Source organism: Ochotona curzoniae, unplaced genomic scaffold (genome assembly GCF_017591425.1).
Source record: "Ochotona curzoniae isolate NIBS_2020 unplaced genomic scaffold, NIBS_Ocur_1.0 contig_2657, whole genome shotgun sequence".
Taxonomy (NCBI): Eukaryota; Metazoa; Chordata; class Mammalia; order Lagomorpha; family Ochotonidae; genus Ochotona; species Ochotona curzoniae.
This window is the reverse complement of record NW_024465540.1, coordinates 165,966-238,054: the sequence shown is the minus strand read 5'-3', so window position 1 is coordinate 238,054 and position 72,089 is coordinate 165,966. Positions and strand designations below refer to the sequence as shown.

Sequence of the window (72,089 nt, the reverse complement as noted above, 5' to 3'; positions counted from 1 at the left end):
GCTTACTGTACCTGGAAAGCCAAAAATACCCCAAATACTTGGGCTTCTCTCATTACTGAGAAGGTCCAGATGAGGTTCTACGTTCCAAGCTAAACTGTGGCACAGCAGTAGCTGTTTTGGTCATTTAGGAATAAACACACAGATTGAGACCTCTTTGTTCTTTCCTTGTCATTCTCTCTTTACAATAGACAAATATGTCTTTTTTAACACTTTTTAACACTGCCTGAACACACTGGCTTGTTGGATAGCAGGGATGATCAGTCAGCTTCCAGGATAACCCGAACTTGGAAAGGTTTTTTTTGTTTTTTTGCTTTTTTTTTTTTTTTTTTTTTTTTTTTTTCTGCACAGGTGTCTGTATTTTGGCTGCATGGCTGCCTTGTTTGCGGCAGGACACTCACTGCAGGAATTCAGGACTCCCTGTTTGGAGGTATTTGGACCAGCACAGGTATGTACTGCTGAGCACATTTGCTCCCTGGTAGAGCGAAAGGGAAGAAGGGATTGTCAGTGAACTTCCAGCATCACCTTATCCTGAAAGTTGTTATTATTATTATTATTATTATTATTACTTGCACAGGTGCCTGTAACCATGTTGCTTTGCTCCCCGACAAAGGGCCTGGGCAGGGCCAAATTGATAGCCAAAACCCCTTAGGCTGCCCGGTGGCCAACCCTCACAGTTTGAAGGGTCTTGATTTGTAGGGAAATGATGTGATATAAAGGGTGGTAGTGAGAGATGACCTGTTGCTTTTTTTTAAAATTTTAGGTTAATAATTATAGCTGAGTGACTTCCAGATAAAGTCCATGACATGTATTGTAAGCAGGGTACTGACAGCAAATTGGTTTGGAGGGGAGAACAAGAGTGAGAGAAATGGGTCTGCTAGCCGAATCTGTGGAGAAAATTTGGGCTCACTCCTGTGGAATTGTAATCCCTGGCCCAAGAACTGTGGATGGGTTCAGGTCTTGTTGGCAAGTTAAGGCGGTAACCCACATGGGTTAGTGTTCCCATTGCAGAGGACTAGAGTTGAATTGCAGACAATAAACTTGCCTGGATGGGGCTACAACTTGCTCTGTTGCAGGAGTGCACTGGAACTGTGAAGTGTCTCATTGGGCTAGACACCAGTCCCCACTGGTACTTATGAGAACCACATTGGGTATGGAACAGGCCAGGCCAGGTCTTATCACTCGGCTGCAAAAACCAACAAGAACCAAAATGGCTGTGGCTAGATGAACAAAGCCTATATTCTTGCCATGACAGGAGGTGGACAAAGTCTGCTTGGGCCAACAACCCAGTTGTGTATGCAAGAGATGCCACAGGGAGGAGATTCAGTGGGGGAGCTTGGGAAACTCCATCACTGGGTTGCAGCCCCTGCAGGTGAGCACAAGCAAGGCAAGGAGCAGCCCAGACATGTCAGTTTAGAGTACTTGTTGACATACATGTGGGTTAGATCTGGGGACAGGCCAATCTGGGACAGCACATAACAACCACTGGCAGGTCTGAGAACCAGGGAAGGGGACAGGAGCCAGATACAGCCACAACAGCGGCCAGTTCACATTAGGACCAGGACAACAGTCAGACTGGGCTGATATCAGTAGGACCTGGAACAAGGGGACGATTAGACTAGGCCCTGCTGTACAATAAGTTTGCAGATGCTGAGGGGAGGTGAATCACACCAACCTGGATCCAGCGGTTCCACCTTTGTGGAAGTCCCAGGGACAGGGTATCTGACAGGGCTTGGGAGGTTTGCTGAGGTCCTCAAGACCACCAACCTGGTGGGAACCAAATTCCTGAGCTTGAGTTATCTAGTCCAAATCCTGGGGCCTGTACTTTAGGTGGTGTCAGTTTCATCAGCCCCAGGGGTCGCAGACTGGCGGAATTCAGATCACCTAGCCCAGGTCTGTGGATTGCCTGTGAGTGGGTGTCAGGTTCATGAGCCCAAAATATGGGCAATTTGGTTGGGTTTGGATTGCCTGGCTTGGGTCCTGGGGTCTACCTGCAAGGTTGATGCTGAGCTGATGAGCCCCAGGGGAATCCAATGGGACTTCGATTTCATGGCGCTGGTCCTAAAGCCAACCTACTCAATTGGTGTGGAGTTTATGAAATCCAAGAGTGGGGGATCGGGAGAGGCTTGGTTCCCCTGGCCCGGGTCCCAGTGCCCACCTACAAAGTAGATGTCAGGTACGTGAGATCCAAGAGTGGGAAACCTGGTGGGTCTTGGTTTACCTAGGCTGGGTCCTGGAGCCCTCGGGCAGGTGGGGTGAATCCAGCAATGCTTGAAACACATGGTCTGGGTCTTAGCACTCACCTATAAGAACATGTCCTACTTAACGAAAAATTTGGAGCAGTGAATACATTCCCTATTGTAAAAGGTGAATATGAAAGCTCATTTGGGGCTGTAGCAGAACAGAACTGACCACACAACTACCCCAAACAAACGATGACAGGTAAAACTCTTGGGGAATGGAGCCAAAGGACATTGGGAGGGTGACATCATCCTCAAATTGGTGAAATTGGCAGGATTTCAGAACTATGCAAACCACTTGGATAGAACCCTTGTTACATGTACACATTGAGATTCTGGGATGATATGAGGTGACAGTTCCTCATTCCTGGATGGTGGAATGTGTGGAAAGTCGTGAGTGGTTTCCTTCTTTGTCTCTGCCATTACCACAGATAAAAGAAGAAACAGAAAATTTGGAAGAAATTAGTACACACAGTTTTCCCTAAAACATGATCATTCCCACCCTGATTCACCAAGTAACCATTATGAAAAATTCCATACGCACACACACATACACATACACATGACTTCCTATCTAGAGTTTGAAGTAAAGTTACTTAGTATTTACATACTTAATATAGTGTTCATTATATATGCAATATACTGTAAATAATATATTTACTTTAATATCATTATCATCTGGGTATTTGAATTTTTCCATGAGAATTCACTTATATCTTACATACTCCTAGGTATTGTTCACTGTAGTTGTTCTTGAACAAAAAACAATGCTCTCCTCTAATAAAATGCAACTCTAAATATGCAACTTCATTATTAGTGGAAATGAGATAAACTTTCTCATTACTTTTTAATGGTCATTTATTGTTGATGTATGTGTAGGAAATTTATTGATATTTTCAGGATATTATGTCCTATAACTCATTTAGGTTAACTTCAGTTTTGATAAGTACTTTATAAATATTTGTTTTATGTATTTGATAGTCAAAGTAATAGAGACTCAGGGACAAACATATTTTCTATTTGCCCATTCATTTGCCAAATGTTCAAGGCAGCTGGGCTTGAGCCACGTCAAAACTGGGAGTCAGGAAGTCCAAATGGGAATCCCAGTTGGGTGAAAGAGGCACAAACACTTGAACCATCACCATTGCTTTGCCAGGTAAATTAGCATGGATCTGCAGTGTAAACAGAGCAGTGGGAATTCAAACCTGTGCCTAAACATGGGATGCCAATGTCAAAGGTAGCAGCTAACAGAGCTGTGAGACAACATGGGTCCCCATTAACTTATTTATACAGCTTATAAGCTAAAGCTTCTGGGTCCAGCTCCATTTCTGATTCCAATCCAGCTATTGCAAGTATGTGTGAATTGAACCAACAGATGATTATAATTTAACAGGATGTTGACTTCAACAGTGATCGTGCATGGATGGACCTCCTGGCAGCATGGCTACTGATTGGGGGAACCTGACCCAGGGCAGATTCAATATTTGGGGCCCCATCCCCAGTCACTGTTCCAAGCTGGGTTTGCCTAAGATTTCAGCAGTTCAGATCATAGAGTCTGTTCACTGCCTGCATCCTGGTGGAACAGGATCACATGAATTCTACCTCCAAGCTTGGGTGGGTAAAATTTCAAGCAGGATGGAGGATGCAGGGGTGCCTGAGTCAGGGCACACTAAATCCTGGGCTTGCAGGCAGCCCAGGAGCAAATGGCAGCAGGTTTCTTGCACTGCCTGACTGGCAAAAGCTCTGAGGAGTTAGGGGTATGGCATTACTACATAGAGACATCCATGGATAAAGCCACTGTACTTGTAGGTGAGGAATGAATTGGAGGAAAATCCAACAACAGGGACATTGTAGCTGCAGGTAAACAAAGGGACTAAACTATGTTAGTATGGACTGGAAATACCAGAAGATTTGAATGGCTCAGACTGATGCACCAACCCACATGGGAGTGATGAGTAAGGCTTGTTAGCATTCAGTATGGCAGAGAATCACACACCACTCCACACAAAAGCTAGGGCTTGGGACCTGTCTACCAGGATTAAATCTCAGTACCTAACTGTGTATGTCAGAAAGGAAGACAGGTCACATTAGACGGGGTCATGATACTAACTGGAATGCAAGGTAACCAGATCCAAGGATAGATTCTCAGGGGGATGTGTCTAAGAAATCTTGTGGAAATAGAAGTCTTGCCATACTCATAGATACAGGGATTGAGCATACTCTAGGCATGTCAAGGCTGCAGTACCCACATTTGCATCCTAACACAGGGTGTAGGGCAAGCTAGGCTGCAACATGCACCAGCTCATGCTAGGCCAAGATGGAGGGGCAGGTTATGCCAGGCAAAGGCTTAACGTCCATTGCCACTCCTGAGATCTGGGTCTAGGACCAGGCCGGGGAACTTGGGAAACTCCCCTATTCAGTCACACCTTACACTGGAGAGCATGTTGTCTAGGCCTGGGGACGGGCAAGCTGAGCAAGGTATCACTACCCATTGGCAAGTGTGTGGAACAGGTCTGGAATAGGGCAGACAATGTAGGGACAAGCAAACCTTTGCTTGTTGGCAAGTACAGAAACCAGGCTGGAGCACAGGTAATTCCAAAGTGGGCTATCATAGCTACTTGTTTGCATGGACCAGGGATGGGAACAAACTGAGCAGGGCCAGGTTAAAGCACCGGCCAGCAAGAGTTGAAACAGGGAGCAGACCAGATCAGACCAGACTGCAGCCTTTAAAGGCAAAGGCCAAGACATGTGAGGAACTATGCCAAGCTGGATTAGAGAAAACATTGGTACACACAATATCCATGGTTGGATCAGACCTGCTTGGGAAGCTCAGAGGATGGCCAGACTCCATTGTGGTTCCTACTGGTGAATGTCAGAGATGAGTTGGGGCTACTGTCTGGTGTAGGCATGGCTGAAGTGCTCCTCAGCATCGGTGTGGACTGGGTCTATGGTATGACAGATTGGGCTGGACTCAAGCACCCAAATGTGCTTGTGCAAGCCAAGGTATTTGTAGGAAAAGCTGGGTGAATCTCTGCCCCTGAGGAGCTATGTGTGAGCTGTTTAGGTGTGGATCATGCTTGGCTGGTCTGTGACCCCCAACAGACAAACCTGGAATGTGTGAAGGCCAGTCAGGAAAGGCCACTATTCATGCTAGGACAGGAGGTGAGCTAAGCAGGTTGGCTCATGGATCCAACAATGAGTGTGAGATCTAGAATTAGGCAAGATTCTGATGGAAGAGATTGAGCAACTCCTCTGTTGGAATACAGTCCCTGAACATGAGCACAGAAACCACAGTAGTAGCAGCCCAATCAAGATAAGGAAATCATACCACTGTCATACATTTGGTGAAGGTCAGGTACAAAAGAGCTGGGCCAGTTCACATCAATACTGTGGTGAATCTGAGCACCAGAATGGAGTGAAGATCAGGTAAGTTAGGGTTGTAATACAAACCAATTTATATGAGGGGCCAGAGAGGCTGCTTGGTGCTGTAGTTCCCAGCTGCAAGAGCTGGAATTAGGCTTGGCCCAGGCTCAGCCAAGCTGTAGCACCCACTGGAAAATGCTGAGGTGAGGTTGGCCATGTCAGGCGTGGCTACAGCAATCAATCAGCACACATGAGACCCGGGAGAGGGGGTAAAGCCAGTAGGGAGAGTGTGGTATATGCAACTGCTGAACCACCACTCCTACTGAAGCGTGCGAGTTAAGATGGGGGCATGCCAGTCTGGGCATGGCTACAACACCTGTGGCCCTCGTGTGAGCTGGATCAGGGAAAAGCCAGGCTAGGTTGACTGTTCCTACTGATTTAAGCACAAGACAGTGTGGGTTTGGGTTGATTGGGCTTTAGGGTAGCATCACCCAACAAAATCTGTCAAGTTAAACTGCAAAACCACTGGAAGAATACAAGATTCTGGGGCAGAAGTGGATCCAGTAAGGAAACAGCTGGCACATCCCTCTTGGGTTCCTGTTCTGGCCAGCAGAGCCAGTAACATGGACACGGCGAGGGTCAGGGAATCAAACACTGACAGGAGACCAGTAGTGATGGAAGGGATCTCTCAGGCCTCCCTTTATTCAGCCATATATACTTTCCCCCCCAAGCCCCTAGCAGAACAATAGGATGCTAATGAGTCTGACAGACAAGGTGCCACAGCTTCCAAGCCCATTTCCTGCAGGAGCCAAGCTTAGCAAATGCAAATCAACTCCATAGCTCTCAACAGATCCCCCTTTTGTGTTTTAAAGCAGACTTGTCTGGGCCTGTCTTAGGTTGTGGACACTAGGTTATCTGCCTTACCCATCATTGGGAATCTCTGTAGCATGATGGAGCCCCTGTCTTAGGTTGCTCAGTGCCCGGTCCATCTTACCCATCACTGGCTGCCATCCAATGCGTTGTCTGCTGCAGCTGCACAAACCATACCTGGGGAGGTTGGTTACCGTGTTCCATAGCTAGGAGTGTTTTTACCTCAGTAGCAACAAGTAGACAGCAATTCTCGGGCTTGAGAAAACATACACTACACAGGTGAAACATACATAGAGGCATAATGGTGGACAAGAGGCCCTGACCATAGAAACATCTTAGTTTGGTAGCAATGCACAGACAGCAATTCCCCTGCCAGGAGAAATATTTTGCACTCACAGGAGTTACACACAAAGAGGCATATGATGGAGTACAGGAGGCCTAGACCAAATATCACAGCATCTGCTGTTCTATGCCAACAACGCAAACCGCAATTACAGCGTAAGCATGCCCACCCACTCATGTTCATAGTAAAGTCCTGTTGTTCCATAACTCTGGAAGTCTTGTCTGGGACCTTGATCACTGTAACCACGATAATTGGTGGTGGTGGCTGCGGATGTACTGACTATGATGGTCGCCGTTATGTGAAAGTCACTTTTGAGCTTATCAGGCCAACAGAGGCCTCTCTGTTAGTCCCAACAGGCACAGGCACAATTCAGGGCAGCTGCAAGACAACAGCAGAATCACAATAGCCATTCCAGCATGCTGTCAGGGTGCACTGGAACTCGGTGTCATTCACTTTTGAGGCGTTTTTTGTATGTAAGAGAGAAACATAGAGATAATACAGGCAGATACAAGATAAAAATTCAAGGAGTTGAGATTCACCCAAGTGAACAAGTCCTCAAATCCAGAGGAGAGATGAAACTGATAAATTCCATAGGAATAATTGCATTCCTAAAGAAGGAATAATGGGGTGCATGCCAGTGCATGTCCATACCCCACAAAGCTGCCACATAGAAATTGTGGGTATTTTCCCCGTGGTAATAACAGGGGAATAATAAGAAAAAGCAAGGGCAGAAATTGAGCTATTCATAAAGGTTGTGCCAGACCCCCAACAGCTGGGGTCACACACAGTCTGATAGTCTGGTTAAAGGAGAAACCGGCAGGAAATATCAGAACCTAGGTGCTCATAAGAGAAAGAAAAGATAAAGAGAGGTGCTTACCAAATACTAATATACTTATTTTTTTTATTATGTGATACAGATTTATAGGCACTGGGATTCCCCCCACCCCTCCCATAACCCTACCCCCATGATGGATTCCTCCACCTTGCTGCATAACCACAGTTCATGTTCGGTTGAGATTCCTTCATTGCAAGCATACACCTAGCATAAAGCCAAGCATCTTATTGTCCAGATAAGTTCAGTGACTTCTTGGGGAGACCTTCTCAGGTCTGAAGTTAGAACTAATAGGGGTTTTTAAGATGGCCGACGTAGGAGGAAGGCTGTGAGGGAGCGTCCAGTGAGAGAGGGATAGAACGCTACAGAAGCAGCAAAGAGGAACAGCAGGGAACCGCAGGGAGAGGTGTGTGAAGTTCCCTGGACAGTGTGGAGCCAAAAAGATCCACACAACTCGGAAGAACAACGAGAACAAAACAACACAAAGGCAGAGAAGCCGACATCCCACTCCAGACCTGCTGAGTCACTTTTGAAAACGGCCTGACAGGAGACGCAGCGGACCCAGAGACAAGGAAATCGGGAGGGATCATCGCCGGCAAAGGTCTTCAAAAGCAGCAGAGGCAGACTGCGGCAGCCGGAGGTGCAGTGAGCCAGGGAAGGGTTAACAGCCTCTGCATTCCTACCCCCCTGCAGAGGCTCCAGCCTCTGAGATCACAGGGCAAGCGCATTGAAACTGCCAGGTCTGTGTCTTGGGAGCAGCGCACAGTGGTCCTGAGGGCTGAGAAGACACGGGGAAAGTGCCCCAGATATTCCTGCACTGAGTGGGCCAGTGTATCTCGGTGCACAGAGGCTGCCGGTGAGGGTCTGGAATCCCCCACACCCTGATACCCTGTGGGTGGGCGACAGCACCAGGAGGACTCTGAATGCTGCGCCGGGCGGGCTGGGCGGCCCCACCTGCAGCAACCGCCTCCGCAGCGCAGGAGTCAGGAGGGCTCTGAGCACTGGGAAGTGTAGCACTGTGTGTCCCTGACACGCAGGTGCCACTCCAATAGTGTGACTTGCCCACTCCTCGCCTCCCACCCCGCAGTTCTGAGTGTGGGCGAGCCACCAGGAGAGCTCTGAAAACTCCTGCGCCACACTGACACTGTGCCAACCCGCCAAGAAGTCATTTTAACAGGGCACCTGGGTCACTCCTCCGCTACGGTCCTGTGTGGGGGAGCCACACCGGGGGAACTCTGAACACCCAAACACCACGAGTGGTGGAATCACTGCACAAGAGCCACGCCCAGAAAGTGCCTCACCCACAGTCCCATGTGTGGGAGACACACCAGGTGTGCTCTGAAAAACCCTGCAGTGCCTGACACGGAGAACACAGGGAGAAAGCACATAAAACCTTCTACGACCTGTGGATTCCTGTGCAGGGGGCACACCCAGAGAGCGCCTCCATCCCTCCACGCCCTGGGGTGTCACACCTGTAGAAGAGGTGCCCAGAGTGTGCCTGGAATACACTTGCCCCCCAAGGTGGTGCTCTACAGTCCCCTGTAACACCACGCCTACAGGCTCCAATATCTACAGGAAAGCACCTGACGACCCCTCAACACACGGGTCCATTGGCCCCACGAAAATACACCAACGCAATGGGAAAAACCACCGGAAAAAGTTGTGCTCCAGATGAAAGAGCCACCACCCCACCAAATAAGGACCAAAAGCCATTATCAATATCGGAGATGCGAGATGAAGACATGGAAGAGTTACCAGACAAGAAATTTAAAAAAATAGTGCTAAAATTTATCAGAGATGAGGACATGAAGAGGGAAGACTTCAAGAACTGCATAATTGCCAAAATACAACAAATCAAAACCAAACTGGATGCCCAGGAACGTAAAATTGAAAGCCTGATCAACAGAATAAATACGGCAGAGGAAAGGATCTCTGAAACAGAAGACACGCAAAATGAAGGTGCCCAGCTAGTTAAACTTCTGCAGACAAGCCTCAGGAAAACTAATAAAATGATGCAAGAAATGAAAGATCACCTTAGAAAATTAAATATTCGGATCATCGGTCTCCAAGAAGGAGTAGAAAGAGAATCAGGAATGCAAGCAGTGCTTGACGAAATTATACAGGAAAACTTCCAAAACTCTTGGAACATGAAACCACCCCACATACAGGACAGACACAGAACTCCCAACAGACATGATCCAAAGAGATCTTCACACAGACACACGGTGCTCAAGTTCTACTCAAATGAAGACAAGAAGGAATCCTGAGACAAGTACGAAGTAGAGAAAAGATCACATACAGGGGAAAATCCATCAGAATCACTGCTGACTTCTCCGAAGAGATCCTACAAGCAAGGAGAGAATGGACAAAGATCTTCCAAGCCCTGAAACAAAATAACTGTCAACCAAGAATAATCTACCCAGCAAAGATCTCATTTGAATATGAGAACGAAATCAGATACTTCAATAGCAAAGAAAAACTAGAAGAATATGTCTACACAAAACCAGCTCTGCAAAGTCTCCTTAGAAATGCGCTAGTCCCGGAAAAAAAGGAGCAAGCCACAAACAAAGATGGCAAATAAGAAGGTCTCCAAACTAAAGCCCACACAAACAAGGCAATTACACAGATAACAACACACACAAAACACAATCGCATGGCAGGGCAAAATTGCAACCTCTCAATATTAACTCTCAACACAAATGGTCTAAATTCACCAATCAAAAGACAGAGGTTAATGGAATGGATCATCAAACAAGACCCAACCATCTGTTGCCTACAAGAAACACATCTAACCAGAAAGGATGCAAAGAAACTGAAAGTGAAGGGATGGAAAAAGATATTTCATGCCAATAGACGAGAAAAAAAAAAAAGCTGGGGTAGCTATCCTAATTTCAGACGAGATAGATTTCATTCTAACTAACATCAAAAGAGACAGGGAAGGCCATTTTATACTGGTGAAAGGAACTATCCATCAAGAAGCAATCACCATCATTCATGTTTATGCACCGAATATTAATGCACCTAGTTACGTAAAGCAGTTATTTACAGACTTAAGGGAAGACATAGATACCCGCACAATTCTTGTAGGCGATCTCAACACTCCTCTAACATCAATGAACCAGTCTACAAAACCAAAACTCAACAAAGAAACAACAGAGCTCACACAAAACAATAGAACAACTGGACTTAGTAGACATATATAGAACTTTTTATCCTAAGGCCACAGACTATACATTCTTCTCAGCGGTGCATGGCACCTTCTCCAGAATCGACCACATGGCAGGATATAAAGCGAATCTAAACAACTTCCAAAACATTAGTATCATACCATGTACCCTCTCAGACCACCATGGGATGAAACTGGAAATCAACAACTTAAAACTCCCCAGGAAGTATAGGCACTCTTGGAAATTGAACAATATGCTATTAAACAAACAGTGGGTCAGAGAAGAAATTAAAGATGAGATAAAAAAATTTATGGAAACCAATGAAAGCTCTGATACAACATTCCAAAACTTGTGGGACACCGCCAAAGCAGTGCTACGAGGTAGATTCATCGCAATCAGAGCACATGTCAAGGCCCAAGAAAGACGCCAAATACAGGAACTAACCACACACCTCCAGGATCTGGAAAAACAGCAGCAGAAGAGTCCCACGCACAATAGGAAACACGAAATCATCAAAACAAGGGAGGAGATAAACCAAATAGAAATCAAAAAAACTATACATAAAATCAACAAGTCAAAAAGTTGGTTTTTTGAGAAAATAAACAAAATAGACACTCCACTGGCCCGATTGACCAAAAAAAAACAAGAGAAAGTGAGAATCAATAGCATTAAAGATGAAAAAGGCAACATACAAACAGACACTGCAATCATTAAGAAAATAATTAGAAATTACTACAAAGAACTGTACTCCCACAAATTTGAGGATCACCAAGAAATAGAAAAGTTCTTGGGTTCTCACCACTTACCAAAACTCAGTCCGGAGGCAACTGAATAATTAAATAAACCCATAACCGAGGCAGAGATTGAAACAGTCATCAAGAATCTCCCAACGAAAAAAAGCCCAGGCCCAGACGGCTTCACTACAGAATACCGAACAAAACTAACCCCAATCCCCTACAAGCTCTTCAAAACAATAGAGGAGGAAGCAACCCTTTCAAACTCATTCTATGAAGCCAACATCACCTTAATCCCAAAACCGGACAGAGAACCGTCAGAGAAGGAAAACTACAGACCTATTTCTCTGATGAACATTGATGCTAAAATTCTCAACAAAATCCTAGCCAATAGAATTCAAAAAATCATCAGACAGATCATTCATCCTGATCAAGTAGGATTCATCCCTGGAATGCAGGGATGGTTCAACATTCGGAAATCCATAAATGTTATAAACCACATCCAAAAACTGCAAAACAAGAAACACATAATAGTTTCAATAGATGCAGAAATAGTTTTCGACAAAATCCAACACCTCTTCATGCTAAAAACTCTAGCCAAAGTAGGCATAGATGGGAAAATCCACAACATAATCACAGCAATTTGTGAAAAACCCAACACCAGTATCATACTGAATGGAGAAAAGCTAGAACCCTTCCCACTAAGATCTAGAACAAGACAAGGATGCCCGCTATCACCACTGCTATTCAACATAGTCCTAGAGGTACTTGCAGAGGCCATAAGACAGGAAAAAGAAATCAAAGGCATATGTATACGAAACAAAGAAGTCAAGCTTTCACTATATGTAGATGACATAATCCTATACATAGAAAAACCAGGAGACTCAATACAGAAACTACTAGAACTTATACGAGAGTTTGGCAGAGTGGCAGGGTACAAAATCAATGAACAATAATCAACAGCCATAGTGTACGCCAATAACACCAAGATGGAAGAAGATCTAACCAACAAAATACCGTTCAAAACAGCGGAGAGAAGTATGAAGTTTTTGGGAATAAATCTAACCAAAAGCGTAGGAGACCTATTCGAAGAAAACTACAAACTATTTAAAAAGGAAATTGAACAAGACCTCAAAAGATGGAATAACATCCCATGCTCCTGGATAGGCAAAATCAATATCATTAAAATGTGTATACTACCACAAGCAATATACATTTTCAACGCAATTCCAATCAAATTGTCCAAAACATTCTTCACGGAACTGGATACAATGATTCAAAAGTTCATCTGGAAACACAAAAAACCACGAATAGCTAGAACCATCCTGAAGAATAAGAAGTTAGCAGGGGGAATCACAATCCCGGACCTCTGGACATACTGTAGAGCAGTGGTTATCAAAACAGCCTGGTACTGGCACAAAGATAGAGAGGAAGATCAATGGAACAGAATAGAAGCACCAAAAGGGAACCCACACAGATACAGCCAATTAATCTTTGACAAAAAGACCAATGACAGTCCAAGCAAGTGGAAAGGCCTCTTTAGTAAATGTTGTTGGGACAACTGGCTGATAGCCTGTAGAAACAAAAAGAACCACATCTATCACCATACACTAAGATCCAATCTAAATGGATAAAAGACCTAAACCTACATCCAGAAACCTTCAAACTCTTAGGAAAACATGTAGGAAATATCCTGCAAGACCTAGGAGTAGGTCCCGACTTTCTAAGAAGGACACCAAAAGCAATAGCAGTTGAGAACAGAATAAACAAATGGGACCTCATCAAACTAAGAAGTTTCTGCACAGCAAGGGAAACAATCAACAAAGTAAAAAAGCAACCCACAGAGTGGGAGAAGATCTTTGCACACTATATAGGCGATAGGGGGCTAATCTCCAGGATATACAAAGAACGTCAAAACAACCAAAAAACCAAAACAAACAAGCCACTCAAGAAATGGGCAAACACTTCACAAAGGAACAAGCCCAAATGGCAAACAAACGTATGAAAAAATGTTCCAGCTCCCTGGCAATAAAGGAAATCCAAATTAAAACATCGATGAGGTACCACCTAACACCAATAAGATTGGCCCACATAAACAAGAACACCAACGACGCTTGCTGGCGAGGATGTGGGGAAAAGGGAACCCTACTCCACTGCTGGTGGAGCTGCAAATTGGTACAGCCTTTATAGAAATCAGTCTGGAGAACATTCAAACAACTCAAAATCTGCATACCATATTATCCAGCAATAGCACTCCTAGGAATATATCCAAAACACCTGTTTTATGACAAACCAACATGCATCCCTATTTTCATAGCAGCACAATCAGTAATTGCAAAAACATGGAAGCAACCGAAATGCCCATCAGCAGAAGATTGGATAAGAAAGCTTTGGTTCATCTACTCCATGGAATACTACTCAGCTATTAAAAAAAACAAAATGCAGTTCTTTGTGGCTAAATGGGCCCAACTGGAAACTATAATGCTAAGGGAAATGATTGATTCCCAAAAGGTTAGATACCACATGTTTGCCTTGATTTAACTTGTAATTTTTGTTTGGTTGTTTGTTATTTTTGAACCTGTAATTGATACTGTCTCAACCCAGATGTTTCGAAGAATGGAACTTGCATTATTTTTAACATATTGCTTACCCAATACTATGTCAATTAATTCCATAACATTGTATATTGATACTGAGGTTTTGTTGGGGCTTTTAACTGACTGGATCTTTACTCTGTTAGCCCTATCTTCAGACCAGAGAAGGTCTCTCCAAGAGGCCACTGAACTTATCTGGACAATAAGACGCTGGACTTTATACTAGGAATGTGTTTGCAATGAAGGAATCTCAACTGAACTTGAACTGTGGTTATGCAACAAGGTGGAGGAATCCACCTTGGGGGGGAGGGGTATGGGAGGGGTGGGGGAAATCCCCAGTGCCTATAAAACTGTATCACATAATACAATGTAAACAACAATAAAAAAAAAAAGAACTAATAGGGTAAAGTTCCAGTCAGTTAAAAGCCCCAACAAAACATCAGCAACAATATACAATGTTATGGAATTATTTGACATAGTATTGAGTAAACAATATGTTAAAAATAATGCAAGTTCAATTCTTCAAAATACATGGGTTGAGACAGTATCAATTACAGGTTCAAAAACTAACAAACAAACAAACAAAAATTACAGGTTAAATCAAGGCAAACGTGGTATCTAACCTTTTGGGATTCGCTCATTTCCCTTAGCATTATAGTTTCCAGTTGGGCCCATTTAGCCACAGAGAACTGCGTTTCATTTTTTTTTAACTTATATAAAGGTCTAATATACTTGCTTGTCCCGTCGAGCTTTTGATTCAAATGCCATCATCTTGGCTAGTACACGAGCTTACACAAGACTCAGCAGCAGGAGCTTGCCGGACAAGCCTCTCGGGAATCCACCTTGGACCATTTTCATTTTCTGGGAAAACACAAACTGAACCTCGTCCCCATATAAGGATGGGATCTGGGCCTTGCCACTGACCAGTCAAGGGATCCTTCCACATATATAACCCTTCTCCTTATGAGACAGATTCCAGTGACTATCTACAGCAGACTGCCCTCCAGCATCTAGGAAATTTAAGATAAATTATATAAAGTTCAAATGATCTCGGGGAGTACTATACTCCCCCTTTTTAGTTTTAGTAAGATAATTCTTGATAGTATGGTTGGCATGTTCCACTATACCTTCTCCTTGAGGTTTTTAAGCAAGAAGGGCTTAGATTTGAGCTACCAGGTTGCTTACTGTAATGCGGACAGTATAGAGTGAAAACTGTCAAATAATTTATTCAAAGTAAATGAGTTTGTAGTAAAGTTTTAAAATCATTTAGACAGTTTCACAGTCCTATCAGAAAGCTCTGGGAGTATCTGTGGAATTCAGAGCTCAAGGCAACCTGGTTTTGTATTGATATGCAAATTATGTGTCCTGGGTTTGAAGCTAAGGATCCAGTTACCTGACAAGACAGCTGCATAAATTTATCTGCTTTTTAAAATGTTTCCTAGAGGAAGTTTAAACTTGATTCTCAAAAAGCTATAAAATCTTCTGACTAATAAGGAGACAGTAACAAATTATTACAATTTTAAACAACTTATACAGAAGACAAACCTTAAGACACACATATGTGCGTGCACACACACACACACACACACACACTTTTGGAGACTTAAAAAAAATTGTTCTCAATTAAACTTAGTAGTAGTGTTGCAGGAATTTTTGTAAGGACTTATTTCAATATCCCACCCTGGACCCTGCGTCATTCCTTCTTCCTCACAGCTCACAGAATTCCTTCCAGTCCAGCCATCCACCAATCAGATGTAACCTGGCATTCCACCTGAGAATCCCACCCCCAATCACCCAGCCCCTTCCCCAACCCCGCCCATTCACCAATCATCCCCAGGCATTCACCTGCAGGCACCAATCCCCTGGGGCCTTGACCTCAATCCCTCCCAATCCCTGCCCCCCCCACACCTGGCAGACAAAAAAGGCCCCCAGGTGCAGTTCACTCCTTCTTGCTCTCTTGCTCTCTTGTTCTCTCTTGCTCTCTTGCTCTCTCTTGCTCTCTCTTGCTCTCTCTCTTTCTCTCTCTCCTTGGTTCCTCTCCCCTGCTCTTCCTCTCTCTCTCCTTCTTACCTCCCTTCCCTCCCCTTCCCTGTTCCTGCACCACTTGGTTCTCTCTCTCTCTCTCTCTCTCTCCTTCCTTGCTCTCCCCCTCCCCCTCCTTCCCCTTTCCCCTTCTCCTTCCCCTATTCCTGCCCCGCTGGAATAAACCTCCTAAGATATGTCCTTGTGTCTGGTGTTTTCAGCTCACGGTAAAGAACCAGGTTGCGAGAATTAGCTGTGCGTAAAGTCTCTTAATATTGTATAACCTAGAACTAGAACTCTTACATTCTTTTAAATAACAACAATTTTGACTCCGAGTATGGCAGCAACCTCAAATTCGTGTCTCACAGGAAAGAAGAATTTTCATGCGGACACCGTTTAGTTTTAACGCAAGATTTATTAGAAAAGCTGAGAAGAGAAGACTCCCTTCCTAGTGACGGGAGGGGGTTTTGAGAAAGAAAGGACCCTTACATCCTGCCATAGTGGCAGTAGGAAAAGTAAAAAAAAAAACCCTAGTGTTCTACTATAGTGGCAGGAGGAAAATGAGAACCCGTATTAATGGAGGGGAATGCACCTTTTAAAGGTTTCCCTCAAAGATGTTTCTCCATAAATAAAGAAAATTCCTAGTTTCCATGGTACCTGGACTTGGAAGAAAAGGTCACAGAGATATCAGACATAGGACATTCCAGGCCTTAGGCAGATGTGTATTACTTCTTCCTGCTCTCCTTTCAATGATAAAGAGATCAGCCTGAGGCATTCCCACAATGGCCAGAGGTGATGGCCAATACTTCAGGTGGGGAATTGATATTCTAATAGCACCTCTGTCCCTTGGAAGAAATGTGCCCTGGTGAATCCAAGACATGGTGGGGAAATTCTCTTTTACTCAGGGACCCAGAATACCCTAACTGCATACTAACCACTCTAACTTCTCTCTCAGTAGTAATGTTCACCAGAAACCAGTAGCTGAAAAACCATCAATTAAATAGCTTTGAACCAAGACACTGAGAGAGAAAAGTCAGTTATGAAATTCTTTTATCATAATAAGAATGCGAATTTTATTCTTTTCAGTAATATAGCTATGCTAAGAATACAGAGTGAATAACCAGATAGAACTATAGAGCTAAATCATTAAAAGCATGTAAACTAAAATTTAAACCTTCACAACTCCATAGATGTGTACAACATATTGACACGACAAAACTTTACTCCATTTAGCAATAATCTTAATGCAATCAACCTGATTAATTGTCTCCACAAAGCGGGAGACAAATTCGTTGGCATTCCTGAGGCTTTATGAGAATACCAAGGGAAACCCTAGAATTGGAAACTTGAATTCTTGGATGCCTTTTTAAGGATGGCTAAAAATATCTAAAAGAAGGTTTTTGTTGTTGTTAGTATAATGCATTATAGATTACACTCCGTTATTGACATGAAATCATCACTCAAATACCTTTAAAACAAATACAAAATCTTTACCAATTAAAGCAGTGAGAAATTTGATAACCAGCCGAAAACACAAGACTGATTTTAAACTATAAAAATGCTTTGTATACAATACCACATTAATTTAACTTTTACCTTGAAATAATTTAATACTGTGTTAGAGTTTACCTCTAAAACAAATTATTTGTGATAAAATTTCACATTTTTGAAAATATCACAAATGAAACTTAAGAGATTTGCCTTGTATTACTTGTAATTTTTAGATTTCTAAAACCCCCCAAATTGCCACAGGCCATGGATATGCTGATGAAGCCAGCTTGCCAAACATTTATCACAACAAAAGACCTTCCAAAGTACAATTTGCAAGCCTAGAGGACAAGTTCTGCAAAATCGTTTTTCTTGACTTTTTCTTCCTGATCATATTATAAAGATATTTAAAAGGTGGACAATCAGGCAACAGAAAACTTAGAGTCAGGTATTGGAGGTCTGGATGAATCAAAAAGTGGACAGCAAAAGCATTCAGACAAACTTCCAATGGGTGGAGGCTCCTAGGAAGACTCACTTCCATCCTCTATCCCTTCCTCTTCCTCAGAAGAGGACTCTGAATGTACTTCGCACAATTGCTCTAGACTTTGTCTGCTCTGTGGTTTCTTGTCCTTATGAAGAACTTAGGTGTTTTCTGCCTTTTGTGATTCTGCCTTAATGGATTGACTGGGGGCTGTGTGAACCTCAGGAAGGAGGTACCTCGTGTTTGATAAGATTCACAGCCCAATAGCTTATCAATTTGTACTTTTTGAAAGTTGCTTATTTCAAACACACCAATAGAAGCCTGCTAAGTCATGACTGTATAATTAATAGCCTGAAATATATAAGAACTGGGGGGCTTGGGCTCCCTGGGCTCTTCTGGCTCATGCTTCTTTTGTCCTCCTTGTGGATCCTTGCAGCCTCGGCTGCAGCTGCCCCTCCCCCGCCCAGCCATGCTGGGCTGGGGGAGGTGGCTGGGTTACCTAGGCTAACCTGAATAAACCACCTTTTTGCCTTAGCACCGACTTCAGACTTGATGATTATCTGGGGATTTCAAAAACCGGCACAACACTTATTTGCCCTGGTTTGGAATTCCTTCTGTCTACTTATTCTGGTTCGATGTTCCTTCTGTGTACTATTTCTGGTTTGCAGCTCTTTCTTTGTTACCCTGGCTTGGAGATCCTTCTGTCTACTTACTCTAGTTTGTGGCTCCCTCCCCCTTCTTACAGATAATTTTTTAAGGAAGGGATGCACCACCGCTTGATGGGATGACAAAGCAATATTTACCAAGTGCCAGAGGAAAAAGGTGGCTACAAGGAGAGCAAACCATGGGGATATGTCATAGACAGTTTCAACGAACTTCTGTGAGGCCTTAAGTTTACTGTCGGTGCCTAATGAGTGGAGCAGATCTCGGACTCCCTTAATTACCTGCATTTTAGTGAGTTATTGCCCCATGATAAATTTACTTATGCCCCTGCAAAAATTTTTAAACCTGCCTCTAAATTCCCAGGGTCCCTCAGATTGTCCCTCGTGCCCCTAAACGGGGAGAAGGTCTGGGGATGAGATTAATTATGCCCCTCCAAAGTCCCAGGGTTCCCTCAGATTGTCCCTCATGCCCTAGTGCAGGGAGAGGGTCTGGGGACCAGATTAATAATGCCCTTCCAAAGTTCCAGGGGTCCGTCAGATTCTCCCGCGTGCCCCTTAATAGGGAGAAGGTCTGGGGATGAAATCAATTATGCCCCTCTAAAGTTCCACAGGTCCCTCAGATTGTCCCTCGTGCCCTAGCGAAGGGAGAGTGGAGAGTGTCTGGGGATGGGCGCCATCTTTTCCGGCCAGCAGAGCCAGTAACATGGACATGGCGAGGGTCAGGAAATCAAACACCGACAGGAGACCAGTAGTGGTGGAAGAGGTCTCTCAGGTCTCCCTTTATTCAGCCATATATACTTTCCCCCCCAAGCCCCTAGCAGAACAATAGGATGCTAATGAGTCTGACAGACAAGGTGCCACAACTTCCAAGCCCATTTCCTGCAGGAGCCAAGCAAATCAACTCTTTAGCTCTCAATAGGTTCCCATTCCCATTGGTGAACATCAGAATCAGAATTGGGGCAAACATGATAGACAGAGGGTAGCATCCACCAGCTTGTGTGTGAGTGGGATGGTGTGCTGGTTTGATTGAATCAGGCTTCAATGCCCATTGACATGTATGAGAACTGAATGGGAAGTGAGATAAGCTGGACCAGTTTGTTTTACAACTAGACAGCTTGGGAACCAAGTTAGGGGGCAGTACTTGTGGGGTTATTGCAGATTGCTCCAACAGGTCTGCAGCTCCCACTGGTGTACATGAAGGCCAGGTGGGTGGTCAGCTGGATTAAGCTGGGCTGCTACTCCTACTGGTTTGCATAAGAGAACTCTCTTCAATTGAACATAAGGAAAAGAGCCTTAAATGTGCATGTGAAAAAATCACCTGACAGAGACGAATGGCAATTAAATTCACAGCAGAACTCTCACAGGAAACTCTATAGGCCAAAAGAGAATGGAGCAACATACTCCAGATTCCAAAAGCAAAATATTGTCAGGCCAGAATAATGTATCTAGAAAAGCATTCCTTTCTAAATTGATAGGACCAAATTTTTGCCCACTCATATTGACCCTGAATGTCAATGGCTTATACTCATCAATCAAACATCATAGATTAATTGACTGAATTTAAAAACAAAACCCATCCATTTGTTGCCTACAGGAGACACATTTCACCAACAAATATCAGGAGGAACTGTGATTCATGGATTTTGATTTTTTTCTTTATTTGTTTCATCTCTTCAGAATACTTTTTTGGATGAAACCGTTCGATGACTCATAGATAATATAGTAGCATGATTTTCTTCAAGAAAATTCTTGATTTTCATTTATTCAGTGACACATTAATCATTCAGTCATATGGCATTTGACTTTATGGTGTTGTCAATTTTTTTTTTCTCTCTCTCTCTTTTTTTTTTGTAATTAGCCTTTTTATTTAAATGTATGTATAATAACTGTATAATGGAGACTATCATACCCAGATGTGAGGATACAATGTAGTAGGCATCTCTACTTCCAGACAAAGATGTACTCCCAATGAAACGGTTTACTACATCTTGGCAATGGGATGTTGGACTCTCTGCCATTGTCCATGGCCACAATGATAGAGATATGACTGTGTATGAAGAACTACACTAAAGTCATGTCAAAGGGGCGACTCACAGAGGTGGGAGGGTATTGGGGATAAGGCAAATCCCAGGGCCTTTGGAAATGTATCATAAAATGATAGCAAGAAAAAGTAAAATAAAAAATAGTCATTCTGGAATTCTTGAGGAGGCTTCACACACATTGCATATGAGGATAGAAAATGTGAGCTGTTTGTTCTCACTGATTCAGTATGATAGATTCCCATTTAAATGCAAGAATGAATTAGAAGAATTTATAAAGAAATTGGCATATTCAATGGATATTTACTGGAAAATAATAAACATAAACCATAAAAAACAACTGAAATTTCTGGGCAAACTAAGTTATTCAAATCTATTTTAGAATTCTTGACAACTAGGAAGATTAGTTATTGTGTGTTCAGCTTAGGCATACAATGAAAAGACTAAAAGAAGAGGGAGAGAAATGATCAAAAACAACCAGAGGCTGAGTCTACATATCTGGAACTGATTTACTCAACTCCTCTGTGTTACACAATAGACAGAACTCTGCAACACAGATGGATCAAATTGCCCACTATCTGTAATCTTTCCTTTTATACCACAGGTCAGTTACAACATTATTTTCAATTATTATTAACAAAATACATTGAGGTCTCGGTGTTTTGAATACGGCTTCCATGAAGGACAAAGACAAAATCCACAGGATAATCAAGCTCCGTGCACAGTCCCATCTCTTGACACGACCTTTAGCATAATGGGCTTCTCAGGCTGGAGGAGTGCTTGTGGGGCTAGTTTAAGTGGGATCTGAAATGGTGAAGTAAGCATGCTGAGAAGCAAGAAATTAAGCACCACCCATAACATCGATAACAACAGCAATAACAATAGTGAAAAATGTAAACATCATCCCTAATATATGGTGAACACATCTCAAAAAGTCACATGATGTTAAGTATTCTGTGTTGAAATCTACTCTTGAATGGGTGATGAACATTTTAAGTGTATGGGTAGTTCTCTAATTATGGAGAAGTAAATTCCAATTAGTGATGCGAAAGAAAGTATATGCTTTTTGTTTCTTACATTCCTCTTGCTCTCAAATGTACTGTAAATGACAAATAAAAAAAATTCTGAAGTTCTGAAGAATTTTCATGAACCCTCTCAGGTTCATTATCAATTAGTCTTTTGTACAGTGTGGGGAAGCATCCAATGGTTCTCCCCTCAGTAAGGAGAAGTACAAACAAATCCTCATATACATGAGGAAGTGCCAGGATGAAGATGACTGGAAGCCTGTCAAAGAGGAAATATCCCACACCAAGTGTGACAAAGACCTTTCTCTCTGTGATGACTCCATTTCTTTAAATAGCTTTAAACTTACACGCTGAATTTCAATTTGTGGCCAATTCTATCCTCCTAGGTTTCTCTGCAGAAATCATACTAAGGAGATGAATATTAAATGCAACTTAATCACTAGAAATAAGCTTTCTAGAACCTTTCCTGGTAGGAATCAGTGAAACAGTCATGTAAACTCCTCCCATGACAAGTCCAGGAAAAGATGAAAAAGATGGACACTGGACAGGACCTGACAACCACTGGAACTGGGATTACTTAGCAGCCATTCCACACAAGCATATATCTGTTCGAGTATTGTTACTCCATTTTCATGGTATTAACAGTTCGCATTTGAAGATAAAATCAAGAGGGGTATAAACACAAACATGCTGGGAAAGGAAATAGAAGCACTGAATAAAAAGTAATTATACAAATGACAATATTCACTTAATGGTTACAAAAATAGGTATTTCAGAGGATCAAAATATAACTATTAATTTACCTTCTAAGGCATCAGCAAATTCACAGAATAGTTCTCATCTATCTTTGTCATCACATTGGAGTTCTGAAACAAGCCCTTCTGAAGTGATTATAATAATCAATATAATGAGCAATTAAAATTTAGGGATTCTGTTATACAGATTCTCATGTTATTGGACATGGAGGTAGAAGAACATATTTTATAACATAAACATAACATGTAATCATATTTAAATATGAAATGCAGGGGCCCGGCGCGGTGGCGCAAGTGGTTAAGTCCTCGCCTTGCACGCCCGGGATCCCATATGGGCGCCGGTTCTAATCCCGGCAGCCCTGCTTCCCTTCCAGCTCCCTGCCTGTGGCCTGGGAAAGCAGTCGAGGACGGCCCAAAGCTTTGGGACCCTGCACCCGCGTGGGAGACCCGGAAGAGGCTCCTGGCTTCGGATCGGCATAGTATCGGCCCGTTGCGGCTCACTTGGGGAGTGAATCATCGGACGGAAGATCTTCCTCTCTGTCTCTCCTCTCTGTATATCCGCCTTTCCAATAAAAAATAATAAAAATAAATCTTTAAAAAAAAAAAAAAAAAAAAAAAAAAATGCAATCATATACTTTCATAGAAGACATACACAGGTTTCAAAGTAATTTCAAATCCAAGCCAAATCATCCCTTAAATAGTTTTTTGCATGCTGTTTGTGGGATGAGTCCCACAAAAATATTATTGAAGCTTTATTCAAGAACAAAAGTGGCACTCAAGAGTGTAGATTTGTGGAAGCATTCAGAGATGTAGGAAAAACAAAATTAAGAAAAATGCTGTAATGACAAAATATTCTATTATAACACTACAACATTCAGTTTTTTAAAAACCTGCCAGAAAAAAGCATTCTCACTACATGAAGTGCACTAACCTGGGTTTCCTTACAAGGCTTGAAGGAGAAGTTCTGCATTAATCTGACCAGAGCAAGTTTCATGTTCATGAGAGCAAACCTCATACCAATGCAATTTCGAGGACCAGCTCCAAAGGGAAGGTATATGTAAGGATTGATGTTGTCCTTGTTTTTTTTATTGAACCTGGTTCCACAACAGAAATGAAAACACATTAGTGATGCTTAAAAGCATCTATTTGGAGTTGTCAAATACATCTTTCACATAATTGTGGGTTGGCCATTCAAATCTTACTATTATTGAGCTTTAAGAGTTTTAAATTAGAGAACTTTCCAAATCCAATTACCCTAACCCTGGAGGACCTTTCTTTCTTGTTGATTGGATGATGTGAGTGCTGTTTAAAAAGACATTTAGCTTACCACCTTAAAATTACATTGAGGGTGTTGATGAGTTCACATTCTGCAATACATGTGGGAAGTAAAGATGATGGAGGGGAAAGCAGGTTCCTGCTTCAACTGACAACCATATTGACATATGTTAACTGAGGGAGAAGATGATGCCTCCTAGTATCTAAATAATTCTTCTCCTCATTTTCTCACTTCTCCAAACTGCTTACTACCTGTCTTCCTCCTCATTCCCTTTGACCTTTCCTTCAATTCACTCCCTCTCCATATACTCCTTCTCTTTCCAAATTCTCCATCAAATACTCTTTGAGATCCTCCCCTCCAGCACACTACTTCTCCCCTACCACAAATAAGTGATATTACTGAGATGACATCTAATGCTACTCTACTCTAATAGCATCAGTTATTAGACTATTCATAAATGCTTTTATATCTCTTCAACTAGGCTATAAATTATTTGAATATTAAAGTCAATCCTCAAAATTCCTGGATAGTTGTTGTTATTAATAAAATAATGTTTATACCGGCAAAATATTCATGAAACATACTATTTTGACTTTGAAATAGTGCTACAGTTCAGGAGAATATGCTTAAGTTTCTATAGGCTGTTATTGTTTAAACATTTATTTATCATTTTTATTAGGAAGTCAGATAGGAGGAGAGAGACAGAGGAAGATTCCACATCTACTGTTTCATTCCCCAAGCAGATACAATTGACAGAGCGAAGTCAATCGGAGCCAGAAAATTCCTCCAAGTATCCCACACTGGTGCAGGTTCCCAACACCCTGTGTCATCCTCAATTGCACTTTCAGGCCACAAGCAAGGAGCTGGAGAGGAAACAGTGTTGTTGAGTCACTAACCAGCAGCCACATGGGATTTTGGTTCATGAAACGCAAGGATGTCAAGCACTAGGCCAAAGAGCTGGTCCCTTATAAATTGTTTTGCTCAAAATAGCATATCAATAGAGGGAGTGCAGTATATGTTTTATGCCCAATAGCCTATTAATCAAAGCAATATAGCATGTGAGAATGCTGACATTGATTGTGGGTATTGTGACAAGCATTAGGCCCATGCAGACGCATTAGAAGTGTCCCCAAAGACTTGTATCTGTCTGTTACATATGGGGATATTTCAAATATTATCCAGAATCCGCATTGATAACATCTAGAGTTCTCACTGCCTGGCCCAATTACTGACACCTAAAGCTTGTTGACTGGAATAATCAAAGAGGACCCTATGAATTTGTCACTGAACATGAAAGAAGCCAAACAAAGTAGAGGTCTGATTGCAGGAAACAAACAATTGATGTTTTTGAAACCAAAAGGTTATATGAACACAAAATTAACTCAGAATTACCACATGAGCACTCTGTACTATCAGTAGGGTCAACAAGCCCACAACACGGTTTCTGTCAACAGAAAGTTCACCTGTAGGAGATAAAAATGTCTGCATCCCGAGCCCGGTGCCTTGACTTAGAGACTAAAGTACTCACCCTGAACACACCGGGATCCCATATGGGTGCCAGCAGCTCCGTTTCACATCAAACTCCCTGCTGTGGCCTGGGAAAGCAGTTGAGAATGACCCAAAACCTTGGAACCCTGCACCCGTGTGGGAGACCTGGAAGAAGTTCTTGCCTCTTGGCTTTGGATTGGCGCAGCACCAGCCATTGCCCTCATTTGGGGAGTGAATCATCAAACCATCAGATGGAAGATCTTCCCCTCTGTCTGTCCTCCTCTCTGTATATCTGACTTTGTAGTGAAAATAAAATAAACCTTTTTTAAAAAAAAGTCTGTGTCCCAAGACTTCTGACTTGCCAGCCAGTGCTCTACAAATTCTTCAATCATTTTCCCTTATTAAAACAACCTTGGTAGTCAATCATCCATTTCAAATTGTACAACAGCCTGACACATATTGCTAGTTCCAAGAATAGCAAGCAGGCTCAAGATCTGGTTAATTCACACTGGAAAGTGTCACTCACTACTAAGACAACATGGGAGTTGCCAGAGAATGGCAACCGGAACTAGGATCTGGGCACACAGACTATCCTCTGTCCTGACTGACTCTTTTGTTCAACAGCAATGAGGACTTCTCCTCAGCACAGCCTCTGGTTTCACAATTGCTCTAAAGAAGAGGTTATCAGATGCAAGGTAGACAGCTTTTCCATAGATACTGTGACATGAGACAGACAAAGAAATTACCGTAACAAAACTGGAAATAATTTTTAAAAGGCTGTACACCTAAAATAATGTAGCATTTACTAAAATACAGTTAAAAATAAATATCACCAAAACTATGTTTTTATAGGTATATACTGTCTATGTGTATCAGAAGAAGACAATATCCAGGATCCCCACCAATACAAAATCCACACACTTAAGTCCCAAATGGAAAATGGCAGAGAACTTTCAGTGATCAAAATAGGTCTATGTAGCCCTGAGATATAATGGCCAACTGGTTCAGGCAAGATCACCACCAAAAACATCCTAGCAACTAGGACACCTTGTGTCTCCCTAATCTTGGGACCTACTCCAATTGGAAGTGGGAGAAAGGTAGTACAGGAGTTAGAGTCTGGTGAGCCAGGAGCTGGGGCTATGGAGAAAATGGTAGAAATCTGACATAAGGACCCAGTCCTTGAACTTGATGGAGGGTGTAGCACAACCGACTGCAAACAAAAGCAGAGCGCTAACTGCAATAAGTAAAATCTAATTGTAAACATATGGGTGACAAAGCTTAGAAACATGCCACAAGGAGAAGAACCTGCTAATTTTGCGGACAATGACCAAGACCAAAAGAAGAGGCAAAGGTACAATGAATATGACTGAAGACTCCACTGCATTGGGAAAAAAAACCTTTGCTAAACTCAGAGTCCATTGAGGAATACATCGAGAAAATGAGGCATACAGAAGTTGCAACACTGGTTATAAAATATTTTATTAACAATGAGAAGCATGTAAAGTAGGCATTCAATGAACATGTCATACTGGAAATGAATCAAATAAAAGGTGATGTATCAAAAATGAAGAATACAGTGGAGCAAATCACAAATGCAGTGCAGTCTCCAAAATAGAATGAAGGAGGCAGAAGAAGTTATCTCAAATTTAGAAGATATTTTCTGTTGCTCTGGGGTAACAACAAAAAGCTGGATGCAGAGCTGTATCAGTAACAACAATAAGAAAAAAAGCATTGAAGAACTAAAAGACACTATTAAAAGGCCAAGTATATGAACAATGAGAGTCCCAGAAGGTGCAAAAAGAGAAGCTGGGATTAAAGGTACATTCAATTAAATCATCAGGGAAAATATTCCTAATCTAGAGAAAGAATTGGGAAACAACATCAAGGAAGGGCACAGAACTCACAACAGGGTTGACCAAAAGGGATTTTTCAGCACAAAACTTGATAGACAAGCTCTCTTCAACTGGACATAAGGAAAAAAAATCCTTATATGTGTGAGTAAAAAAAAAATCAAAATATAATGGAACACGTATGAATTTCACAGGAGACCTCTCATATGAAACTCTACAGGCAAGAAGAGAATGGATTGACATATTCCAGATTCTCAAAGCAAAATATTGTCAGTAAAACTTTTCCTTTGTCTTTGAAAATTAAACAAAATTCTTACACAATAAAGAAAAGTTAAGAAAATATGCCTCTAAACCTGCCTTACAAATGATACTTAAAGCTGTTCTCCTGACAGAGAAGGAATATCACCCACCAAAACCAGAGACAAATGCGAGGACATCTCAGTAAAATAACAACAAAAGATTAAATCAATGAACAACTCATTGTTAAATGACAGGACCAAAGTCCCATCCATTCATATTAACCCTGAATGTCAATGTCTTAAGCTCATTAATCAAACATCATAGATTAGTAGAGTGGATTAAAAAAACAAAGCCCATTTATTTGGTGCCTACAGGAGACACATTTCACCAATAAAGATCAGCGAAAACTGCATCTCATTGATTTTGATTTTTTGTTTTTAGTTTCATCTGTACAAAACACTTTTTTCTGATTAAATTCTTCAATGAATCATAGATCATACAGTAGCATGATTTTCTTCAAGAAGGTTCTTGATTTCCTTTTTCATTTCTTCAACAACACGTTATTCATTCAGTCACATATTATTTGACTTCTTGGCATTGCTGATTTCTTTTTACTTCCTGTTGTTAGTGTTGCTTTCTGGCGGTTCACTTATGGGGCATATAGTAACTGTAATGGAGACTGTCATGTCTAGCAGCATGAACTAGCATTCAACTTCATGGTATTTTGAATTTTCTTTTTTTTTTCTGCTGTTGTTGATTTTGTTTTGTTTTGTGACTTTTCATTTAATGGGACATATGGTAACTGTATAATAGAGACTATCATTTCTAATAGCATGTTTTGAAATTCATGTTGCAAATTTGCATTTTTCTTCCTGTTGTTGATTTTTTTTTATTTTATTTTTTTATTGTTATTAACATTGTATTATGTGATACAGTTTTATAAGCACTGGGGATTCTGTTTTGTAGCTTTTCATTTAAGGGGATGTACAGTAACTCTGTAATGGATTCTATCATACCCAGATGTGAAGATACAATGCAGTATGCATCTGTACTTCCAGATAAAGTTCAATTCTCCATGAAACCATTTACTATATCTTGACAATGGGATGCTGGATTCTCTGCCATTGTCCTTGCTTCAATAGTAGACATATGACTCTGTGTGAAAAACTATGCTGTAGTAATGATATAGGGGAATTCAGTGAGGGGGCAGGCTTTGCGGAGGGGATAAGGGAAATCCTAAGGGCTTAGGGAACTTTTTCATATAATGATAATGTTAAAAAAGATAAATTTTTAAAATCATAAAACGATAATAAAAAGTAAAATTATAAAACTAATGATTCTGCTATCACAAGTTCTTTGTTTACTCAAAGACAGAGATATGCTTAAACCAGCCTGATTCAAGGTGTTTTCCTCTACCTTTCAGGGCGGAATTCATAAGGCTCTGTCCACAACTTCGGATCATAGTGAAGGGCATAGACCGGAATTGCCACATTTGTCCCTTTGGGAATGAATACTCCATTGATTTCAAAGTCTTTCTTACAGACTCTCTCAAATCTGCTAGCAATTGGGTATAATCTGAGAGTTTCATTCACCACCATGTCCAGATATTCCATTTGCATGATGACATTATATGTGACAAGTGCCTGGGAAGAAAGAAGCAGATTTGGAGAAAATGAGATTTGAAATTAAAACAGTTGTGCCTTCATCCTGTTCAATAAGCAGTGCATTCAGATGTGGTAAGTAGTTGCGAACTAGAACATTTTGAGGACAAACCCCTAACCAGGGATAGAACTCCTCGATGTGTCTTTATAATACTCATGCTGTCTCATGTGTATGAAAGAGATAAATATTTGGCACACCATGGTTGCTTAGTGGCTAAATAATTCACCTTGCACCGAACGGAATTTGATATGGGTGTTGGATCTAAAGCAGTGGCCTCACTCTCATTATGTTCTCTGCATATGGTCAGCAAAACCAGTCGAGGATGGCCCAATACCTTGGGACCCTGAGCCCAGATGGGAGACCCAGAAGAAGTTCCTGGCTTCTTGGTTCGCATTTGCTCAGAACTGTTTGTTGCAGCCACATGGGGAGTGAACCATCAGGCATAAGATCTTCCTCTCTTCCTATTTATATATATGGCATTCCATTAAAATATGTTAGAAGGAGAGATGCATAGAGTAGAACACTATGCTCAACAAAAATATGCAAAGTCAATATCACCCTTCAAAAAGAGGATACAACATTGCCAACAAAATGGGACGTGAAAAGGAGAAAATCCCTTACACTGTCTGGCTTCATCCTAATGGCACACTGGTCATTGTGGACATAAGTGGAGTGACCAGAAAATGCAAGATTTTTCTATCCTTCCTCTTTTTCTCTTTCTGTACATTTTTACATATACTTTTTACTGCATTTCATTTTAAAATAATGTTTCATAGGCTCTGATGTTCTCCCTTCCCCTCCCCTTGCCCTCCTCACATGGTGGATTGCTCCACCTTATTGCAGTATTACTGTTCAAATCTAGTCTTGTTTCTTTCAATGCAACCATGTGCCTTGCATAGTGTCCAGTAACTGTACATTTAACTCTCAAAAGAAACAACAGAAAAAGAAACCTTTTATTTGAAAATATGGACATATAATGTCACTCAATTTTTTTTTTAATTCATGTAAATGTGGCAACAAATTCAGGTCAAGTGAGAGTTTTATACAGATAGGAAAGCACCTCTTCTCTGCATACTGTTTCTAGAATAGTTCCTCAGGCATAATTTCAGTTCTCAACTGCAAACTAGAAGGTGATCCTGGTGTTTATCTGGACGTAAAACAGGCACACCACACTAGATTCCAGGCTTTTTTACAATCAAGAGCAGACATGCTGGATCATGTCTTGTCTTCTTTAACACGGATGTTGTGATTGGAGAATGAGAATGGCAGGAAGAAGAGCAGAGTCTGCAACCCCATGGCCGTCCAGACCAGCCCAGGCCAGCCTCATTCGCACAAAAATTCAACCAAACAATATTCAGCCAATGGAAGCAGAGCAAGTGACCTCAGACTTGAGTAGCAAAAACTCCTACTATGTGCCACTGTGGATTCTTGTAAAACACACATACGACCAAAGATCATTCTCACAGATGTCCTTGTTCAGTGAGTTGCAGCTTGAGCCTTTTTTCTCCATGTGTTTTTCTTTTTAGCTTATTCCTTTAATTGTCAATGAAGTATCCTCACCACACACTTTGCAAGCAGTCCCCGGAGTGGTGATGTCGAGGCATTCTATCAAGACACTAAACGCTGCCCCACAGTGCACCCATCCCAAGTATCACTCACTCACTCATTCATTCACCTTATTGGAAAAAGCTGAATCAACCTCCTGCTGCAGTTTCTGCTGGACATCAGAGTGAGTGGCCAATAAGTACATAATAAAAGAAAGAGCATTGCTAGTGGTCTCATAGCCAGCAGAAATAAAGACGATTGACTGGGCTACAAGTTCTGTATCAGTCAGAGCTGAAAGGAGAAGAAAAACATTTTAAGTGAAATAGATCACTATAAGTCACATGCAAACAGATGTTATAGCACACAAATTTAAGCTACTGTCTGCAAAGACAGCATTGGATATGACTGCTGATTCAAGTCCAGGTTTCCAATTCCAATCCAGCATTCTGTTAATAATTCTGGGAAGGAAAAATGATGGCTCCACTACTTCAACCCCTGAACATGCTAAAGAGTTTTCAATGGATATCCATGCTCCAGAATTATTCCTGCTTTGGGCAGCCATGTGTGGAATCAACCAGTAAAGGTAGAATACTCACTCTCCATTTACTTCTGCAATGGCTATTTTAAATAAACAAATGTTTAAAGAAACAACATTTTTACATTAAATTTCAAAATTTTTGTAGGAAAAAAATGTATAAGCACCCAGCACATTGGCTCAAATGGCTAATGCTCTACCTTCCATTACCAGCATCACATATGTATGCCAGTACATCTCCCTGCTGTTCCACTTCCTATCCAGCTCCCTGCTTACAGCCTGGGAGATCAATAGAGAATGGTCAAAGCCAAGGGCCCATGCACCTGCATGGGGGCAAGGAGAAAAACTCTTGGCTCCCGGTTTCGGATCGGTTGAACTCTAGACATTGTGGCCATCAGAGAGTGAACCAGTGGATGGAAGATTTTTCTGCCTTTCCTTCACTCTGTAAATCTGATCTGTGTTGCCAATAGACCGTTTTTTTTTTTTTTTCCTTTTTTAAAGAAAATTTATCTACACAGAGCCAGAAAAAAAAAATGCGTGAGTTCACATTATCACAGTCTATCCCATGTCTTATTATTCTCTCTTCATTACAAAATCCTCATCACCATCTCAGTTGGGTGATTTCAGGAGAAAGCTTCTCTGTCGCATATGCACAGTGCAACCAGTACACCACTTGGAAAATACCAAGGCTTTATTGTATGAAAACTAAAGGATGATTCATCAAAATATATGCGAGTTAAATTAAGGGGACAAGAATGGAAAACAGATAAACTTGTGACATTCAGAATGCAGTCCAAGCATGAACAGCACCTATACATTCTTGGTTACCTTTGTAGGAATCAACTTCTTTGGAATTCTGGCAGTTAATCATCAGTTGCAGTAAATCCACTCGGTGCTGAAAGATAATGGTTAAAGATAACACAACCCTATGTCAAGTCCATCAGGAGCTCAGCACTGCAGCTGCTCTCTGAGGAGACCCCACTCAAACCAAGAGGTCTGACTGGAGTGGCCTGAGTCACCATCTCAATACTATGCCTCAAAATGATCATATAGTTATAGGCCCCAAACAAGGGACAAACAGAACATCCTCATGCAAATAACATCAGATTTACCTTTTTCTTGTCTCTGAGGCGATCTTCTTTAATTTTTTCAACAGAGCTTTTCAAAAAATCTGTAACATCTCTGGGATACTTACTGATATTCAATGCCTCACATACTGGGGTGAGGAAAGGAAAGAGTGCTATAGGAAAAAGAAAAAATAAAGAAATTCTAATGTAAAGCAAAATTTATGTGGCACAAATACAACTTCCCTATCAAAGGAGTAAAAGTCCTCAGGCTCTCAACAAGAAACCATGCCTTCAGCACTTTTCTTCAGACTTTCAGAGCAAACACTGAGTAATAATAACACAACCAAACACAGAGGCCATTACAAGAATGGAACATCAATGGTCTTTCCTTCATTTTAGCAATCACAAAGGGCCTGGACTGAAACTCACCAGAGAGAATGGCACCAGTGACTGCAAATGAAGTATTGAACCCATTCCTTAAAATGAATTGCAGACCTATGGTGATAAAGCTTAGAAACCAGCCTAAGAGAAATCTAACCAGAAGTACAATGACCAAGAGCAAAAGCAAAGACAGGCACAGTGAATATTACTAATGCCTTCCTCCCAAAGAAGCAAAAACCCTTTTCAGGCATAAAGTAAACTGAGGAATACATCGAGGAAATGAGGGATAAAGAATTTTAAAACAGGCATTCCCTTGCTGAGATGGGGGAGGCAGTGGGGATAGGGGAGTGTGTTAGCTCATGGGATCCGGAGGATGTGAGCTTGGGGAGTGCATAGCAATAGTGGGGCATATGTGGACCTGAGAGCTCACATCTAAGCAGGTATGCAAATTCCCTGGGGAATTCTCCATGTGCTTGTTGTCAGGTGAGGTTAGGAGATGGAGAAGCATGCTGCCAATGTGTACTGGTGGACCAGGCCTGGAGAATTTCAATAGGCCTGGATCTTGGGTGAGTGGAGAGGTAAGACAACATTCGAGCACATATTCCATAAAAATTGGACACTGGTGGGGAGGCAGAGGTCTGGATCAGTAAACCAATGACTATGCTTGCAAAAGCTGGGCTCAAGAACCCATGCACTGTTGGACACAAGGATCGTGGATTCATTAGGAAAGGGGGTGAGGGGCTTTGGGAAAGGGCTGACAGCTCAGGGAGTGTTTAGCAAATAATTATTCCTGAGGAACTCCCAGCAACAAGGCCACTGTGCTTGAAAGTAAGCAAGCAGCCTGAGAGCTGGCGGTATGGAGGGGAGCTCTCAGAGGGCATTTATGCGTCTGACCAATGTACTCAAAAATAGAAACCTTGAGTTGGACTTGTTAGCATGAAACACTGCTGACCACCACAAACCCACACAAAACACAAAAGCTAGGGGCATACCTGGCAGGATTAGGTCACAGTATCTGACAGTGTGGGTCAACATAGGGGACAAGGAATGTTAGGCTTTCCCATGATACTAATGAACATACAAGAGAACCACGCCCAGGGGTAGATTCTCTGGAGAATATATGGGCCTAATCCTATGGAATCACAAGTCTTACTGCATAGCTTAAGGGTGGGGGTAGTGATGTGCTGAACTGGGCATGACCATGGAACCTGCCAACAAGCACAGGTACTGGGGCTGGGACCAGACTGGGCAGATTCAGGCTGCAGCACCTGTATGTGCACCTTAAATCAGAGCATGGGACAGACTAGGCCAACATATTAACTGGCTCATACATAGGCTTGGTAAAAGGGCACGCTATGAGGTATGTGAGGTTGGCATATGTGAAATCTATGTCTGGGATTGAGCCAGGTAAGGGAACTTTGGAAACTTCTCTGGTTGGCCATAGTTCCTGTTAGTGAACTATGGTTCAGGCCTGGGTAATAGACAGGCTTGACAACGTAGCTCCACTTACTGCCAAGTGTGTGTTGGTTTTGGAAGGGGGTGGAACAGCAAAGCCAAGCAAACCTTAGCACACTAGCAAGTGCAGAAACCATGCTGGAGTGGAGATCATGAAAGGTTTGACTCTCATATCTAAGAGTTGGCACGAGGCAGATAGGGGAAGAGCTATGCCAAACTGGGGCAGAGCAACCACTGGCATGTGCATAATCATTGGCTAAAACAGGGCTGGTTGAAGATCTAAGGGGTAACCCAAGCTGGGTGGGGGTTCCAACTGATGAGTGTGAAGATGGAGGGGTCTATGATCTCCTCCAGACATGGCTGCAAAGTACCTTGGCATGGGTGCGAACTGGGTATAGGATGTGACATGCTAGGCTACAATCCGGCAGCTACCAATAATCATGTGAACCAAGGTGGGTGAAAAAAAGGCTGGGCTGGGTCTTTGATCCTTCTGAGCCATGTGTAAGCTGTGCCTGGGTGAGGACAAGGCTTTACTTTGTTGAAACACCCAACAATAAGATCCCAAATGTGTGAGGGCTGGTTAGGAGAGGACACTGTTGCTGCAGGTTCTGGATGTGGATCATGGTTGTTGGGCTTTGACCCACCAGTGTGTGAGAGAACTGGCACTGGGATAGATTCTGATGGAGAAGTTTGGGAAACTCCTCTGTTGGTATACAGTCCCTGCAGGTGAGTGCAAGAACCAAGGCAGAAAACAGCCCAGATTAGGAGAGGTTACAGTACGCACTAGCATACACTTGGCTACAGTCTGGGACAAGCCAGGCTGGGCCAGTTCATATCTTCCACTGGCCAATCTGAGCACCACAATGCAGTGTATGTTGGGTAGAGCTGAGCCACAATACTAAACAGTTCACATGAGGGCCAGGACTGGGTGCTCCCTGGGCTGGGCTAGGCTGTAGCCTACTCCATTGAGAGCTGGAACTGGAGATAAGCATGGCTGAGCCAGGCTAGAGCATCCACCGGCAAATGCCAATGGGATGGGCTCATGCTACATTGGGATGAAGCACCCAAGCAGCACTCATGAGACCCAGAGGGGAGAGCTGTAAGCACAGTAGGATAATACTTTATTAGTCTGTAAATGAACTAGTTTAGGGGAAAGCCAGGCTGGGCTAACTGTATCCATTTATACAAGCTTAAGGAAGAGTAGTTGCAGGTTGGTTGGACTTTTCTGCAGAATCAGCTGTCAGGTGCTGGCAACAGGGGCAAATTCTGCCAAGCTAAACTGCAGAACCACTTGGAGAATTGAAGATCTGGGAAAGGGAGTGGATGCAAAAGGGAAACATTGAGAACCTCCCTTCTGGGTATTACTCCCACTGAAGGGCATGTAAAACAGGACTGGGGCAAGCATGGCTAGATAGAGTGACAACCACCAGCATGTGTGTCGGCCGGATAGTGGGCTGGTTTGATTGAATCAGGCTTCAGGGCCAATTGAGATGTATGAAAGCTGAACAGGGTGTGGGACAAACTGGTCCCTTGCCTGTGTATATTGTCAATCAAGGGCACCAGATCAGGGGGCAGGCCTGCTGTGGATTATTGGGTGTTGCTTTGAATATGTTGCAGCTCTGCTGCTTTACATGAAGGATGAATGTGTAGTGGGGAAGAGTCAGTGTGGGCTGAAACACCCATTAGTTTACATAGGAAATGAGGCTGGAGAAAGAACTGACTCAGCATTTGCAATCACCAATTTGCATGTGGGCTGATTTGGGAGATGGATTGTCCCTGACCCTGTATTATCAAGCAAACCCAAGAATCAGGTCCAAGATCACCCCAGATGCTGCTGCTTTGGGGATCCCCATACATGACTGCTACACTCAGAACTTCACACATTGGAAGAATTGTAGGCTCCATGGTCTGAACATGGAGGGCATGTGTCAGAGCTGGGTTTCCTCAGTCAATTAGATGGAACAGTAAACAGCATATCCAGATACACATGGAGAATATGGCAGTGTATTCGAGTCTTCAGAGGGTACCTGGTATCACAAAATAAAATGGAGAACAAAAACAAATTGATCAACTACCCTAGCCAAATGTTGGAAGTGAATATCTGGGAAAATAGTCCATTATCAACCAGTGAGCTCTGAAAGGATTTCACTGTACTTGAAGTGGCAAGATCGGCAGTAATTAAAAACTACTGAGCTATCAAAGCCACTTAAACAGGACCCTACCAGCATGCCTTACATCATGGATTCTGGGATGGCATTGTGTCCATGTCCCATTCCAGGGAACAGTGGTGGTTGAGGGGATGGGTGTGGCTTCTCCCCTTATTTACCCCTTCACCCAGATAAAGAAGCAAAAATGAGATTTTGGAACTAATGATCTCATTCACATTCCTCTAGCCCGTGTCCATTCCCACCATAACCAATAATGTACAAATAATCAAAATAAAATTTCCAAAAATACTTTTAAAGACTTGTTATAAAGCCTCTAAAAAACAGTGAGAAACACACACAGGACTCTAAGGAATTTAAAGAACGTATCACACAGCATATAGCAACAGTCAAATAAAATCCAAATAATTACAAATAAAAGGCACAATGGAGCAAATTAAAACTTAATTGGCACCCTCGAAGAAGAAAGAAATCTCAGAATTGGAAGACGTTATTTTCAAAAATGGGAGAAAAATCAAAAGGCTGGAAGATGAATGAAGCTAACAAAACCATTTAAGAATTAAGGAATAATATTAAAAGTATAAATATAAGAATTTTGTGAGTTTCAAAAGAGACAGAAAAAGAAGCTGGGTTTTAAAAATGTGTGCCGTGAAATAAGAAATAAAAACTTTCTTAATTTGGGGAAAGAATTGGGGAAAATATAAAATAAGGGGCAGAGAACTCCCAATAGGTTTTACCAATGAAATCCTTGCTATGACATGAAAATCAAGATCACTTCAGCTAAATAAAAACAAGGAAGACACCCTAAAAAGTGCACTTGAAGACAATCAGGTAATTTATTGAGAATTGAGTAACATGTTATGTATAATAAAAGAAAATCGTAGTCAGACCAAAAGAAATTTCGCAAAAAAGCTTTCCTTTGTCTTTGAAAATGAAGTAAAAAAAAAAATCACATAAAAGAAAAACTCAAAGAATTTCCTCTATAGAATTGCACCACAAATGATTCTTAAAGATATTCTCTTGACAAAGAAGAGGAATAGCACTCAACAAAGCAAAGATAGACGTGGAGAATATCCCATTAAAAGAACAACAGAAGACTAAATGAAGAACAACCCTTTACTAAAATATCAGGACTAAATTATTACGTATTCGTATTAACCCTGAATGCAGATGGATTAAATTCATTAATCAAGTGTTACGGATTAGAGGACTAGATAAAAAAAACCAAAAACAAAACAAACAAACAGAAAAAAAAAACAAAAAAAACCAAAACCCATCTATCTGCTGCCTACAGGAGACACATCTCACCAAAAAAGATACACAGAACCTGAAAGTAAAAGAATGCAAAAAGACATTGAAAGCTAATGAAAATTAAAAAGCAAGTTGGCATTGTCATTCTTATATCAGATATTACAGACTTTGACATAAAAAAACTTCTAAAGCAATGAAGAACACCTCATATTGATCAAAGAATCCAATGCTCTTCTGGAAGAGATCAACTAATTTGTTTCCTAGGATCTTTTCTTTTTCATCTCTAATTTTACTTGGTTTTCTCTCTTGCATTTCTTGCTAGACTGAGTAAAACATTGTTTTGCTCAACTTCTTTAAACAATGGCTTGTTCATGAGTACCAGGACTGCAGGCAGGCCTGCCACGACATGTATTGGTACCCACTGGCAAGAGTGTGGGATGGAGAGTGGCGTCAACTGGGATGAATTAGGCTTCAATGCCCGATTATGTGAATGAGAGCTAAAGGGGAAGGATGAAAGATAGGACCAATCTCCTGAATATGAAACTTTCGCGGGCAACTCTGTCTAGACTGTAGTTCCCAAAGCTGTACATGAGGGCAGACTATGTGGAGGACAGTGTTAGGGTGGGGTGCAGCACCTATCCTTTTATGTAAGCAATGGGGCTAAAGATAATCATGCTGGTGTAAGGACACTTTTTTTTTTTTGACAATCTTTTCTTAGTTAGGGTAAAAAAGGTTCAAGGGCTATAGGAAAGTGGGTAGGATTATTATTTCCATATTGTTTCCTTCATGTTTAGAGGGGGATATTAAGGGAGAAGGCCCACCCAATTTCCCACCCACCTGAAGTCTGAGATGTAGAGCATCTTCTGAGATTCTTGCTCAAGTGGTTTTGATATTTCACCAGTTATGAATCACTGCCAATATTGCCACTCCAAGCAGTATGATGTTTTTGCAGAACCCACTGATTGACATAGTCCATCATAGAGTCTGTTAGCCCTGTATTTCCATGCCAACATATAGCTGAGATGGTTGATTGACCTGTTCTGTCTTCTCTCTTTTCTTGGTTAGAGTTCTAAGTCCAGCATTTTGATTGGGAAGATCTCCAAAGAAACTTTGTCTGAGGTGTTCTCAAACCACATTCTTGTATGAATTAGCAAGTACAGGGCCCAGCACAGTCCATCTCCCCATCAGCTGGTGGTTGCGATCACTGTGTTGGTTCTGTTTTCAGCCCTGATTCCTCTGGAACAAATGGATGTTTCAGTCTAGCCTAGTGCTGCCCAGCACATATTCAGCCCTGGCATGAACCAGAGGCAGCTGACCCACAATAACCCCACCAGGCCCGCCTCCTACACTGGTTTGACAGTATATGTAGCAGTAGGAGGACACTTTTAAATAGAGAAATATTAGCCAGTGTCAAGCAGAGAGTGCACCTCCAAGAAAATAAAAAAAGAAAAAGAACAGAGCAACAACAGAGACAAACTTTGAGACTGAGAGACACAGGGGAGCAGTGAAGACAATGGCGTGGTGCCTCAGTGAACAAATACACCAGAAGGACACTTTTAAATAGAGAAATATTAGCCGGGGTCAAGCAGAGAGTGCACCTTCAAGAAAATAAAAAAAGAAAAAGAACAGAGCAACAACAGAGGCAAACTTTGAGACTGAGAGACACAGGGGAGCAGTGAAGACAATGGCGTGGTGCCTCAGTGAACAAATACACCAGAAGGACACTTTTAAATAGAGAAATATTAGCCAGGGTCAAGCAGAGAGTGCACCTTCAAGAAAATAAAAAAAGAAAAAGAACAGAGCAACAACAGAGGCAAACTTGGAGACTGAGGGACACAGGGAAGCAGTGAAGACAATAGCGTGGTGCCTCAGTAAACAAATACACTAGCGACATTAAGCAAATGGCTGCCTGAACTGCATCAGGAACTATAACTCCAACAGAAACTATTTGCAAAGGTTAGTTGATTGAGAACTCAGAAAGTGAACCTAGACAAAGAACTGCCCAATCTGCTGTCATTTTTGCTTTGACCAAGAGCAGAAATAGAGCATCAGATTCCACACAGGTGGTGTGGGAACAGGGCAGATATCAGAGCTTAACCCCACTAGAGCCCAATTGGATGCCATCTTGTGTAGGGAGACAATAGATATAGGACAGAACTGCACCTGAACTAAGTTGAAAGTGAACTCATTTCTGGCTCAGCAAACTACAACAATGTGGCATGCTTCACATTTGGGAAGTTTCTCCCAAAATAGGTCCAGGTAGCATGCAGACCTAATGGCCAGCTGATCAAGAACTCCACAAGTTTCACATGAGGTGTCATCTTGTACAATGTTACAAAGGCTTTGAAACTGTAGAGACAACAGTGAGCTGCACATACACCATAATCCTGAGAACTATGTGACTGAAAATGGGAGAAATATTGTACAGAAAATGGTGCAACTATAGTACAGGGTCACTGGAGAAAGAAAGTAGTGAGCCAGGAGCTGGGGCACACAAATTGTGGTGGAAATGTAACACAAGAGTACATATCTGAAATTTGCTGGAGGGAGTGGTACAGGCGACTGTAAACAAAGAAATACATACCACCCACAGCAAGTAAGATCAAACTGCAGACCTGTGTGGGACACAGCATGGAAACATGCCTCAAAGAGAAGAATCTAATAACCAGAAGAACAGTGACAAAGAGCAAAAGTAGAGGTAAAAGTACAATGAATATGACTGAAGTGTCTCCTGCAGAGGAGCAAAAGCCTTGGCCAACCTCAGAATTAACTGAGGAATACATGAAAAAAAAATGGGTGAGTCAGAGTTCAAAATACTTGTTATAAACCTTAAAAATGAGAAGCATGTAAAGCAGGAGTTCTAAGAATTTAAGGAATGTGTTACAAGGAAATAGCAGCAATGACTCAAAGGAAAGCTCATATATTAGAAATGAAAAATTTCTGCTTTTTAATGGTGCAAATGAAAAGTAAAATGGAGAATCTCCAAAATGGAATGAAGACAGCAGAAGAAACAATCTCAGAATTGCAAGATATTCTCTCTCACCAAGGGTAAGCAAACAAAAAGTTGAATGCAGAGCTGCATTAAGCTGAAAAAATGTATTCAATAACTGAAAAATTCTATTCAATTGAAAATATAGTCTCATGAGAGTCTCAGAAGATACAGAAAGAGAAACTGGATTTAAAAATTTTTTTAAAGAAATAGTAAAGGAAATTTTCCTAACCTGGAGAAAGAATTGGAAAACAGCACCCAGGAGAAGCAGGGAACTGGAAAATGGTTGACTAAAAGTGATATTCACCATGACGCATGATAATCAAGCTCTCTTCAACCAAACATAATGATATGATCCTTAAAGGTAAACATGAAAAAAGAATCAATTGACATACAGATGGATGGCAATTAAATTCATAGCTGATCACTCACAGAACACTCTACAGAAGAAAATGGAGCAACATAGTCCAGATTTTAAAGCAAGGACTTGTCAGTCCAGGATAATGTTCCCAGTGAAGTTTTCCTTTGTCTATAAAAATGAAATAAAATTCTTCCAAAATAAAGAGAAATTAAAAGAATATCCCTCTTCCAAACCTGCCTTACAAATGATACTTAAAGATGTTTTCTTGACAAAGAGGAATAGCATATACCAATACCAAAGACAAATGTGACAATCAATGCAATAAAATAAGAGCAGAAGTTTAAATCATTGAACAATTCATTCCTCAAATGACAGGACCAAATTGCCATCCACTTATTTTAACTGCGAATGTAAATGGTTTAACTCATCAATTAGATGTCTTGGAAGAGTAGATTGGATTAAAAAATGTGAAACCCATCTCTTTGTTACCTACAGGAGATATATCTCATGAACAAAGATCAGCGGAAACTAGATTTCTTGCATTTTATTGTTTTTATTTTATTTCTTCAAAACACGTTCTTTTTCTCATTAAATTCTCCCCTAATTCTGGTCATATATTAGTATCATTTTCTTTAGAATGGTGCTTGATTTTCTTTTTCGTTTCTTCAGCAAACACTAGTCATTCAGTATCATGTTATTTAACTTCATGGTATTTTAAATTTCTTCATTTAGTCCTGTTGTTGTCTTTATTTTGTGGTTTTTCATTTAAGGGACTGTACAGTAAGTGTAATGAAGACCATCATATTCAGTGACAGGTTATTTAGCTTCATGGAACTGTAAATTTCTTTTTTTCTTCCTGTTGTTGGCTTTATTCTGTGCCTTTTTAAAAAACTTTATTCTTGACAATCTTTACATGGTTAATTAGGGCACAAGGGTTCAAGTGCTGCAGGAAAGTGAATAAGAGTATAATTTCCATATTCTCTATCTATCTATCTATCTTTTTATTCTGGGGTAAAGGTGGAGATAAAGGGAGAAGCCCCAAACAACCTCCCATTGATCTTAGGTCCAGAATATGGACCATGCTCTGAGGATCTTGCTTAAGTGGCTTTGATAATTCAACAATTATGAGTTGATGCCATTTTTGCCATTCCAAGTATGATGAAGTCACTGTAGAATTCACGGGCTGGCATAGTCCACCTTATAGTCTCCATCTGCACAGTTTATCACTGCAAATGTATAGCTGGGATAGTTGATATATTCTGTCCTCTGTTGTGGTGCCAGGTATCCTCTGCAGGTTCTGATAGACTGCCATATCCTCCATGTGCCCCTGATTTTGCTGTTCACTGCTCTGTCTAAGCCTCTGAGAATGCTCAGATCTGGCATTTGCAATCCTTGGCACACCATGGAACGCAGCATTGTCAGATCAACCCACTATAATCCCCACCAGACCCACCCTGCCCTAGTTTCCCAGGCTTGCCATTATTTGCAGCAGACTAGTCCAGTCTTTCCCACATCCCATTCAGCTCTCATATATGTTATCAGGCATTAAAGCCTAGTACATCCCATGCAGCTCCACCATCCAGCCCACACTCATGTTGGTGGGTGCCTTTGTGTCCAGCCATCCCTGCCCCAGTCCTGGTTTTCATGTTCTGCAGTGGGAGTGGTAACCCAAGAGGGAGGTGCCCACTCTTTCTTTCATAGGCCACTCCCACACTTGGCACATGCACTTTCCAGATAGTTTTGTAGTTTAACCTTACAGATTAGCCTCCAGTGCTAGCATCTGCTATCTGATGCTGTGGGGGAATGCTTAGGGCCCCTGCTGTTCTGGTTTTAGCATAAGGGATTTATACTGAGTGTGGAGTGGAGACTGACAAGTTCAAATGTGACGATATGGTTCACTATACGTCTCTATGTCTAGATGCAGGTTGGACTCCCAGTAAAAATGTTGGATGCTATTTGACAATGGGATGCTGAACACTGGAATCGTCATGTTCACAATGATGGATTTATGACAGTCTACGAGGAACAATGTTGTTGTAATGATATGGAAAAAACTAATTGGCTGGGAGTGGGATTAAAGAATGGTCTAGGGAAAACCCCAGGGCTGATTGAACTGTGTTGTAAACTGATAATAAATAAATAAATAAATAAATAAATAAATAAATAAATAAGGCTTGAGATTGATCTGTCCTAGCAATTGCAATTTACCAGTGTGAACATTAATCACAGGTAACATAGGTGAACCAAGGTGACATAGGTGAAAGAAAAACTTGTACCCCATAAAGGTTGATATACACAGAAGAGTCAGGTCAAATATGAAAGATTGGTATGAGGATCCCCGAACAATACTGCTGAACTCATAATTCCAACCATGGAGGGCAGCAGGATCAGTGGACTGTCAGTGGAGTGCATGTGTCCCAATTGGGCCTCCCAAGTGGCTTTGACAGAGCTGTGGACAGCATACCCAAAAGCACATGGCAGATATGTTGGACCTTTGGAGCCTGCAGAGCATACCTGGTACCATAGCAGTGCAAAGAGGGCAGTCAAATTGGTCAACTACTATAGTGAAGCATGACCACACATTTCTGAGCCAACAGAGACCTAGAGGTGGACTGTGTCAACAACTGGAGCTTGGAAAGATATCCTCATCTTTGCATCTGTGAGATCAAAAGGATTTTAGAACCATTGGAACCACTTGAGCAGAACCCTTGTGGCATGCTCCATATCAAGGATGTTACAATGACAGCAGGTGCCATGCTCCATTCCTCAGGTGCTGAAGTGGTTTGCAGGCTTGGTGTGGCTTCTCCCTTTACTCTCCCCTTCCCCATATACAGGAAGAAGGAAAAGAAAATGTGAACACAATGGTTTGACCCATTTTGCCCTGATACTAAACCTTTTCTACTTGAATCAACTTATAAACATCATTAAAAGTATGTTGAAAAATAAAAACTGCTCTTTCTTGATGCAATTTATACTCTTTTAGTGCCAATTCATTTTGATGTAATTTTCTTTATGATTTCCAAATCCCTGTACATTTTCCTTTTTAAATAATATTTGAGATGCTTTATCAGATCATTCTTTTGATATATTTTGATTCTTTTGTAAACACCTCTTATTATAAATGTCCCTTTCAATGCTGCTTTGGCCACATTTAATGAGTTACAATATTTTTGCTTTTATTTTATTTCTAAATGTTTTTTTTTTCCTACAAATTTATTCAGTGACACATAGGTCATACACTAGCATAATTTTCTTCCAGAAAGCTTTTACTTCCTTTTTCATTTTATCAGTTTCACATTGGTCATTCAGCAGCATGCTATTTAACTTCATGACTTCATGGTGTAAACTTACCCCTTTTCACATATGACTGCTTTTGTTTTATGGCTTTTCATGAAGGGCATATTTAATGACTATGTCATAGAGACTTTCATAAACAGTGTGAAGATACGATGGTATGTTCAACTCTACTTTCAAATCACAGATGGACTTCCAAAGGAACTGCTAAAAATATCTTGACAATAGGATGATGGACTCTCTGCTATTGTCCATACCTACAATGTCAAGATACACTTCAACAACAGAATGATGGACTGTTTATGATGGACTATACTGTTATAATACTATAGGGGATATTAATGAAGGGAAGGTAATTTAGGAGGCAGGAGGGGAAATTCCAGAACTAATGGAACTGTATCATAAACTAATAACATTAATTAAAAAATGTATTTGGAAGAATATGTACTATATATATTTTATATACTATGGAACTAATATTACTCTGATAATAACATTAGATATCAAGGCCTGTGCAGTGACACCCTGAGCAATAATCTATCTGCAGATTAAATGACTCAATCAGGGCAAGGCACAATAGCCTAGTGGCTAAAATCCTTGCCTTCCATAAGGCAGGATACCATTTGGGCACCAGTTCATATTCCTGCTGCTCCTTCACCCATCCTTGCTTGTGACCTGGGAAGCTAGTGGAGTTGGGCCAATGCCTTGGGATCCTATACCTGCATGGTGTTCCAGGAAAGAAGCTCCTGGCTCCTGGCTTTGGTCAGCTCAGGTCCCGTTGTTATGGCCACTTGTTTAGTAGACCAATGCATGGACAATCTTACTATCTGTCTCTCCTCCTCTTTGTAAACCTGACTTTTCAATAAATACATGAATTTATGCAATGACCAGAAAAGGATTTTGACTACTATCTTTAGATTAGCTCAACTCCAAATGTTACAGCTATTTGAGGAAGGAATCCACAGATGGAAAATCCCTCTCAGAATTCCAAGTTTCAACATATGGAAAGCTATAATACCACAGCAAGTAGTATAGGACCTTCAGTATAGACAGAGATCAAAATAAAAGAAACAGAGACCAGAAGTAATCCTTATTTCCTTTGTTCCAGTGAATGATTTATTTCCATATAAGGGAAAGGCGTATTCAGTTCAACAATTAGTGTTGCTACAATTGGACAGTCACAGTCAAAAGAAAGGAGAGCCTTTTATTTGTTTTTTTTGTTTTTTTTTTTGTTTTTTGTTTTTTATCATTCTGTACAAAGCTAACTCCAAGGACTGGCACTATGTTATGAGAAATGAAGTCTCTTTCTGCATCAGAGGCATCCCATATGGGTGCTGCTTCAAGTCCTGGCTGCACCAATTCCCATCCAGCTTCCTGCTAATGTAGCTCGGAAATGTAGCAGAAGATGGCACAAGTTCTAAGGCCCTTGCTTCAAATAAAGACCTTCATGAATCTCCTAACTCCTGGATTTGGCCTTGCCTATCCCAAAAATCTGAGAAAATCTGCAATATAAACTAGATCAGAGATAAAACTTTGGCTCTCAATCTCTCACTCCCATCTCTCCAACCAACCACAATAAACATCTTTTTAATTCTGCCTTTCAAATTAAAAATATATAGCTTTAGAAACTCAAAATGCATCAACTTATCATACAGCAGATATAAAGCTGTACGATTCTAGCAGAAAGCCAAGAGGTTTGAGTTCACGACTTCAGACTTGACAATGAATTCCTAGACCTGATAATCAAATCACAAGCAATAAAAGGAAAATATACAAATCATACATCATCAAACATTAATCATTTGCATTTGCACAGCAACCATTTAGAGTAAAAGATACCCACAAACCTAGGCTCTCAGCCATTGTCCATACCTGCAACATCAGAGTATATTTCAAAAGCAGAATGTTGGTCTTATGAGTGCTTATTACTAACCATTTTATTGCCATAATATAGGGGAAACCACAGCAGTAGGAATTTACAGCGGATTTAAGGGAAATCCAAAAGCCTATGGAATTGTATCATAAGATGAAAAAATTATTTAGAAACTAATGATACTGGAACGAACAAAAATTGTTTATCCTTACACAGAAACTGTGTAGAGTGCTGAAAGATACCACCAGAACAGGAGAAAATCTTAGAAACCATTTATGTGTAAAGAGACTTTTCTCTAAAATATAAGGAATTCTTTCAATTCAATAATACAGGAAAACATAATTTAATTAAATGGCACTGGAACTTGAGTAGACAGTTATCAAAAGAAAGTATGAAAATGGTGAATAATAGCTATGTAATTATCAATTTAGGATGAACATTAAAACCAGCATGGGTTATGACCTCTATCCAATAGAATGGCTATATGATGAAAAATGCAAGAGTCAAACACCACAACAAAGAGAAAGAGTTCATCCTTACATACTCCAGGTAAGAAAAGCAAAATCATACAGGTATTACAGAAACACACTTGAAAGTTATTGAATTAGCTAAACATAGAATTATTGCCACTAATTCTACTACTGAATGTATATTCGAAAGATTGAAACTAATGTTAACACAAAAAAATTAAAATAAATAATGAACACAGTTCTCAAGCCAAAACAGTAACAATTCAAATGTCTAATAACCAGTGAATCCCTTGATGGACAAAAGATTGAAAGTTACATAATGGAACATTACTTGCTGCCTAAGAGTGATTGAAATAAACCAATCACAAGGGAACCTGTGTGGAATAATTCCATTTGAATACAGTTTAAGAAATATTAAATCTATGGAGATAAAAGATGAGTGCTACAGGGGGAAAGGAGTGATGAGAGAAGGAACAGAATTACTGAAGTGACAAAAATGTTCTAGAATTGGCAACAATGATGGCTTAACTATACAGTTAAAATAGGTATGCTATTGTTTATTAATACCTTTGAAAGGCATATTTTAAAACGATGAATAAATAGTGCTATACTTACATACTGAGAAAAGTAAAGGACTAAAGATATTACAATTAGTTAGCCTCCTGAGATTTTTCAAGAAGGGATCCTGTGGGTTTCTAAGGGAATCAATGTTCACTCCAAATGATGTGCTAGTGATCACATCCATGCTGTATGCCCCAAGGATTCTGTAGAGAAAGACAAGAACAATTAAAACCAGCACCTATCTGCCATTCTTGAGTCACACATGCAGCAGGAAGTGCTTAGAAAGCACATGTCAAGCACAACAGGCAGACAGCAAAACCACTCCTGGACCACATCCGGATGCAGGTAGAGTGCCTCAGTGGCTCACGTTTAGTAAGCACAATCAACAGTCAGAATTTTGGCTCAAATCCAGCTGACCACATTTCTGATCTAGCTTCATGCTAACACATCCTGAAATGCAGAAGATTGTAGTTTAACAGCTTGTCACCATATCACACTTGCAGGACATGCGTGAGTTCAGAAATAGCTAACATGGTAAACCAACAAATAGGATATATCCTCTTCTCTACTATTGAGATAAACATATTTGTTAAAAAAAAATAAAACTACAACCTAGATTATCAGAACAAACATTACTTCTGAGGAATCAAAATGGCGGAACAGGGTAAGGACATGTTTAAATGGACCGAGAAATATTTAATCAGGATGAAGCAGAGAGGATTTATTTCAGGAAATAGGAAATGACAGAACAACAGCAGAGGGCTACCTGGAGACTGACAGACACAGGAAAGCAGTGGGCACAGCAGTGTGGTGTTGCATGAATGATACTCCAGCACGGCGATCTGAACTCCACCAGCTGCCAGAACTCCACCAGCAACCAGGTGGGAAGGGAGTTTCACTGGGAGCTTGGGAGGTGAACCCATACAAAGAACTGTCCGTACTGCTGGTCCATTTCATTTGACCAGGAGCAGAGAAAGAGCAGCAAATCTCAGATGGGCAGTGAGAACAGGGTGGATTTCTTAGTCCATTCAGCCCCCTAGAGCTGAATTGGGTGCCATTTTGTGTAAGGAGGAAAGGGCAAAGGAAAGGACGGAGCATGTTCTTAGCTGGGATTGAGGTCATTTCTGACTCAGTGAACTGCAACAAAGTGGTATTCTACAAGTTCCACCCAGAGCAGATCTGGGTAGCTCTCAGATCTGACGGACAACGGACAAAGAACTGCAGTGGTCGTATGTCAGGCGCCATTTTGCGCACTGTGGCAATAGTGTCTGGACTGCTGTGGACAAAGGTGAACTGTGCATGTGTTGAGCTTGCGAGGACTTGCTGAGTTCCGGGGAATATACTGGTCCCGCAGGAAAATAATACCAACGGTGGCATCCTACAGTTCAAAATAGGTCCGTGTGGCAGCCAGAGCTAATGTCCAACAGTTTCTGTGAAGATCAGCGCAACCAACAACCTAACTAAATATAGAAACTACTCCAACCGGAAATGTGAGAAACATTGCAGAGACAACGGTGCAGCCTCAGCATGGTATCACAAGAGGTGGAGAGTGATGAACCAAGATCTGGGGCCGTGGAGACCACGGTGGAAATATGACATAAGAACCCAGACCTGGAACTTGCTGGAGGTTGTGGCACAAGTGGCTGCAAGCAGAGTTGTGGATGAAACGCAATAAGTAAAATTGCATTGTAAACCTGTGTGTGACACAGCTTAGAAACCTACCCCAAGGAGAAAACTCTGCTAAGTAGAAGTGCAATGATCAAGAGCAAAAGTGGAGACAAAGGCACAATTAATATTGCTGAAATCTCCCCTGCAAAGGTGCAAAACCCTTTGCCAACCTCAGAGTTGACTGAGGAAGACATTGAGAAAATGGGGGACACAGAATCTATAAGAATCATTTTAAAGATTCTGATCAAAAATGAGAAGCTCATGCAAGAGTTCAAAGAATTTAAGAAAGCAGTAAAGCAAATCAAGGCTGGTATATCAGAAATTAAGAACACAGTAGACCAAATGAAAAGTACAGTGGACAGTCTCAAAAATAGAATGAAGCAAGCAGAAGAAAGAATCTCAAAATTAGAAGATATTTCCTACATTTAGAAATGAACCAAAAGCTGGAAGCAGAGCTGGATCAGGCCAAAAAAAGTATTTAAGAATTGAAAGACATTATTAAGAGGCCAAATATAAGAGTTATGGGAGTCCCAGAAGGTGCAGAAAGAGAAGCTGAGTTTGCAAATGTGTTTAATGAAATCATCAAGGAAAATTTCCCTAATCTGGAGAAAGAATTGGGAAACAAGATCCAGGAGGAGCACAGAACTCCCAACAGGTTTGACCAAAAAAGATCTTCACCAAGACACATGATCATCAAGCTCTCTTCAATTGAACATAAGGAAAAGACCCTTAAATGCACATGTGAAAAAAATCAATTGACATATAATGGAATGCCAATTAAGCTCACAGGAGATCTCTCACAGGAAACTCTAGCGGCAAGGAGAGAATGGAGTGACATATTCCATATTCTAAAAGAAAAAAAAAAAATTGTCAGCCTAGGATAACATACCCTGCAAAGCTTTCTTTCGTCTTTGAAAATGAAATAAAATTCTTCCACAGTAAAGAAAAGCTGAAAGAATTTATCACTTCCAATCCTGCACTACAATTGATACTTCAAAATATTCTCTTGACAGAGAAGAGGAATAGCAACTACCAAAACCAAAGGCAAATGGGAAGAACATCCCAGTAAAATGACAACAGAAGACAAAACTAATGAACACCCCATTCCTAAAATCACAGGATCAAAGTACCACCCATGGATATTTAACTCTGAATGTAAATGGCTGAAGCTCAATCAAACATTGTAGGTTAGTAGACTGGATTAAAAAACAAAACCCATCTGTTTATTGTCTGGAGGAGACACACTTCAACAAAGAACAGAGGAAATTATATCACATGGGTGTTGTTTTTTTTCTGTTGGCTTCATCTCTTTAAAATACTTTCTTCTGATTAAATCATTCAGTGACTCGTAGATCATGTAGTGTATCATCTTCAAAAAGGTTCTTGATTTTCATTTCTTCAGCTACACATTACTCACTTAATAGCATGTTATTTAACTTCATGGTGTTGTTAATTTCTTTTTTCTCTCGGATGTTGAGTTTGTTTTGCAGCTCTTCATTTAAGGGAATGTATAGTAGCTGTGTAATGGAGGCTGTCATATCTAGTAACATGTCATTTAAATTTATGGCATTGTAAATTTCTATCTTTCTTTCTATTGTTGATTTTCTATCATGACTTTTCATTTGAGGGGATGTACAGTAGCTGTGAAATGGAGACTAACATCCAGATGTGAGGATGCAGTGTGGTATGCATTTCTGTTTCCATACAAAGATAGACTTACAATGAAACTGTTTGCCTTATCTTGACAATAGGATTCTGGACTCTCTGCCATTGTCCATGCCAGCAATGATGGACTTATGAATGAGTGTGAAGAAGTATATGTTGGTAATGATATAAAGGAACTAGGTGTGGGGGGGTAAGGGAATTGGGGAGGGCATAAGGGAATATGGAACTGTATCATAAAGTGATAGCAATAATAGTAAAATATATAAAAAATAACATTACTTCTGTTACTCACACTCACACATTTCAAGGGTAAATATGCAGTTGTCTTTGTCCTGGGGTAGCAAGTACTCCAGGAATATTAGGCATGCATCTACAATCAAGCAGAACTAAAGACCATAAAACATATATTACAGAAGTGTGTGCTATATGTGTTTGTAACTGGTGTGTAAGATCTAAGCTTTAGCAGGACAGCTTGGATATAACTCACTCTTTCCAGGGGACTCAAGAAGGTGACATGCGGTCACCCATCCAAGTATTAACCAGGCCCGACCCTGCTTAGCTTCTGAGATCAGACTAGAATGAAAATAGACATGAGACACCTGAATAGTAATCTATAGCTATTTTGAGGTGTATAGAACCTGATTGAATATAAACCAAAATTGAAATGCCTATGAAGAAGTCACGGGATGTGGTTAAGAACCTGCATTTTCATATTAACGTATTGGTTAATCAGTACTATGTCAATTCATGCCATAATCTTATAAATTTTTGTTGATGTTATGTTGGGGCTTTTAATTGATTGGGATGATACTTTGCTGGCTTTACCTTCAGACCAGAGATGGTCTTAACAAGAAATCATAGAACTCACCAGGATAATAAGATGCTGGACTTTATGCTTGGTAAATACTTCCAATAAAGAACCTCAAGTGAATTTGAACTGTGGTAATGCAACAAGGTTGAGAAATCCACCATGGGGCGAGGGTTCAGGGAGTGGAGGGGGTATCCCAGTGCCTATAACACTGTGTCACATAATGCAATGCAATTAATAATAATAATAATACAAAGAAGGTGACATGCATCCACGTCTTGCCTCATACCAAAAACTACCGGGAAAAAAATGCTTTTTCCCTAGCACATTACAAAACATCAACACTCTGCTCTACATTGCAGGAACTTCATTTGTCCTTCCCTCCATCCATTGACAACCTCTAAAATACACCCTATTTTCCATTACCAGAATCTGAGGTGGTCCTGAAGGTAGAATTTACTTTAAAATCATGGACAGGCATGAATAAGTATAAGAGTAAATCTTCCTTACACCTAGTATTAGGAGGAATTCATAAATATGTGTTATGCTCCCTGCTTCTCCAAGAATTTGTCATTTACAAAGTCTACTAATGAATAATTCAAAATTAGCCCATACTGACTAGAGGAGCAGAATAGTACAATGAGGATGCTGTTTGGGATGCTGCATTCCATGTGTAAGTTCTCAGGCCAAATATCAGCTCCACTAATAAACCCCAGCTTCTTCAGAATGTATATTCTTGAGACACCAAGGAACAGCTCATGCACTTTTGTCATTCAACACCCAGGTGAGAACCAGATTGAATCACTACCTCTTGGTTTGCCTAATCCCTAGTTATTGCAGAGATTTAGGATCAGGAAACAGAACATATGTCATACTCTAGGCATCTCATCACACCAAATAAATATACATACATAAATAACAAATTATTTTTAGTTGAGATAACAAATTATTTTGCTGCCAACCCCAAAGGCTTTTCTGGGCCTTATCTCTCCACATATTCAAGAACTTTAAAGTAAAAAACATACTTCAATATTTACCAATTTTCTAATATCCTTGGCAATACCATGAAGGCATTTCAGTTCTTCCTACACACATACTGGTACTCTCCTGGCATAGAGTTCTAAAAATCATCATTGTTGTGAATATTTGTTACACACAGATCAGTCATTTCAAAAGTATTAGTAGAAGTATACCAGTTGGTATCCTAAGATTGTGTGCTCAATAAATATTATTCCAAATGCCTAGCCACATAGAATAGTAGATTTACTATGGTCTGAAACATTTTTCTTCCATTTTCCTATAAACGTCAATGTGCCATAAATTACAGAATCTGTCCTTCCCCATATGTACCAAATACCTCCTGTACTGCCGCAGCCCTATTCCATACCATTAACCAAAACAAAAACAAACTTAACTTTGACACAATCATGTTCCTTCTTTCTACACTTGAATTTTGTTTCTCAAGTACTCAAGGTGACCATCAAGCTAGTAACTACCTTACATGCTCTATTCAAAGAAGGCCCAATCTGTTCCCATCTCCCTTTGAGTTCGGTCTGAAACTTCCCGGTTGAATCATTGGAGTTTATGCAACATACCTGCTGTTGTATGCTTACTGTAGGGATTCCAGAAGGATTCCATGCTGTGCACTGAAAGAGCACTGAACCCCACAAATACATTGCTACTTACTCTTTCACGTCGATGGGCTTGCCTTTCTCTGCTTCCTGACTCAGGTTTTTCACCAACACATCTCCATAATGGACAATGATGGGTAACATCTAGGTACACACAAACAACTCAGTCATAGTGAGATGCAGAGACTCAAGTCATATAAGGAAATGGTTTTCTAATGCATGCAAGAGTCACATGGGTCTAAGTGTGCACTAAGTAATTCACATTTAAAGTAAATATCCAAGTCAAAAGGAATGGTTTGTCCCAGCAAAGGTATTTCAGCAACATCTAATGTCTCTTCTGGGTCACATACACTAAAAGATCATTTTGAGGAACCTTGAGCACAATGCATGTTCCCCTTCAAATTCACTAGGATTTTCTTTCTATTTGTTTCCAGACACAGCTAAGTTTCTACTTAAAAATCCAGTAATTTATTACCTCCTTGAGTTTTCCAGTAGTGAAGGTTGGAGACAACAGTGTTCTAAGTCTCTTCCATTCTTCATCCTTAGAGTTGATGAGGGCACTTTTCATAAATCCCACTGGTCCAAAAGACTAGAATTCAAATACAGACATTTTGTCATGCATAAGTTCTAAAAATCATCATTGTTGTGAATATTTGTTACACACAGATCAGTCGTTTCAAAAGTATTTAGTAGAAGTATACCAGTTGGTATGCTAAGATTGTGTGCTCAATAAATATTATTCCAAATGCCTAGCCACATAGAATAGTGGATTTACTATGATCTGAGACATTTTTCTTCCATTTTCCTATAAAGGTCAATGTGCCATAAATTACAGAATCTGTGCTTCCAGGAGACAAAACAGAAATAGGATCCTAGAGCATCCTGTAACCCAGAGCAGAAAAGAAATGAGTTGCTGGTGGAAGGCCAGATGGCCCACAAAAATTGTATGTTTATTTCAATCAATTTTGTTTTCCATCCTTCTGCCTCACTCTCTATACAAAAAAATGTACGCATGAAACACAACTGATAAAAGAAGAGAACTTTCCTTAAAAAGTAAAAACATATTTCATTTAGGTTTAGCTGTTCCACTTTGAGGTATGTATCTCCTACAATGAAATCATATTATCAAAGAAAGAACTAAACTCTGAAGTCCTGTTATTTGCAGCACAATGGATGGAACAGGAGCTTGTCATCTTAAGCCCAATAAACCTCACATAGAAAAACAAACACCAAATATTTCTCTCACGTGTACAATTTTTATAGCCTATTGTGAACACAAGGTATTACTGCAGGCTTTGAAGGACTGCAGGAGGAAACAGAGAAGGATGTTGAAAGGCAGGCACCATAACACTGTGTCATAATAGGATTTAGGGATTGATACTACAGTGGCACACCTATAATTCACAATAATGTATTTTTTTTATTGAATGAAACACTGAAAGAGAATAATTCATGGAACCTGGCTTAAACAAAATATAAGAAAATAGAAGGAACAGTGTCAGTCAGACCCAATAAGGGCACCTGCTACTCTAATTACGATCCAGTTTCCTTCTAATGGCTGAGGAAAGTAATGGGGGATGAATGAAACACTTTGGTTCCTGTATCCATGTGGAAAACCCAGAAGAAGCTCCTGGATCCTAGCTTCAAATGGGCCAAGCTCTGGCAATTACAGTAATTTTGGAGTTAACAAATTTATGGATGCTCATGCTCTAAGTCTCACTCTTACTCTCTTTCTCCCTCTGTCTCATTCTTTCTCTGCCATCACTACCCCTTTGAGTAACAGACTTCTGGTGTATTTAATGAAAGCTCTTTACAAAATTAAAGACTGAAAATGTTAACTACCTGATCCATTGATTCTGCATTTACTTATTGAAATACTATGCAGTAGAATGAAAAAAAATGCATTATATGCAACCAAAAAACTTATACATTTGTACAATGATTGTTTTTAAAACAGATAATATCTCTGAGTCTAATACTTACCTGTGAGGCCAGCATGTGGCATTTCATACTAAACCTGTCATTGCAGTTCAAGCAACCTATATTAGCTTTGACATTCTATATCCGCATTCTGATCCAGCTCCCTGCATATAACCTGGAGAAACTGCAAAAAATGATGAATTCATCTGGCCCCTAAACCTACATGGGAGACCCAGAAGCGGCTCCTGGAGCTCGGCTTTGGTTAAATCTGCTCTGGCCATTGCAGCCTATTGTAAAGTGAAACAGTGAATGGGAGAGTTTCTTCTGCATCTCAACTTCTATTGCTGAAAAATCTGCCCTTCAAATAAGAATAAATACATCTTTAAAAAGTAAACTTAATTGCTATTCTGAAGAATTAATGTAATTGTATGGAATTCCATTTTTCTCAATATCACCACAAGAGGAAAGTGAAAAAGAGAATTATACAAATCATCCTAAAACTGGCCAAGCAACTCAAAATTCTAGGAATATTTTTCCATCTTCTAAAGCTATAGGTTGTTTAAAATGAACATTTCCAATATTATGCAAGAAAATAATTAAAACATGGAAGTACGGACACACTTTCTCAACTTGATTAAAAAAAAAAAGATGCTGTTTTTCAAAAAAAAAAAAAAGAAGAGTAGAAGAAAAGACTTTCAGTCAACATACGATGCAATGGAGAAACTCAACATTTTACCATTCCCATCAGTCAGAATTCAAATGAAATCACTCTCTTGTTAAACTTATGAAGATATAATGTAAATATACTTGCAATCACTTCCAATATATATAAGCAGCTAGGTAAAGATGTAACATATATGCAGAGATAGATAGTGGATGGATAGACAGTATATGCTGATAGCAATATGTTAATGAAAGGAATCCAAGAAACTTAACACAATGGAAATGCATGCTATGGTCATAGACTGACATAGTCACAACTCTAAGGACACAGACTCTAACAGAGTTCAGCTGCACTTTGCTGCAGACAAATGAACTATCCTAAATTTGTATTTGTATGGAAAGACAAGAGAACATGAACAGCTAAGCCAGTCCTGAAAAATAAAGTGGGAGAATCCACACTACATGGTAAGGTTTATTATAGAGCTGCCATATCCAAGACACTATGGTATTATTCAAGGATTAGACAGAGTGATCAGTACAATAAAACAGATGATGAAACCTAGACCCACACAATCACTCCTGATTTTAACAGGTGACAAAACAGTTCAATAAAGTGAGTGAAGGAATGTTGAAACAATTGGGTAGCACATAGTCCAAAAATTAAAGTAGTCTAAACTTCATACCTGACATAAGCACTAAGTCAAAATAGATTATATACATAAAATATATAACACAGAAGTGCTAGGAAAAGAATTTTCAGACGTGATATTAAAAGCACAATGAACAAAAGCATGTAGGAGACTGTCAATCACTTGGTTGTGAGTTCATCCTTGTATCCCAGGGCCCTAAAGAAGGTAAAATGAGAACTAGTTGCTTGTCATTTATGGGCAGTACCAATGACAATGATAAAAAGGACAGTGTCTACTAAATGGTTGGGAAACACTCCAGCGGCAGCATGATGGACTTCTGAAAAATTAGCAAAGACACACATTGTGAGACTGAATGGGAAAAAAAAGTAGAGGATATGAAACTTGGATGGGGAGCAGGGAGAACCCAGCACCAACTAAACCTTACCAAAAAACAGCTTAATTTTTTTTCAATTTCAATATTATTCCATTCAACTTTGAAAAAAAATTAACTTTAGGAAAAATTAAGAAATTGACCTCCTCTGAATAAAAAGCAAAAAATCTTACAAGGAATCTGTTGAAAGTAAGGTATAAGATAAATGTTGTCACTCTAACAAAAGATTAAAATGAGTTTTTTTTTTCTGATGGAAGAGTTCTGATCTGTTTGTGCTGCTAAATATACAAATATACACATCTTTCTTATGTGGTTAGTTACATGCACACATAAAGAGGGAGAGAGAGAAAGAGAGAGAGAGGTGAAACATGAAATATGAATACAGTTTGTTGTCTACCTGCTACTGGAGAAATTCATAATTTTGTAGTTGCACACAGTGTCACCCAGAAAAACAAATTGAAGGAATCATGACACTTCCCTGATCATTTTGTGAATATTTAATATTTAAGAACAAACACTTAACAACTAATACTTTCTAGCAATCAATACTTAAACTTTAAAAATAATCCAACGCCTACCTGCCGGTTTGTGAAGACAGAGTAACATTCTTTCACAAGCACTGTTTTCATCATGTCTGGATCAGTGATGACTAGCACAGGCTGCCGACCTCGAAAAAATCTATTATGGGGAAACAGAAATGATTAAACATGACGAGCCTGATGCAGCAGGCACAGCCAAGCCCAGGAACCACACTTTGACCCTGAGATTATGTTTGTTACAGCACTTTTGTACAACAGATAGCAACATCCTTTCCTGGTTCAAGTTATAGGAAGATTTGCAAGATTCCAAGCACAGAAGACATCCCTGTCTTGAAAAAATTAAGGTAAAGCAAGTAAAGAAAATGCATTTAAAAATGAAATAGTTTTTCTAAGAAGCCTTTTCCCTGTTCCTGTTTCTTGGGGAGTGCTTCCTATGTTTTCCTTTAATAGTTCTGATGGTTACTGCATGTAGATTTTGGCCTTTGAACCATTTAGAGCTGATTTTTGTATTATATGACAGGTGTGGTTTTGTTTCTTAATTCTGCGTACTGCTATCCAGTTGTCCCAACAGCAGTTGTTGAATAGACCAGGCTTTTTTGCTGGATTGTTTTCAGTTTTCTTGTTAGAAATTAGTTGGCTATACATGCACAAGCTCCCTTCTTGTGTTTCTATCCTGTTTTATTGATCTTTTTCTGCACCTGAATATTTTGATGACCACTGCTCTTTAGTAGGTCTTGAGGTCTGGAATTGTGATTCCCCGAGAGTGAATTTTATTCTTCAGGATAGCTTTGGGTATTAAGGGTCTCTTGTGTTTTTACATGAAATTTTGTATCATCATTTCCATTTCTGAGAAAAATGTTGTTGGAATTCAGATTGGGATTGTGTTGAATCTGTGTATTACTTTTGATTATATGTTCATTTTGGTGATGTTGATATTGCCATTTCTGAAACATGGTAAGTTTCTCCGTTTTTTGATATTTTCTTCTGTTTTCTTTTTAATCTTTAACTGTTTTCATCTTAGAGGTCTTCCACATATTTGATTTGACTAATTCCTAGGTGTTTAAGATTTCTGCTATCTTAAAGTGGACAATACTTACAATTTCTCAGCCATGCAACCATTTGTATACACCAGCACCACATACTTGTCTTCATTTATTTTGTGTCCTGCTACGCTGCCAAAGTCTCTTCTGAGATCCAGTAGTGTCTCAACTGAATTTTGGTTCTCGTATGTATCGAAACATGTTATTTGCAAATACAGATCCTTTCAGTTCCTCATTCAATTTGGCATCTTTTAATTCCTTTTTCTTGCCTAACAGCTCTGGCAATGATTTCCAATACTATATTGAAGAGTAATGGTTACACTGGACATCCATGTCTAGTTCCAGATTTTAGAGGAAAGGCTTTCAGTCTTTCTCCATTTAATATGATGCTGGCATTGGGTTTTCGGTAAATTGCTTTGATTGTGTTGTAGAATGTCTCTTCTATGCTTATCTTGCTCATGGTTTTCAGCAGGAAATAGTGTTGAATTTAATCAAATGCCTTCTCTGCATCTATTGAGATGATCATGTGGTCATTATTTTTATTTAAATTGGTTGATGTGATGTATCTCATTTAGTGAATTGTGAATGTTGAACCATCTTTGCATACCTTGGGTAAATCCAACCTGATCTGGGTGAATGATCTGCCTGATGTGATGTTGCATCCTTTTGGCTACTATTTTGTTGAGGATCTTTGCATGTATGTTCATCAAAGATATCTGTCTGTTTTTCTCTTTTTTCTGTTCCTTCTCTTTTTGGCTGTGGTATTAAGGTAATGCTGGCTTCATAGAAAGAGTTTAGAAGGATTGTCTCTCTTTCTACTGTTTGGAAAAGCCTTGGAGGATTGGGGTAGGTTCTCTTGAAAAGTTGGTAGAATTCAGCAATGATGCCATCTGGTCCAGGACTTTTCTTGGTTGGAATGGTTTTAACTGCTGATTTGATCTCAGTCTATGTTATAGATCCATTCAGGTTTTAATTGCTTCTTGGTTTAGTTCTGTTGGATTTTATGTGTCCAAAAATCTATCCATCTCTTCTAGGTATTCTGATTTGTTCACATATACTTTCTTGTATTATTTTCCGAAGATTTTTTGTATTCCCAAGGTATCTGTTGTTATATCTCCTTTTTCATCCCTGATACTATTGATGCGTATCTTCTCCCTACTTTTGGGGATTTGTTGAGCTAGTAGGGAGTCTATTTTCTTGATTTTCCCAAAGAACCAGCTCTTTGATTTATCGTTCTAATGTATAGTTCTTTTGGTTTCCATCTGCGTAATTTCCTTTCTTATTTTGATTATTTCATTTTTTGGCTACTATTCTTGCAATTGCTTTGCTGTTGCTTCTCTAAATCCTTCAATTGTAGTGTTAGCTCATTTATTTGGGTCCCTTCTAGTTTCTTAATTTAAGCATTACTTGAGATTAACTTTCCTCTTGACACTGCCTTGATTGTGTCCCATAATTCTTGATATGTGGTATTGATGCCTTCATTTGTTTCAAATAATTCTTTAATTTTCCCTTTGATTTTCTCTCTATCACATTGCTCATTTGGTGACATATTATTCAGTCTCCATGTGTTTACAGGTCTTCCTTGGTATTTTCACTTCTTGGTCTCTACCTTCACACCATGATGGTCTGAGAAGATGCATGGTATAATTTTGACTTTAAAATTTGCTGAGGTTTATTTTGTGGTCTATAACATGGTCAATTCTGGAGAAGATTCCATATACTGATAAGAAACAGTGTATTCTCTGTCAGTAGGATGAAAGTTTAAGTACATATCAAACAATGCATTTGTTGTAGAGTTTGGGTGAGTTCTGTTTTTGTTTTACTGAGATTCATTCTCATTCATTTTCTATTATGTTAATGCAATATTAAGATCACTTTCAGTTTCCTCTGATCTTTGTTGGTGAGATGTATCTCCTGTAAGCAATAGATAGAAGTGTGTGTGTGTGTGTGTGTGTGTGTGTGTGTGTGTGTGTGTGTGTTTAACACAGTTCCACAATTTGTGTTGTTTGATTGATGAGTTTAGGAAATTTACTTCAATATTACTAATCATAGGTGGAAGCTTGGGTATTCTTTGATTTAGTCTTCTTCTAGGTTTTTAGTGGGATGTTCCCCACATTTGTCTTTGGTTTTGGTAGCTGTTATTCCTTTGTTCTTCCACAAGGACATCTTTTGAGTATCAATTGTAAGGCTGGTTTGAAAAAGGCAAATTCTTGGAGTTTCTCTTTACTGTAGAGGAATTTTACTTTAGTTTCAAATACAAAGGAGAGCTTTCACAGGATACGTTATTCTGGGCTAGAAATTGCTTTCTTTTAGAATCTGGAATATGTCACTCTGTTCTGTTTGGCCTATAGTATTCCTCTGAGAGGTCAACTGTCAATTTGATTGGGATTCCTCAATAGGCCACTTGGAAATTTTTCCTTTGCACATTGAAGGATTTTGCTTTTATTTGACTGAGAAGAGCTTAATTATCACATGTCCCAGTGATATTCACTTTTGATAAACACACTTGGGAGTTCTATTAACCTCCTGTATCTTGTTTTCCAATTTTTTCTCAAGATTAAGGATGTTTTCATTCATTAATTCATTGACTACACCTTTAATTGCAGCTTCTCATTCTGCACCTTCTGGTAGTCCCATAAATCTTTTGTTGGGTCTCTTAATAGTATCTTTGATTTCTTCAATATTTCTTTTAGATTGACCCAGCTCTATTTCCAGATTTTGTTTGTTCTTCCATGCTGATGGGAAATATCTTCAAGTTCTGAAATTGTTCTCCTTAATGCATTCTATTTTTGAGACTCTCCCCTCTACATTTTATTTGCTCCAGTTTTCTTAATTTCTGATATATCAGCTTTCATTTGATTAATTACTGCTATTTCCTATGTAACATATTCCTTAAACTCCTTGGACTCGTGCATGTGCTTCACATTGCTATTCAAAAACTGTATAATCAGTTTTCTGAATTCTGCGTATTCTATTTAATCCTCTATTAACTCTGAGGGAGGGCATATCTTTTTCTCCTTTGCTGAAGAGTCTTCACTAACATTCATTATGCCTCTGTCTCTTCTTTCGCCTTTTGACATTGCTATTCTGGTTGACGAATTCTTCTCCTTAGCGCTGATTTGTAAAATGAATTACCTGGCAGCCAGAAGAATCTAGCCATGACTGCTGCTGGGACCATGGCTGTTGCTGGGGTCTGGATCTCTGCTCACCAGCCACTATTGTGCTCTCTGTTCTCTGCAACACTACTCTACCCTCACTGCCACTTCCCTCTGTACTGAGGGTCTCTATGAACCCCCAATGACAACTGCCAGATTACATTCTTTTCCTGTAATCTCTCCTTGCACTTGATGATAGAGTTGAAACAACACATCACTGAATTACCACTGCATGGGTGACAGAAAGAAAACACAAATACCGAATTTGCATGATGGTTTCCTTGTATTAAAGAGAATATATGGTATTTGTCCTTTTGTGATTGAGTTATTTCATTGAGGATGATGCTCCTCAGCTGTTTGTGTCTAGTTGCTAATTGTTTAATTTCATTCTTTTTAATGGCTGAGTAATATTCCATGGAGTAACTATACCACAGTTTCTTTAACCCCCTCCTCTTTGAATGGGCATCTGGCTTGTTTCCATGTCTTTGCTATTGTAGCTTGTGCTGCTGCAAATATAGGATTACAGCTCCCTTTCTCATGCAGTTTTCTTTAACTTTGTGTATATTCCTAAGAGTGGGATATCTGGGTCATATGGCTGATTTATTTGCAATTCTCTAATTACTCTTCATACTGATTTTCATAGTGGTTGTAATAGCCTATATTCCAACCAGCAGTGAGGGCATGTATCTTTCTCCTCAGATCCTTTCCTGCGACAGCAAGTATTGCTAGTAGAGTTCTGAATGTAGGCCCATCTGACTGGAGTTAGGTGGTACCTCAATGTGGTTTTCATTTGTATCTCCCTGACAGCTAAGGAATCTGACAATCTTTTCATATGTCTGATAGCCATAGCATCTCATATTTTGAAAAATATCTGTTCATTTCCTTTGCATATCATTTCACATTGCTGTTGTTGTTGTTAGGAGTCTAGGGAGAGGGCCAACATTTGCCAGTTAGAACTATTTGTCCCTGATTAGCAAATTTATGCACAGAGCTACTTAATCAACACTAGCACATACTACCTCTAAAATATGAGTACCAAGGAGAGTGAAAGTACCCACCAAACACAATGTGGCAGCAGCCAACAATGCCCTGACCTGACTGGCTGGCTGATAGGCAATTTTAAGATTGAGAAGTTAGGAGGCAGAGTGAGCAGGGGAATAAGGGGTGGTTCCCCTGCTGGACAGCTACTCCCACTCAAGAGCATGAACTGGGATGGAGGCAGACCAGACTAAACAGGGATACAACACCTGTACACCTCATATGGACTAGATCAGGGAAAAGCCAGGATGGGCTGATTATTCCTAGTGGTGCAATCTACAATTAGAGTGGGTGAGGGTTGTTTGGACACAGTCGCAGCATCAGCTGGCAGAAACTGGCACTGGGGGCTAATTTTGTCAAGTTAAACTGCAGAACCACCTGGAAAGTGCACACTCTGGGAGCGAGAGACCTGGGAGGGAAATACCAGGTTCCCCCCTCTTGGGTTACCACTCCCACGGGAGGGCATGAAAACAAGGATGGGGCTGGGGTGGCTAGACAGAGAGGCACTCAACAACATCCGTGAGGGCTGGGTACTTGAGCTGGTTTGATGGAACTAGACTTTAATACCCGTTGACATGAAGCAGAGCCAAATGGGATGTTGGAAAGAACTGGACTGGTCTGCTGCACATGCTGGTAGACCAGGATAGGGGGCAGACCTGGTGGGGTTTATTGTGGGTTGCTCTGACTGGGCTACAGAATCTGGCTTGGGAACATCACAGATGAAGTTTCTTGGGGGATCTGTCCAAATTAATGCTGGACTCAGAACCCTAACCATGAAAGGACAGAAGTTGGAACAAGTTAATCAACTACCTCAGCTATAGGTTAGCAACAAAATACCGGACAAATAGAGACGCTATGATAGACAATGTCAATCAGTGGATTTTTCAACCACCACATCGTGTTTGGAGAGGTGAGATTGGTAGTGATTCATAACTGGTGAAGTATCAAAACCACTTGAGCGAGTATCTCAGAACATGCCCCACATGCGGGACTTGAGTTGGATGGGAAACCAGGTGGGGCTTCCCGCTCAATATCCCCCTTTATCTCAGATGCATGAAGGAAAAAATATGGAATTAATAATCTTAACCACTTTCCTGTAAAAAAAAATTGAGTGAAAGGAGATCCAGTGCTTCATGTTCTACAATCAGATCACAATAGTTTTGTAGGCCATGTTACCTAACAAGTCCCTGGACCAGCTATTACAGATTGATCAGACAAGGTCTGAAATTTAAAAAAAAAGTAGGAAGAGGCAAAGTCTTTTCCAACTTGCTCATATATTCCAAGCACATCAGTTATACCACTTTCTCTGCTGAATGAATTCTGGAAACAAGGATAGAACAAGGATGCCGCATACTTCACCCTAATATACACATACATTACATATATATATAGTATATATATATACAACATATTTACTTGTACCTCTCAGTCCTTCTTTAATCAAGAATTCTATTCACTCATTCATCATTCATCTATTAAAGGTATATTTTATACAGACAGAAGGAATGCAAGAAAAGGAAACTTTCCCAGCCTCTAGTTTACTTCCCAAATTGCCACAATGGCCATGGATAAGTTGAAGCAAACAGTGGACCAAGAGCTTCTTCCAAGTTTTGAGTCATTCTCCACTGCTTTCCAAGCAGTCAGCAGAGTGCTGAATCACAAGTGGATCAGCTAGACATAAGCAGGTATCCATTTGCAATGCCAGCTCTAACAGGTGGAGGAATAACAGTCTGTACCACAATGCCAGGCCCACTCATAATCCTTCTTTCAAAAGCAAATATTAAATACAATCTTTAGGTAACAGAATTTAGATTTTTAATTAAAAGAAATTAACACAAGAAGATATGCTAGCACACAGGTACAAAGACATATTACAATGTCCTGGAAAAAAGTATTGTACTAAATTAAGGGTCTATAAGCAACCAAAATATGCAACAGCAAGACTCTGTTCAGAATGGGGTCCCTGGGTCAACAACTGCTGAAAAAGGTAATGACCAGCAACACTGACACCAAATTCAGACACCGATAGCTGGACTGTATGCAGTCCTTCGTAGGACAAGCCTCCACAACTTTACCCTTGATAAGCTTATACCAAAAAGATGTGAGCTAAGGTTGTCCCCAAAGCAGTGAGTACCTCACCAGAACAAGGAAGCTTTCCAAATACTCACCCCCACATATTTCCGTATTCTTTGTAACATTTCATGTCAAAATTCCACACACCCTGAAAGACAAATAAAATGAAATGTGATTATTATTGTAAAACCAGTCAACTTGATCTCCAATTGAAGCAAACTAAGCAAACTACAACTACAACAAGCTTAATATGCTATGATTTAATTATCCAGAATCTCTAATTCAGAGATACCTAGGAGAAAAAGAGAGACAATATTTGAAGTGGACAATTCTAAGGAATTCTTTAGTTTTCCCTGAATACTCTGGAAACCCTGTGGCTTAACGTTATCTACAGATACTATGCTATCCTTATCATTGTGAAGAAATTTCCCAGGCCTTGTGGTGTTAAAATATTTCATACCCCAGCAAGTATTTTTCTCCATGCGCACATGCAGAAACTGAGACTTGGGGAAAACTGTGAGTTTCCCCAACATGAATCCACTCTTGATAAATACTTGATAAAATCTCTTGATAAATACTCTTGACTATGTTCCAGAGGGAGAAATTGCATTGGTGAAATGATGCATGTGAACTCACCTTCCAATTTGAGAGCACAATATGCGAAGAGTAACAGATACCAGTTCTACTCACAGCAGCAGCATATTATAATAATGGCACAGGATCAAGCATTCCAGCATAGTAGCTAAGACACCTCTCTCCTACATTTGAGTATCTGTGCCTCATATCTGTCCCTGCCTTCTCATTTTAAATCCACACTGATACATATCATAGGCTTCAGCAGAGATGGCTCAGCTAACAGGGTATCTCAATTCTAATTGCAAGGCCTGGATTCAGTTGAACTTCTAAGCTTCTGATCAAGTGTAGTCATGGATATTGTGATCCACACATCCATCAGAAAGTGGATAATTTTAAACCTTGTCGCCTGAGGAAAACTTCATTAAATAAAATTCAACAGTCTATGCAAATACATGAAAAAATGGCAACTGGGGTCCGTACAGTGGGTGTGGGTGACACGGAGGTGTGAAGAGAACAACTCCCCTGCTTGGCAGGGCCCAGGAGGCTTCCAGGTGTTTGTCAGAGCCCAGCAGATTTCTCTCTGACCACCTTGACACAGTCTCACCACCTTTTTGCATGGAAACTCAAGCACCCCACAAAGTATTCTGTAATCTATTGAGGCATTGTTTGACCCCTTGAGATGGCTTTTGCCACCAATGTGAGCTTGAGAGTTAATGTTATTGATAATGTCTTGGTGAGTGGGCATTTAACTGTGCACAGGAGTAAAATTAAACTGATGCCACTTTTGGACACCTTATTGTGTACCTACCTATTTCCCTGAAATCAGTCCCAGACATATAGCATGCCTTTTGCGAAATGTCTTAATAAGAATTTCACAAAGTAATGGAAGTGAGGAGAGTGTGAGGTGAAACTGCTATGGCAATAAATATAGTAATTGTCATCTCAAAGGTTAGCCTGTCTCTGCGATTTTTGGAGCATAGAAAATGTAACTGTTTTAGCCACTTTTATACTTTTTAGCTATAAAATTAAGGATGCTTTTATTAAAGAAATTGCTTTTGATTTTTGTTTTATTGTTTATGGGGTTATAGAGTCTATAGTTGTAGGAGGATTTAACATTTGAAAATTTTGTTTTAGATATTATATTTTTTCCTTGTAACCTATTTTCCCATTAAATAATGCATAAACTGTAGAAATAGAAATATGGTAGGAATGTACTGCTGATTATCAGGTAATCGCATGTGCCTTGGCCTTGGAGTTCTGGCTGTTGCTCCATGGCTACTGCTGAAGAATGAATAATGGCTTGCTTTGAAGAATATGAATACAGTATTTTGCAGAATTATCTTTAGGGGCACCTGCTAAGCCCTGAAGTACAGACAGAATGACCAAATGTCTGTACATGCTGCCTAGTCTGGAAATAAAAAAATAGAATAATTAATTGTTTGTGTGGAAGCCTGTGAGGTGTCTGAGTAATTAAGAGGGATAGCTTTTTCTTGAGCTGTTGTGAGAACACACCAAGTGACAGTGTCTGTGTCTTTCTTTATCGTCGACTCCATGCACCCTTCCCAAGTCCTGAACTCAGCTGGAGCTGGACTCTGGCAAAAGGCAACAGTTCAAATGACACTCACCTTGCGGTAGCCCATGATATTTCCCAGGAAAGGCAGAGGTGTTGGCCCAGGAATGCCCAGCTTCTTAAAATGGCCATGTGTAGAGGTGCCATAGCTGTGAAGTCAAGGAGGAGGCAGGTCACAAGGGTGATATTTTACATAAAAGAGACACATGCTCAGATATCAGAATAAGAGATGACACTGTGTGTGGGTTCATCTGGGAATGAGCCAGGCTGAGCTGGACTGCTGCATCAGCTGACAGGTGCCAGCATTAGTTGTGAATCATATTAGGCTGCACGGCAGTACACCAGGGAATACACAGGATTCAGTGCTGTGGACATCCTTGGTTTGGGAACTATGAACACTCCCGTGTTGGGCTGTATCTTTCACCTTTGTGCACAAGAACCATATCTATGTGTGAAGGTGGGGCATTCTGACCTATACCACAGCACCCATATGTCTCCATGAGAGTCAGATAGGATGTGTACTTATTAGAGCTAGCCTGCAGCAAAATATGGCAAAAACCAGGGCTGTGGGCAGTCCTTGGGGGGATCTTGGAAGTTGCCTCACTTAGTCTGCATAACCCACTGGTTTGCAGAAGGTAGGGCTGGATCACAGCACCATCAACTCACACAAGGGATAGGGTAAAACTGAAACTGACCAAACAGTGTGGTAGGTGTGTTGGCTACTGCATGTGACATAGCACACCTGCACTGGAAAATAAAACACAAGAGTCAAGAATGAGGTAATCAAAATGGGCTTTCTTAGGGGACTCCCAAGAAACTGCCTGATTCAGACATTGGCTTCAAGAAAAATTACAGGATGTGTGGTTCAACTTTGAAGCACATGTTTTGGACTGTGCTACCTCAGTTACTGATGCCTCTGTGGAGGAAAGCATGTCCAGATGCACACCAGGGTCATGACAGCAAGTTCATCTAGGCCAGCAGGGGAAATCAACTGACTCACCAGAGGATGAAATGCATATTCTTAGGTCTGTGAATGCAATAAGTGGACTTTGTCAACCAACAGACCTTGGAAAGATTTTTTTCAATACTTGAGTAATGAAATAAAAAATTTCTCAGAAGTATCAAAACTACTGAAATAACTCCCTTGAGTCATTCTTCCACAATTGTGGGTCTGTAAGGCACTGATCCCCATCCAGGGGATCTGAGGTAGTCTGCCATCAAGGAATAGCATCTGCTGCCCACTCCACTGCAGACTCAGGAAAAAAAATAAACAAACAGAACTGAAGTATATGTCACACACACACACACACACACACACACACACACACACACACACATCCTTCCATGCCTCAAAATCTCGCCCTAATCAAAACCATATGTACCCGGATCCCTCTCAATGATGAACAATATTAAAAGGAAAACATAACGTGGATTTGGTGGTGCTCTGGTTTCTTGAGACTACTTGAAGAGGAAAATTATAGGGAAAATAAATCTCTATACTACTACTGATTTGTTAAATTCACAGAAACTGTGAAGAATAAGGGAAAGATGGTTGCAGATGGCTGCCAGATCTGTCCTTCTCTGAAAATCACCATTTCACCTAGTGCAAGGCTGAGCACTCAATTCACAGAAGAGAGATGGCAGTAGGGGAGTTCCAGGGCAGGAAGCACAGAGGGACAGAAGAACTGAATCTGAGCCTCTGCAGATGTCTGGGGCAATGGGCTGATCTGTGTCAGTGAAGCATGGATAATGGAAAGGAAAGAGTGAAGAGCCAACCACATGTACAGAGAATGATTTCCCTCACTCCTGCAGTGCAGATGCAGACTCAGAAGGTAAAGCCACTGCAGATCAGTGCAAGTCAACCTCTTCTGCCCTCAGAATCTCTGGAGTGTAGGCCTTTGGTGAGTATCCTACTGTACTTGGAATCCATGTGTTTATAACCTATCTCAACTGGATTCTAACTACACAGTATATGTCAAACTGAGAATCAACCAGCATATCTTCTATGAAAGAGTTGCTATTAACACTTCATACAGGAAGAGATTGGGAACCGGGAGGGGTGAGATAGGTCAGTAGTTTCACTGAAATCTGCAATTACCTTTCCATTGGTATCACCCAGCACTTGGACAACTTCCCCTCTAATGATCAGAAAAGATGAATGAAAGACAAGCCTCATTACCATTCCAGATGCAAGACTACAGGAGAAATCAGATGGACAGCTACTCACAGATACAGGAGCACCAGGCTGGTAGCCATGAGAACCCAGGTTTCTAATGAAAAGTCTGGCATCGGGTCCATTGTCACACTCTGCTGCAGCTCTCTCCTCTAAGTGTTCCCTGCAGCTGTGTGTACTGCTCTTTGCTGGGCTATGAAGTGCCTGACCCTGTAAGCTATGATCCAGTCAAGGTGACTGGAATATTTATGTGCTGGGGAATGAGGTGTAACTGGAACTGCAATGAGTTGAGTATTTACTTATGCCCTGGCCCCAATCTGGGACTCTTTCCAATCTGACATTTGCCAAAGAATCTTAGACATGCCTCAGTCATCTCGGACAAGTCCATGTTGAAGTCCAAATCAATTCTAAAAAGAAAAAGAAAAACCTCAATTAGCTATGACAGCAACTCTCCCCACCTACCTTCTTCTCGACATCTGTCCACATTCAAATAATCTGAAATCCACACAATCAACTCACACCAAGACATGTAACTCGACTGGAATGACACCCTGCTCCTAGAAGGCTATTTTTCCTTCAAACAGCAAATACATAAAAATACTCCAAGTAGTATCACTCTTCATTAAACTTCTCGAGCACACAAAGCACTCTCTTCCAAGTATCGGCAGTTCCACACACACATTTGGGTCATTGTCTTCCCTGCCCTTTAGTATCATTGTCAGTTCTAACTGTGCTTTCTTTACATAACAAGTATCTCAAGGGCATGGCCTGGTCTTAGTCTCTGTTATGTCCCTAGCTTCTATCATGGTGTGACTCAACAAGTTAGTTGAGTCAGGTAATACTGCTGGACCCTGTATGCCCTTTCTCTGTGACCCTCAGTGGAGAACATTGCATCTTCCTGGATTATTACCACAGCAAGAGGAGCTATCAGAGCCTCAGGCCCCATGACTGAACATTGTGGGTGGTCCACCAGGATTCTGCTGCCACAAAGTTCATGAAGAGTGGACCAGATGGAACCATGGCTGCCTTGAGCTACATCAATTCAGGCTGTGTTGTGTGCATGCAGAGTCCTACAATAGAGTGATTAGTTTTCACTCACTTTGGTTGTCTCTCTACAGGAAGATTAGTTATCTCAAGAATGGGTGTGACAAAAAACACTATGTGTCTAAAGACTATTTATCTCAAAAAAAAATACAAGAGATTGGGCCACATGTCCACATAGACCTCAGCCACATTGTCATCAAGGTTGTAGCTGATGTCAGCTTAGGTAGCATAGAAAACACTCAGATGTTTAAATATACATCGCAGAACTTCTTTGGGACAAAAGTGATAGAAGAACATACCATCCAATTTCCTAGTCGGTAGGCGTTTTAAGATGGATGTGAACTCTTGTTCATTAATCTGATATTGAAACCTGCCTCCAAAGGCTGGGAAAAGTCATACTGTTTCCTTTCTACCCTCCTTGCACTGCTGTGAAGCTATTTAGAAAAGAAGAATGAACAGGTGACTGCTCATGATTTAGTGCCTCCAGCAACGTATCTCCTGATAGAAAACTCCTATGCCTCTCCACAGCACTGCATGGCTCACCATGTGTCTCACACCTTTCTTAATCAATCCTCATTGAATCTATCTCAATGCAGCCCTTGGAGATAATTAGTAATGAGACTGCTGATACCCACTTGGTCATTGTGGAATCAAACGGATGGAAGAGAGACTTCCCCAAGCAGTTAAAATAAGAAGCCATAGTGACACATGCATTATGTAGGCCAGAGTGATGGTAAGCAAGTACCTGGCCTGCCCCGCTTGGTGCCAGAGACTTGTGCACTTGGAAGGTTGGACTGCAGTGATGTCAGCATTAGTGGCAGCTGTGGGAGCTGGGAAGCTAGGTGCAAGAGATCCCAGATGTGTCTGAGGATGCCACTTCACCACTTTCAGCCTCTCGTAGCCTCGGTCCATGCTGGATGCTGAAGCAGGTAAAGGCACTTGCCTCAGGAGTCATGAGCACAGCCCTGATTGTTTTGAAACCTCCTATCAACTCAGCCCCCAAGTTGTGGGCCTCACTCATTGTTAGGCTGCTGTAAAGGAAAGCATTGGAGGCTGCTACCCTCCAGCCTTGACCTCCAAGGAGTCATGCCCATGGTATTGTGCTGAACCACACATTATTAACATTTTAAATTTTTTCTCATGTTTTTTCTTCTCTGTCAGCCAGTGGTAGTAGGCATTGGTGTGGCAGATCTTCTGGGCTGAGGCTTCAGCAGCTCCTCAGGCTCCATTATGTACACAGAAGAAAATTTTGGAAATCCATTGAGTGTTCTAATCCCTCAGAGTAGAGCATTAGAAAGACATTCTTGATCACCAGATTCCTCTATGATAGTTTTGACAACACCTATCAGGCAATAACTGGCATTGATTTTGTAGTCAAAAACAATGTGTTTGGAGGATTGAGCAATCAGACTACAGTGTGATATAATGCGGGTCAGAAATGTTTCTGTGGCCTCATTCTCAGTTGCATCCACAGTTCTGCTGCAGCCAAAATAGATTACAGTGTTGCAAATGTCAGTTGCTTCCAGCACACTACAAATGGATTGGTGAGGTCAGAACAGAAGGAATAAGTGGTGTTATCATCATGCTATTAGGAAATAAAAGAGATCTTGTTGACGAAAGACAAGTGTCTACTGAGGAGGGATTGAGGAAAGCCCAAGAGCTGAATGTCATGTTTATTGAAACTAGTGAAAAAGCAGGATAAACGTGAAGCAGCTCTTCTGACGTGTGGCAGCAGCTTTGCCTGGAATGGAAAGCACACAGGACAGAAGCAGAGAAGACATGATTGATATAAAACTGGAAAAGCCTCAGGACCAACCAGTTGGCAAATGCTGTTCCTGCTAATACCGGCCACTCCTTCACACTGCTCCAGAAGCCCACTGCTTTGCCCACTTACTCTCATTGACTGCAGTGTGAATATTGGCTTGACACTTTCCTGTTCAGGAATAACTTATAACAACCCATCATTGCTGCCTGTGCCATGGAGATGATCTGTTAGCATCACAATAACAAAAAAGTCACTGTCTTCATTATTTGGACTTTACACCTAACCAAAAGATTCAGCGCATTCCAGTGATAACTTTAAAAGTTAGATACACTTTTAAAACATTTTTCCTCTTTTAATGTTATAATAATGTACTACAAAATGATGAAAATTTCAGCAATAGTATCAGTGTGGCTTGGGCTCAGTGAGCTTGGGCTCAGCCTGATAGCACAGAGGTTAAGGTCCTTGCCTTGAACATGTCAGGATTCCATATTTGTGCCAGTTCTAATTCTGGCCGCTCCACTTCCTATCCTGCTCCCAGCCTTTGGCCTGGGAAAGCAGTTGAGGATGGCCCAAAGCATTGGGACTCTGCACCCGCCTGGGAGACCTGGAAAGAAGTTCCTGGCTCTTGGCTTCAGATTGGCACAAAACCGTCCATTGTGGTCACTT

At 40.7% G+C, this 72,089-nt stretch overlaps 1 protein-coding gene and 1 pseudogene across 3 annotated transcripts; one reads left to right on the top strand and one right to left on the bottom strand.

Moving 5' to 3' along the window:
• Positions 1-21,540: 21,540 nt before the first annotated feature.
• Positions 21,541-68,739, bottom strand: LOC121152787 (cytochrome P450 3A6-like). Of its 2 annotated transcripts, none has more exons than XM_040974949.1 (13): positions 68,669-68,739; positions 66,491-66,590; positions 64,391-64,443; positions 57,029-57,128; positions 53,323-53,436; positions 52,903-52,991; positions 47,130-47,278; positions 32,321-32,448; positions 32,037-32,103; positions 30,804-30,964; positions 28,883-29,109; positions 23,544-23,706; positions 21,541-21,636 (listed from the first exon to the last, which is right to left on the bottom strand). In XM_040974949.1, the coding sequence occupies exons 1-13, from the start codon at positions 68,737-68,739 to the stop codon at positions 21,541-21,543; spliced, it is 1,518 nt and encodes a 505-aa protein (XP_040830883.1). The 2 variants fall into 2 exon arrangements, with proteins under 2 accessions (XP_040830883.1, XP_040830884.1); XM_040974950.1 differs by having other exon boundaries at positions 66,497-66,590.
• Positions 68,740-70,744: 2,005 nt separating this feature from the next.
• On the top strand, positions 70,745-71,500 carry LOC121152796 (annotated as a pseudogene). The gene is made up of 2 exons (XR_005883318.1): positions 70,745-70,753; positions 70,945-71,500. The product of XR_005883318.1 is annotated as a ras-related protein Rab-6A-like (transcript).
• The last annotated feature ends 589 nt before the right edge of the window (positions 71,501-72,089 follow it).

What these genes read in the sequence shown, in the direction of transcription:
- LOC121152787 (XM_040974949.1), bottom strand. Translation starts at nt 68,739, where the DNA reads ATGGACCCGATGCCAGACTTTTCATTAGAAACCTGGGTTCTCATGGCT. An exon ending in TGGGCTACCGCAAGGTGAGT is followed by an intron (nt 64,444 to 66,490) that starts GTCATTTGAACT and finishes TTTGTCTTTCAG; the next exon opens with GGTGTGTGGAATTTTGACAT. An exon ending in TATGAATTCCGCCCTGAAAG is followed by an intron (nt 23,707 to 28,882) that starts GTAGAGGAAAAC and finishes TTGTGGAACCAG; the next exon opens with GTTCAATAAAAAAAACAAGG.